This window comes from Homalodisca vitripennis, chromosome 1 (assembly GCF_021130785.1).
Source record: "Homalodisca vitripennis isolate AUS2020 chromosome 1, UT_GWSS_2.1, whole genome shotgun sequence".
Lineage (NCBI taxonomy): Eukaryota > Metazoa > Arthropoda > Insecta > Hemiptera > Cicadellidae > Homalodisca > Homalodisca vitripennis.
The window spans coordinates 24,314,794-24,381,094 of NC_060207.1; the positions used below are offsets into that span (position 1 = coordinate 24,314,794).

Sequence of the window (66,301 nt, forward strand, 5' to 3'; positions counted from 1 at the left end):
TAATCTGATAGTGACACTGATTATGGTACGAGCTGAGATGAACAACTACTTGTGAGACGACTGTAGACTGATTCTGTCTTTGATTCTGCCTACTCTGTAATATTGGTAGTTCAGAAGTCACTATAAATTTATTTACCCTGGATCAAGTTAGAGAACTGTTCTTAATTTTAACTACGCCTGGTATACTAAATTTTCTTGTGTAGTGTTTGGTACGAGAGTCAAGTAACGTGAGAGCTAATGTGACAGCAGCACATGATTATCACATTGGACATCTTAGGGATATTGTCAACAACTCAGATAATTCAGTTATCAAGCAAATACCACCTCAAATAAACACGGACCTCAGTCCATCTGGAGTTTTCCTCTTTACTGATTTTTTCTAAATAGTATTTATTTAAGACATATTTAAATAAGTGTTATTTTACATGAACCAGTTCATTAAAGCTTGTGGATATGAATGTAATTGAGGTTCATTTTAGAAAAATCCAATAAACTTCTCAACGAGTATTAGTTATTTAGTTGAATGAGTGAAGTGTTTTATGCATTAATAATATTACAGTTATCTCAAAATTTGTAAGACTAGTCTTTATTTAGTTGTATTTCTATTGATGTGATACTTAACTTATTATTTGGTTAGTTTAATTTACACAATTATTAGACTACTTATATACTAATATGACTATCATAAGATTCAACCGATTGATACTTGTAATGTTTTAGATGCAGTAAGAACATATTTTTTACAACATAATGTTTTGACATTTTTTTAAGCACTTTAACATTACAAATATCAAATACACATGTCAAAGGTGTAACCTATTAGGAAAACTATGGCTTGTTTGGATTCTCACAAGGACATAGCCAGCAAAGGGGTCCAAAGGGTTCGGACCTCCCCCAAATTTTCAAATTTGTTAATTACTTTTTTAGTAAACAATTATTATTATATTAATTCAAACAAACTCTCCAATAACATAAAGTTTTTTATTTTTGTGAGGCCTTTCGTACTCAATGAGTACATCTTCGGACTCACACAACTGAATGAAAGTAATAATAACAATAGTAACATAAACAATTTTGTACTAAATAAAAACATATGTCATTAAAAATACAAAGAGGTAATATGGTTAGTGCAGTAGTTTCAATAATTTCAATTTCCTCCCACTTTCTCCATTAAAGATAGGTATGATTTTATAAACTCCACACGAGATTTAAAGATCGAAGAAGATGAATATCTTGTATCGTTTGATATTGAATCGCTATATCCAAACGTACCAATTAAAGATAATATCAAAATCATAGAGGACTGGCTGATTTCCTTAAATTTAGAAACAACTATTGTTAACGAATACATTAATTTAGTAAATCTTAGTATGTCCCAAAATGTGTTTCAATTTCAAGAAAAATATTACAAACAGTTTGATGGTACTGCCATGGGAAATCCACTTTCGTGTTTTATTGCAAACATATTTTTAAGTAAATTTGAAACCCATGCAAAGGAAACAATGGATTATTTTCCCAGAATCTGGAAGCGATATGTTGACGATATTTTTGCTGTTTTCGACAAGAAACAAAATCTTCAAAATGTTATCGATTCTCTCAACTCCATTTATCCTTCTATCAAATTCACTTGTGAAATAGAAAATGAAAATCAACTCCCATTTCTCGATTTATTAATCATGAAAAATACGAATGGCCATTTTGAATTCGATATATACAGAAAACCAACACAAAATGACAGATTCATTCCAGTTGATTCATTTCATCCCCCATCACAAAAAAGAGCAGCTTTTCACAATTTAATCCATCGGCTATTACATACTCCATTATCAACAGAAAATTATAAAAAAGAAGTTAAGAAAATAAAGGAAACTGCTTTATTTAATGGCTACAAAACTAACATGATTGACAATATGATAAAAAAGAAAAAGAAAATTATTGAAAGAAATTCTAGAACAACCTTATATCAAATCAAAAGTAAAGAACCTGAAAAATTGATATCTGTTTCCTACAACAATCTATCTACAGATATTACTAAAAGTTTTAAGAAACATGCCAATATTAATGTATCTACAAATTCCAAAATTAAATTAAAGAATATATTAGGAAATCCCAAGAATAAAATTTATGAAGAAGAAAAATCTGGAATTTATCAAATTAATTGTGACAATTGCGATTTAAAATACATTGGCCAAACAAAAAGAAAGTTAAAACAGAGAGCTAAGGAACATAGGGCATGTTTAAAATACCAACAGGAAGAAAGATCAGCCATGGCAAAACATGCACTTCAAACTGGACACTCTTTTTCAAATGCAAAATTATTAAAAGAAGTACAAAATAAAAAATTCCTTGATGCATATGAAACAATTTTTATAAAAAAGAACCAAAATAATCTGGTAAACAACGAACCTGGACCTTTTCAAAATTCACCGTTACTTTATTTGATTTAACTAAATATAAACTTTATTTTTATATATACATATAACATACTGTGCTGTCATAGAATATTACCTCTTTGTATTTTTAATGACATATGTTTTTATTTAGTACAAAATTGTTTATGTTACTATTGTTATTATTACTTTCATTCAGTTGTGTGAGTCCGAAGATGTACTCATTGAGTACGAAAGGCCTCACAAAAATAAAAAACTTTATGTTATTGGAGAGTTTGTTTGAATTAATATATCATTTCAATAAGGCAAGAGCTTCAAGAATGTAATTATTATTATTATTTAAATAATTCAGTATTACTGACATGTACTGCTGAAAGATCATTCTCAACAAAGAAACGGGTCAAGAACTTTTTAAGGAACAAAATGGTACCTTACTCTCTGTCCACTACGGAAAATTATCAGTTGTCTGGACCCCCCAACCCAAAATGTTTTCCTGGCTACGTTCTTTGATTCTCAGTAGTTATGACTGTGTTTTTTATTGCAGTGAATTGAAGCTATATTACGTGAAAAATTTACTAATATAAGTCATTAAACTAACCATGTTATTTATTTACTTGTTTTAAGTATCTACGTTTTGGAATAAATCAATGAGTTACAAAATGTGTGTTATAATATTTTTAATGTGTCCTGAGTCTATGTCCTAAAAAGCTTCTTTTCGCAGATATCCACCATTTTGATTTTGTACTAAATAATGTATATCTCTAGAACGGCTTGACCGATCGAGTTCAAATTTTGCATATTTTGACAAATTATTTTTTAAATGTTTTAGAATGTTTTCATATTTTATTTTTAATAATGTTATACATCAGGTAATCTTTTATAAATAAAACAACAGATGCATAAATAACACCTCAACAAATATATTTACAAATGAATCTACTAGATAACAACATTTGAACTGATGCTGCTACCTGTTAAACTTGTAAAGCCACACAGTATCTAGTCCTGTGCCTATCGTCGCGTCAGGGTTCCGGTGGGCAAGAGGAAACCTACACGCAACGACGTACGTGTCTTCGCTCACTTCTCTTGTCATTTTTTCTTCCAGCTCTTCCATCTAAATGACATAAAATCATTGATAATTAATTAAAGTGAAGACAAATGGTAGAGAAGTAGACATTCACCTGACTCTGTTGAGCTGGCTGAGTTGAGTGAAAATGTGAGTCAAACTTCTGATTAACGTATAGTATTGTTTTGTTTGCTAAGCATTTACTAACTGGCAGTTGCTTTAGGATATGGTATATAATAAGACTACTCAATATCACTCAGTGCAGACCAGCAATCAAAGTGTTATGTAATAGTAGATCTTATCATTATAGACCTTTTTTTTAATATCTAATTTCAACATTGAATGCACCTCGCTTTTTCTCTTTATAAATTTTTAAGCACTTACATTCTTTTCAAATGAATGGTTATTACGTACCATTTGTTGTACACCGAAAATAACAATGTTGTTGTACGGTTTTAAAGAAAATTTCCAGAGATCTGAGCGGTAAAACGAGGTTTTCTGGTGAAAACCGGCCTTGAGTGCTGCAAACCGTGAGTACCAAACAAGCCAAGGGTTCAGCTCGACACCGGTGGACTTAAACCCTGCAGATGCAGCTGCCAGAACCTGTACAAGCATAACATATTACTTGTGTACTATAATTAGAAATACTAAATTTCTGTTCATTACATTAATTGGATAATAACTTTCATTTTAAAGCCACCTATCTGAGAGATTTAAAGTGAATAAGATAATATTTGTTTTCAACTATTACCATAGTTCAAGCTCACAAACGTAGCTACTTGTTAGATGTTGTTGATTTTTGAGGATCCAAAGGTTCTGTGTGTGTTAAAATTCAATTCAAGTTCAATGAAACTCCTAGGTAAAGAAAGTTGTATGTAAAAATGTTTATTCATCTATTACAATACCCCTAATCTAGAAGAAAAATTAATCAATCAAACAATATACAAAAATGCTAACATATAAACGCCTAATTTATGAGAGCTAGTAAGAAATTAATTTAATATTTGATAGAGCCAGGAGAGTAGTAGGAGAAACATTGCCTATTTTGTACTAATGTATACAATATCTAAGTGTGCTGTATTAGTGTATTAGCTGTATTAGTGGGAAGGTGCTGTAAATCATTTCATCCATAACAGTAGTGTATATAGTATTTTATTTTGGGAGGCCAAACCCATCAACTCATACGTAATAATAGGGAGGAATAGAAGGACCTTGTTTTTTACGTATTAAAAAATGTGGACCAGAACTTAGAGAAAATATGGTTAAAAAGATCTGCTTAACCAATAAAGATCTTTTACAATGACATATCCTCTTCTTCATTTATGAAGTTTTGTCACTATCTACTAATTTAAATTTGTCTATATTGTAATTAATAATGTTAACAAACTACCATTTTTACACCCACTAATCTTATTTGCATAGAGGTCCAGTCTGGGATACCTCCAATCGGGTCTAGCTGTAGTAAAAACTCCTAAACTTAACACATTTAAGGTACATAACAAAGCAGGTCATTGACGGTACATTTAAATTTTCTAATTTTATTTCTAAATATTTCATTGATATTTTTAAATTGGTTCGTAATAAAGAGAGATTTAACCAAATAAATAAATTATGAATTTAAGTTACAAATAACCCAATATACCTTCCAAATATCATGATTTTATATCTAAGCCTGAAAAGAAGAGGACCAAGAGTTGAACTGTCAGTGAAAAGTGACTGGTGATTGGTTTCAGAAACATTACGAGAAACTACACTGCAGTTACCATCATGTCGTTACTGTCCGGAAAGTTGATAATTTCTTCATAGTTCTAACTCCAAAATCACTAAAACCACAGTTGTTTTAAATTTTTATGTGACTTATGTGATAAAATATAGCAGGCCGAAATCCCAGTTTCACACATCCTAGACCTTTCAGCCCTGGTTATCATTTTGTTCATCAGCTAAAATTCACATGGTTGACATTTATAGTTATTATTCCCCAAAAACAACCCATAAAGTTAGGTCCAAACTAAACAAAAACTCTGTAATCCAACTTCTGAAGACAAGACGGGATTTGAGGTTATAGGGTTGGATACAGCAACTCTAATAAAGAATTGGCTCAAAGATGTAGTTTAGCTTCAACAATCACAATAATAGACTATTAAATGGCGTAACCATTTATATAATCAGAAATTGAAATGGTTTGGATCCTACATTAAACTGAAGTTTTCTTTGTTCCCGGACTACTTATAAATAAACATTCTAAAAATCAATCAACATTCATAGTAAAATTATTGTTCAAGATACTAAGTCATGTGCTTTTAACACACTGACCATGACGTATACCTGATGGGTGATATTTCTCAACTACCACCGGGGGCTTTCATAAATCATTTCATGCACCTGATGAGGTAATACTGAAAGAACAAACTGAAATTATTCTTTGTGTGCAAAATTGCGGAGCCTACATACTTTTCTCGTTATTGGGACCCCTACTTTTTATTTGCTATCTTGGAAGGATAACCCAAAATATTCATCAAAGTAATATTTGTGTATATATGCAGATGACACTAATATGGTAGTAACGGGCAATTCAAACCAAGAGATAGATATTTCTGCCTATATTGAGCTAGCAGCCATTGAAGAATTCTTAAAAAATCATAATCTGTTATCGAATTTAAAAAAATCTAATTTCATAACGTTCTCGACAAAACAAATTTGGCACAAAATTGAACCATCACTTATAATTGGCAATGATCTCATAACACAAGAAAATTATACAAAATCTTTAGGTTTAATCATAGATGAACACCTTTCTTGGAGTAAACATGTTAATCTATATAAATAAAAATGAATTTCCGTTCGTTAGTCTCGCTAAAACTCGAGAACGGCTGAACCGATTTGGCTAATTTTGGTCTTGAAATGTTCGTGGAAGTCCAGGGAAGGTTTAAACGATGAGAAAATATAACAAAATTGCAAGGAAAATACTAAAAACGACAATTTGATTTTCCCATACAAACTGTTCTTACCTGTCAAACGTTTGATTGATGTTCATGTATCCATAATTAGTTTAACAGCTGTAACAAATAAAAATGACGAAGTGTCTCAGTATCATATGTTTACTTACTAATGCATGCAATTTTGGGTAAAAAAGCTGTCGCCATTATAGGTTAACATTATTAGTGCAAGGAAACATTAATATCAGACACTGCTTACAATGCCGAGAAAAAAACGACCTAACATAGGTCATCGAAGTAGATCGAATGTGCGGCGAGCTACCTCACGCGCTAATCGCACTGATGACCAGCAAGAGACTGATAATGATAACAGTCCTATTGGTATGGCACATTTGCGTTCTACAGTAAATCAGAATGAAGTGGATAGACAAAGAATGCAACGATTCGTGCACATCGTTTACAACAGCAGCGAGCCCGGGAAAAGGAAATTGACCGATTCCGCAAACGCAATGCTCCTGTGAACCTGGAACGACCAGCATTCTCCTACGATCCAGAAATCGATTATAGTGCCCACAAATACAGTACATCCAAATAACGCTGAATGTTATTATCTTAGATGTTTATTGGTGAATGTTCGTGGTCCGACATCGTTTCAACAATTGAGAACAGTTGATGGACATCTGTGTGCTACTTACCGTGAGGCGTGTCAACTATTACAGTTACTCGAGGATGATTTACATTGGGATAATACGCTCAAGGATTCCATCATATCTTCATCACCACATCAAATTCGAACATTGTTTGCGATTATAATATCCACATGTTTCCCTTCGAATCCGGTAGATTTGTGGATGAAATGTAGGGATGACATGTCTGAGGATGTGCTACATCGTGTGCGATTTCAAACTTCGAATCCTACACTACTAATTAATGCGGAAATTTACAATAAGACATTGATCACGATAGAAGATATGGGTTTAGTGATGGCAAATAAAGTACTGTTGTGTTTGGGCCTGACAGCACCCAATATTTTAGGTCGAAGATTTTTGTTACACATGGTAAAGTATATCTTTATATATTTACGCACCGCAAAAAAAGACAAAAAATATAGTTTACCAGAAAGCTTTAAATTGATTATCTGTATTTTTGCCTGTATTGATTGCCTTTTGTCCGATATGATAATTTGACAATAAATGTGTTGTATTTAATGTATGCAAAAATGTCATTGTTTATCATTTCTGATTCCAGGTGCTGAAACCAACAAAAAAGTCAGTGCTATGAATTTGTATTCATATAGATTCATGATCCGTGAAGGTGAAGTAAATCACATTTTGATGTGTCAACGGCTTTTTCATCACATATATGTCAAAATTGAGACCGAACTATTGACGTACATCCGTCTACCGTAAACCAACAGCAGCTTCGATCAAACGAGTACATTCATCTTCGTGATGCTATTAATGCCGATGCAAATGCAGAAAATGTGGGAAAAATTACAATTTTGCCGGCCACTTACATTGGAAGCCCGCGCCACATGCACGAATACGCGCAAGATGCGATGTCGTAAAGGGTTTGTCCGGAAAGTAATAGGACTGAGTCGATTTAAAAAAATGTATTGAGCCAATCGTTACAATTCTTTAAAAACTTTCAAAATAGGCTCTGTATGTTAGAAAATATGGCCGTCTATACCTTTTATTACATTCACCTGTAACCCATAATGGATGGAAATTAAGAAAGAATTGCTACACGGCCAAACACCAGTTGATAGGCATGACATCACTGCCAGAGTGTTTAAGCAAAAATTAAAATCTTTAATGAATTCCATTATAAAGCATCGTGTGTATGGCCAAGTACGTTGTTGGATGTACTCTGTTGAGTGGCAAAAGCGTGGTCTGCCACATGCGCATATATTAGTTTGGTTAGTTGATAAATTAAGGCCAGAAGACATTGATTCCATAATTTCAGCCGAGATTCCCGATGAAACACTTGACCCAAAACTGAATGCAGTAGTAAGTAAACATATGACACATGGACCTTGCGGAGTTTTCAACAACAACTCACCCTGTATGGTCGACGGCAAGTGTTCTAAAGCGATACCCTAGAGCATTGATTGCTGAAACCATCTCGGGAAATGATGGTTACCCGTTGTATCGTCGGCAATCAGTTGAGGACGGTGGGCGATCTGTAATTGTGAAGATAAAAGGACAAAATTTTAATGTAGACAATCGTTGGATGGATTGTGTCGTACTCGCCAATATTGTCCAAAACTTTTGAAACTCACATCAATTTGGAATTTTGTAACTCTGTCAAATCAATAAAGTACATATGTAAATATGTTAACAAAGGTAGCAACATGGCCAAGAGGTAAGTGAAACGAAGTTCACCGGGCCAGCTAGTAATGTAATAAAATTTCATCTGGAATCCAAGCCTTACGGTGTATGTCAAAGTTATGTGACCAAAGTGCTCTAAAAAAATTTACTACGCACTCATTCATTCACATTTAGCATATGGAATAAGTATCTATGGAGCAACATCCAAACAAAATCTTGACAAAATACTAAAAATGAAAAAAAAAACAGTTAGAATAATATTAAACCTTAACAGACGAGATTCAGTAAAACACCTGTTTAGTGAGCTCAAAATTCCAACAATTTATAGTCTTTACGTTACGGAGGTCATTAAATATGTTAAAAGTAATTCTACAAAATTTTCAACAGTAAAGCCTGGCTACAATAAAAATTAGCACTGACAAAAATAACTTGACATTCTATGAAAAGAAAACAGAATATATGGGGAAAAAATGTTTTAACTGTTTACCCAAGGAAATAAAAGATTACAATGGCAAAAAGTTTGATAGTGAAGTAAAGAAATATTTCAACAATAAAGCTCTATACTCAATTGGAAAATTATTATCAAACAATTAGCAGAAAACTGCTTAAAAATAATTGTAAATATTAGTGTTAGTTTTAATATAAGTTTTAGTATTAGTTTTAGATTTTTATAGATATTGACGCTATTCATGTACAGTTGATGTTTACATTTAATGTAGCTCAGTGTATGTTTTGGAATAAAGAAAATTCTCTCTCTCTCTCTACCTAGATTTTTAATGTAAACAAATTACGGTTTTTTACAATTTTTATTGAAAAATTTAATGACAAATAAAAACGGCTGGAAATAAGCCATCGCTGTGAACGTCTTTAAAATAAAACATCATTACATTTAAAAAAAAATCGTAACGTCGTTAAAAATAAAAATATTTTAGTCGCTCAGCTTATATCACTAACACAAATATTTTAAAGTGATTATTGAATTTAAAGTTTAATGTTATGAATATCCTATATGCATATTCATAAAATAATATTACTCTACTTAAAATTGTATCATTATGCACATTATTATTTTTAAGAAAAGGAAAGGCTAATCATCTTTTAAGCCTTATTCCACCCATCCTCATAGTTCACTGGTCTGTGCGAGGATTGATACAATACAAAGTCGATGTATTGATAGAAAGTGCTATGGTCACAGGCAGTACCATATTCTATCTCAGCAGTTGAAAATAGTGGCTACTTACAATTCGACCATCTCCGCTTCCCAGATCTAGTAGATTCCCCTTTCTCCCCTTGAGAGCATGAAGAACATTCTCAATCTGGGTGGATGTGGCTGGAACGTACGGCAGACAGACCCGTCTCAGCGCAGGGGATACAAACGGAGCACAAACCACAGTCAGTGCAATAGCTGCTCCACCTTAAACATTTTCAAAACTAAATAATAAGAGGGGTTATGCAATGATAAAAGTTTATTTTTTTAGTCATGTTCTCATTATCCTTGTATGTCACTGAGATTCCATTGACCTTTGACAACCAACCAGCAGAACTGAAGTACCCAAGACAGCTCTGTGACCCAAGCATGTAACATTTGAAAAAATGAGGAATACCTTCAGAAAACTCAGTGCAACAATGTATAACAGTCATAACTAACACTCATTTTCATGTTCCATAGAAACATGGCAAACAAAATTATTGAAATTACCAACTATTTGTTATGCCCGTGCATCAAAATAGGAACAAATTATCAGGGCTCTCAAACAAATTACTCTCTTATTTACACCTATATTTCCTTATGATTTATTTTGACATACAAAACTCTAGTCTGCCAGTGTATGATTAGCTGAAAAGGAAGTATTAGTGTTTTTCACAAATCTACTCTAACCAGCTCAGGAAACTTAAAAGCTATCCACAAAAGGAATCTCCACAGCACAAGCTCAGTTGCTAACTCTGTTAATCTTAGTTTCTACAACCACACAAGGGTTGCAGACCAAGTATCTGTGAAGAATCAAACTAGAATCTTTATGTTCAAAATGATCCTTATTACAAAAGCTGAAGTTCCTCCTAACTGTCAAAACAACACTGCTTTATACTGAAATGGTAAGCACGCCTTCTCAGTTAGTCTGGAAAATTATATATTTTAAATAAAGCACTTTGATGAAAGTTAGTTTCTGGCATTTTGTTCAAGGCTAAATAAGATAGACTGGTATATAGTGTAAACTTACTGAAATTAAATCATCTTCTAATGACTTTGCAAGCGTGTTTATTGTTAAATTAAGTACTACATGTGGTAGCCTTTTTTCAATGATAATTAGGATTAAGCATAATTTAACACCTTCACTGTAACACAAGTCATGTACTGACTTAAGGAGAGCCAGGACAGTATTAATGTGCGTCTGCTGTAATCAATGTGTTAAAAGTATAAAAATGCTGATACCTCCAGACGGCTGTTGATATACCACTGAGTTCTAGTGCTATATACTCTCAGCTTAGACCACAGAGTTAAGTAGGCTGGCTGACATTACATTACAACTAAAAAGCTGTATAGGGATAAGATCTAAATTTAAAAAACACTAAAACATGAATTATGATACCCTATGTTGTCATGATTATTGTGTGATGCTTTATGATCTCTCGCCGGACTAAGCCTAGTTCTGGCCCACTCTGTCTGTAGTCCTATTGATTTAAATACAATTTTCACAATAAGTTCAGTAGCAAAATTAACAGCGATTTATCAATAATCGCATACTTACCACACATAAGTTGGCACAAAACCAAATGTAAATCAGTCTAAAATGATTGATTGGGAAATGGGTAGGCAAGTCATTATTAAATAAGTTACTAATTATTACTTAGAAACCTAAAAAGCTCAGTCAAAATATTTAAAAAAAATACTGTCTAGATTGTTCAAGGTCTTTATGGCTGCACAAAGTTCTCTCACCGATATAATCAACGTTTCCTTGATTAATTATCGTTTTCCTGAACAATTCAAAGGACTAAACCAGTATTCGGTTCTTTGATTCATAAGGGCAGACAGCAGTGGTCAACCACCACAATTTTGTAAGTACACTAAACTAAATGAAAAGAACAGTTCAACAAACAACGACGTGCCTCTGTGGTTTGTAAATTCACCCGCTTGCACTTAAAAACCGCTGACGACAAGCGGTTTCCATATGCATTAGGATAAGTGGGATTTTGACGTGACAACGTCTTAAATTAGGTTGCGGCTCGGAGTCACTCATGAAAAAGTGTAACGCCCGGTAACGTTACGATGCCCGTCCAGTGGGTCCGACGCACGGGATAAAGCAGATAACTGTGGGTCCGCCGCACGGGATAAAGCAGATAACTATGTTTATTCGTGAAAATGTGGAGTGCTTAGATTCGTCATTTACAACAACTACAACAATAAAGGTAAATAATTGTACACTGATATTTCATTATCGTAAACTATGATTGATTGATTAATTGTTAGATTGACACAAAAGTTGAGAAACTGAGTTTATAGGTTATGTCATACTATTGACAAATGTTGATAGTGTTAAGTAAATTATTAGTTTAAATCACTCTGCAATCAATCGTAATTCAGTCGATTGAGAAGAAACAGCGCGTATTGCTAGTCAAACATTTAAAATAACAAATTATAACCTCTAACCTGTCATAACAGTGCGACCAAACAAACGAACTAAACCGACCAATCACCACGCGCGGAGTTAGAATTTAACTGTGTTTAGCAAGAATTTCAAATTCCAATTTTAGTAAATGTTTTATTCAACTTTACCATTTACAATAACAAATTTTAATTAATTTCAAATTATGTACAATGTTTTAGTAAACAAAATATATTTCTATAGTTAAAATTTGTGCAATTCTTATTTTCATTCAATTCCTTGTTCCTATTGTGCAATTTAATAATATTCATATCAATAAATATACTACCGAGAAAAAGACGTTGTCACGTAAAATCTTCGCCCGTAAAACCGACTTTACAGGCAACCATAATTTTTTTTCATTCAAGTCCCGCTCCCGCTCTTGCAGTGCTACCAACAGACTGTGCCCACATGGTCTTACCATTCTGTGTAATGTGGCCTTATGGATGTTTTGTGGGATGCAAATTGTTTTCATTAGTGACAAAATTATTTATAGAGGGGTTAAGTTAAATAAATCTTTGTGGGAATAATGTGGCTACCAGCACTAATCTCCCTCCCACAAAAAATAAAAGAAGATCAATTGGTTGCAGAGGCTGACCATGTGAAAACATTTAAATTAAATATTATATTCTAATATTTAGAACAATAAAAGCTTTAAAAAAATTTTAAAATTTTTCATTTGTAATACAATTCTTTAACGAGGAGATTCCAAACATTGGTATTTTATGCATGTCCTTAAAATCCAGTTAACTGATGCATTGACAGCGTTGAAACGTGACCCCACAACTGACAATGGAGAAACACTGTAGGCTGCTTACACCTTTGGTGTCCTTGTATGGTAGCCTATATTTATTAAATAGTTAAAAAATACAGTTTCCATACTTATCACATTGTATTGCATAGTATTTCATTGACTAGAACATTTTGTATCAATTTACAATAACGTGACCATGGAAAGGTATGTTCATTTTTTTTCCTGAAAACAATAGTGAAGAAAAAATTCGTCGGCAACAAAAATCAAAGGAGTTACGATTTTTTGAAATCCTCTGAAAACTCTGTTTTTGACAGTACCTCTGGCAATTTTACTGAAATGATGACGTTAATCCTGTCAACGATGCCTGCCCGCTGCGCAGTGCTGCGCACTGCTTGCTCTTTTAGAAAAAAAATTAACTCGAGCTTGCAAAAGTCGAATCCCAGATCACGTGATGCCCCTGATCCTTAACCCTCCAAGTGTTGTTCGACAAAATTTTGTCGGTTATTTTCCATCCTTAATGCAATAATGCCCAAAAGGCATCAATATAATACAATGATATACTTTCCCCCAGTTTATATGCACCTGTGATAATAATACTTGGCTATAAATGCCCAACCCATGAAAAAAAGTCCATTTTTCATGGTCACGGTATTGTAAATAAATACCGAAAATTCTTTTGTCTACATACACAATCACAGATTTTTGTAACCGCTTTTGCTATAATACAAAAAAATAGGTAGGTTGGTTAATGAATTAAAATTTCAATTTTAGCCCTTTAAAAATCTATTTTTAATAAAATTCATTGTTGTATAACAATGCAAAGAAATACATATCTATAGGTTGTTTACGCGAAACACGTATTTTGCCAGGTCAACCGATAACTTCATAATTACCTAAAAGACTAACCAGGAGTCTTTTGTCACTTATATTATTGCCCTAAGGGCTGCAACCCTAACTAAATGTACAATTTAAACCCAACCTAAGTAAATGTACAATTTTGGACCAGCTTACTTTTTGGTAACATATAACATAAAGGAATACATGTTAGACATACCAGTTAAACCAATCAGATATAGTCCAGAGTTATTTAGAGAAAGAGGTTTCCTCTCTACAACATTGCTCTCAGTCATTATTATCAAATAATACCTCACAAGGCTGAAAATTGTAATCTTTTATTTAATTGCAGGATACTTTATAACAGTATGCATGACATGTTGAAACTTTACCAAAGTACTAACACCAATGTTAACTGTATATTATCAACTTATAATATCAAAGGAAGCAGTATTAGCGTGCATACAACTCAACATTAAGGTTATGTTATTGTTTACAAACGGAGTGGCTATATGCCCGGTCACCGGTCTTGGTTTCAAAGAACGGGAACAACTATGACGTCACAGACTGTGACGCCAAAGGTTTTGAAGTAGCTCTAGCACTGTGCATTGTTATTTAAATGGCGGGTTGTAGAAAGTTAGTTCTTTTGAACAGTTGAAAACTTTTATCAATAATAAAGAAAATACGGACCATATTCAATTAAGAATAAGTGATTCGAGAACAATTGCGTTACTTTACATCTGTCTGACTCATCCAGACGTGTGTATAACTGACAGTATTTTGCCGAAAACAATACAATAGAAAAGTAAGGTAGTGATGTAGACTGTATGATATATACTTTAAACTGTACCAAGATCCCTTCTATAAGAACTTACAGTCCTGCTAAAGTCCGATAATACATAAGTGATTGATAATAAAACTATTTTTAATCGGTAAATGGAAGAATTAATTTTCAAATATCTCAAGACGAGAGACTAATTTCCCTCTTACCACTTACATACAATATACAATGAAATCATAACCATTTGAGTGTTATTAGTAAATAAAACACAAATGTTCCAGTTATTTTATGTTATTAAATGACATACATATTTAATATGACAAAAGTTATTTATAATTAATTATGATTTCTCTTAATGACTATTAATTGAAACATTCCAGTAAAATTGCGAGAAACAAAACTATATCTTAATATACTACGAAGTGTAGATTCTGGGTACATGGTTAATTTTTAGCTGTATATTTCTTATTTTTAATTTATTTAAGCGTATACTTTTATTACATTACCGTTAAATACATTAACAATGCATAATATGTAATTAATAAAATAGTCTACAAATTGTATTTTTTATATTTCTAAGGCAGTGGTGTAAAGGTGATAGTTATGGCTGCCCTTTCGTTGTCACGGTTGACGTCACCACTCATCGCCCGTCTGTCTAATCTACAGACGGTAGCCGGCCATATAGCCACAGCGGTTAAAAACTACAGTCCTTATTTTTGTCACCCTTCATTCTAACCTGCCAAGAAGCAGGCTTAGGAATAGGATATTACTCATAAAACTGCAATGTGCAATACATTTTACAATACAAATTCTAATGTTCTAAAGAAAATTGACATAGACCAGACCAAATTAGAGATAGACCAAATTGACATTGAAGTAGACAAACAATTTTAATGTCAGGTAAAAATGTAATTCCTTTAATTCCTCACTTTCAATTTTACTAAAAAATTACTATCTCGTACCCTTACTTTTATCACTGAAGATGTACCTGTATATTATCTCAGTTTTATATTATTATAATAGTATTTAGTAACTAAATATTTTTATAATATTTTCAATATTCAATAACTGTATTGGAGATAAAAGTAATAGTTTACATAGTATTCGTTTTTATAGGAAAAAGTTCAGATTGAAGACCTTGTTTCACATATTGTTGAAACAAATAGATTTATAAGAAATGTATGGGATTGATTACTTATGCATCCGTTTTATTCTACACGTGAATAGTTGCCTTATAATGATACTGGCAACATATCCAATTGGCCTTTGTCCTGATGTTTCAAAATAGTTGCCGTGTTCTGTTGTTGTTATACATATAATTATATATTATTATTGACCTTTTATTTATTTATTGTTGATTTTAATGTATTGTTGACTTGTTAATTTACAGTTATTTTATTCAGTTATTGACAGTTACCCTCGGCTTCACTCGCAATTTTCTAAATCTAAGATCATAGCTTTCTTAGTGAAAGAATTTATGGTGTACTGTAATATGATGGAGCCCTACAATTTGTTTAAACATGAGTAGACATACCAGGTAAAAACTATTATCAGTATCCATGATTGAAAGATTCAAAACGTAAATACAATTTTTATTGGTTCTATTTTTGGTTTTGTTGTATGGACATATAAGTCTCTGAAATCTAATTTAATCAATGTCAACTTAGTACGTCTGTTAGAGATTTATTTTGCTATCTGAGCTATTGCAAGTCCTATAAAAATCAAACCAACTTCGACAAAAAGCGTCTACTTTCGGCTCTATTTATTTACTTCCTGTGTAAGATTTTTCAAGTGCCGTAGTATTAGTTGCTTTTTGTTCCGATAAAGAAAATATATAACTAAAATACGACTGAAACGTTACTGCGGTCCAAAATGTCAGATACGGCCGATTAAATTCACTTCCGCTCTAATTTATTTACGGTTCCACAGTTAAGTTTATGCTGTCGCATTGACCAAGAAAATAAACGCATATATTGGTTTTAAAGTACTGTATAACTTAGATTTAAAAGGCGTTTATTTGCTGCCTGCGAAAGGTTTGGTGCTATAAGTAATATTGCTTTTTATCCCTATATTGCATATGTAAGCTTAAAAAACTACTTTAGTCAAGATGCATCTACTTCCGTCGCTTGTATTCCGTTCTTATATAAAGGAAAACATATCTTATATAAAGCAAAAACATTCGCAGCTGTGTTCAGGGTGGGTTTTAGAACACCGTTTAAATATTATTTTACAACGCATTATATGGTATATTCGTCATTGGTGCAATCTAAAATAAGAGTTAGATAACAATTTTGTATTTGTAATCAGCATAACACTACTGATAAAGCACTGTACAATAATTTAATATTTTATAAAATTCAAATGTAAAATAAAACATCCTTTTTTTCATGTAATTTTGAGATTGGCACTGTGTTTTTCGAATTGTTTCGTTTTAAGTTTAGCGTTTACTACATCTTAAATTTATCCTACACACCAATTTCTCGGTTAAATGACTCTCTTTTGTTTTTCTAGTGTTATCTAGTGTTATTTATACGAATCCTTTATTGTATGATGTTATCTTTAACTGTTGTTTTATATTATGAAAATACTGATGTAAGACTGGAAGACGTAAATTTTGAAATTGCACAAACACTGTAGTAAGCATGAATATCTTATAAACTTAATTCATCATAGATTTCTAGATTTTGCAATGGTAAAAATCTGTTTTGTGGTGCAAACTTCTGAGACTAGCCGCATATTAAACCGGAGTGGGGTGATCCGAGAAGTCTGTGTTGCTGCTACTTGTTTGGAAGTGTTGCTCTGATGGTCTCCACACTGCACACATCTCTTTGAAAGTTAGCATTCATCTGAATTGAAGGCTTCATTACATTCTCTACAAATTCTAGCGTTGTTGCAAGGAGAACTCGCAAGATTTCGGTGCGCAAAATACCGAAAACATTTTGTTACTGGTAATATATATATATAAGGCTCTACTTTTATTCTGTCATAATTCAGTAAATTACTTTTAGGAAGCAAGCTGTTTCAGCATCACAACAAAATAGGTGACAGTCAAAATACAATTTACACGCCTTTTAATTCTTTGGACATCAGTAACTGGAGAGTTCCTGCTTGACATTGTTTCTATCAAATTCCCTGCTCTGTACCCTACGCTCAACATCAACTGCTCATACAGCACGAATTCTAATAGAAATGACAAAAGAGTTTTAATTGGCTAGAATTGTAGACGGTGTTAGAATGTTTGCGGTAATATGGTCTTAACATATTAACGACAAAATTGTTCCCTACTATGGTAATGTGACTGATGCCGCAATGATGTTTTAATATTTTTCTAATATGAAATGTGTTTATTTTAACGTTTTCCTTACCTTGTATTAAAAAATTGGCAGGAGGCTTGATAAAATTGATATAACTGATAAATGGCGATGTAATTGAATACTGTAGTTTATTGATTAGTAGAAAAAGGAAAAGGTTCAAAGTAATTTAGTTATTTATTGTTGATTTCGAAATTTAATTACGATTGTAAATAAATACGTGATTTATTGCGTTAAACATAAAACACAATTTTATAGCAATCATCAAAGTTAATTAGCTAAATTTTCCCATTAATTCTAACATCAAAGTCCCTTTGAAACGTACAATGTGCATTCATTCTCTCTCTTTCATTAGAATTTTTCCAACACTTCCCTGGTTAGTCAACCAATTGTGAGGCCTTCTCTCTTTTGGAGTATAACAATGTGTCGGCATTTTGTTGCTAATCTCGGAAAAGGGTGGATTTTGTACCCTGGCAAAAAATAATGTGGTCTGTGAATGTGTCGACGTGTCCCAGTTTTGTTCAGAGAGTTCTTGTCAATTATCTGCTGCAAAAGTTCAGCTTTGGAACGGTGAGATTATTATAACCATTGCTGTCTACAGAATTCCTGGATATAACTGTGAAGAATTCTTCCGTTTGTTTGGTGACTTTCTTCATAGAGTTGTTCGGCGGAGTCATAGACTTGTTGTTATTGGAGACTTCAACATAGATCTATTGAGTAATCAGGCATCCAGTAGACATTTCATTCATATCATGAAAACATGTGGTCTAAGACATACCATAACCTCTTACACCACGGAGTTTAAGGGTTCATAAACTGCAATCGACAATATCTTTACTAACATTGATCCTAGCTTGATAAATAGCAATGTGGTGATAACTGCGTTATCGGATCATCATGGCCAGGAAGCTGTGATCGTCCTCCTAGCTAATACCTAATACCATACCCTTGCCTAAGTTTAGAATGACGCGAAGGATAACGTCCTGCAATATCCAAACATTCAGGCATTTTCTAAAAGATGAAACATGGAGTAGTGTGTTTAAATCAGGGGACTACAATTGTAAATTTAATTAATTTTACAAATCTAATTTCCTATTACTTTGAAGCAACTTTTCCTCTGACAAAGACAAAAATACACCTTCTTAATTCTTCTAACAAGATCGTCACGAAGAATCCCGAAATTCTAAGACTCAAGGATCAGCTACAGTTTTGGTATTTCTTTATGAAAAACTTAGAATCCTTACATCCTTTCAGATTGGCATACAGGAAATTAGGGCGTTCTTTTAAAAGTGCAATAAGGAAGTCTAAGTCGGATCAACTCCTGAGTAGGATCTCTGACTCAGCAAATAAGTCAAAAACCATTTGGACTCTCATTAATGACAGCAAGCCTTCCAGAAGAAAAAAAAATACTGTTTTTATCAATTTGCTTAATTCTGGTGACAGTGAAGTTAGGGATCCTGTCAGGGTTGCCAATATGTTTAACGACCTCTTATCGACTACTGGTCAATACCATAACACCAGTGGCAATGTTTCTCTTGGCCTAAGCGAGTCTACACAATATACTACACTACGATCTATAACCAAGTCGTTTTTTTTGTCCCCCACCACAGAGCAAGAAGTATTGTGTGTGATACTTTCTTTAAAACCTAAGCCATCTTGTGGAAGTGATGGACTATCGTCTAAGCTTTGCAGGCAAATCCATGATTTAATTTCTTCCCCACTTGCTTATTTGATTAATTTATCTTTTTCAGTGGGTGAATTTCCTAATTCACTAAAACACGGTATAGTCCATTCTCTGTACAATAAAGGAGAAAGGAACGTTTGTAATAACTTCAGGCCTATTTAGCTGGTCATAACCTTTTCTAAAATATTTGAGAGAATATTTCTGGATAGATTGTTGTCTTTTCTAGCGAGGAATGGTGTTATTTCTCCAAGCCAGTTTGGTTTCATAAAAGGAAAATCAACCTCTGACGCAGTTGACTGTTATTTCATGTTTGACACAGGCTCTAGACTCGGGCAATTCAGCTATGGGATCGCTTTTCGATTTGACCAAGGCCTTTGATATGGTTAATCACAACATTGTGCTAATAAAACTCCACCTACTTGGAATTAGAGTTGTAAAATACTCTTGGATTTCATCTTACCTACGTGGTAGGACGCAATCAGTTCAGCTTTCTTTTTTGGACAACTATAGCTGTCAAAGATCGGCCTCGTCAAAATCATGTCAGGAGTCCCGCAGGGTTCAGTACTTGGACCAATCCTGTTCCTCTTGTTTGTGAATGACCTCCCAAACTGCATTTCTGGTCCCAATGCCAAAATTGGTCTTTTTGCAGATGATACATCCCTCACAGTGAAAGCCCCAAATCGCTTGGCCTCATGACTCTGGCTTCTGAAGAAACACAAAATATCTCAGTGGTTTTAGCATAACCAGCTTGTAGTAAATAACGATAAAACTCAAATGATTAATTTTTCTATCAGAAGTTCTCAGGATTTGGAGCATATTACATTCCGTTTGCGGGATGAAGAGATTTTATCTGGTAACTCGCTAAAGCTTCTAGGTGTTCAGATTTACTATAAATTAAGCTTCCACGATCATATTGAGCTCGTCTGTAAGAATCTAAGCTCGGGGATTTTTGTTATAAGAAACATATCAAAGTTTCCTGATACCAGAGTAACCTTGGCTGCTTTCTAAGGGCTTATCTGCCCCTTTCTCACATATGCGGTAGTTATTTGGGGATGTGAAAGTGTAAGCACAAAATTCGTTTTTAAACTCCAGAAAAGGTCGTTGAGAGCGGCTTTTTGGGAAAACGTGTAAAACTTCTTGTAGGTTGGTTTTTAGGGAGGCAAAAGTTCTAACATTCCCATCGATTTATATCTTAACCGCGTGACATTTGTTCACAAAAACCTCCACCTTTTCAAATCTCACTAACCCCAACATTGTCACAATCTACGTCACTCCAATATAATTACCATTCCTGCCCATAGAACAAGTTTTTTTAAAGACATTTCTTAGTCAGCGGCATTAAACTAAATAATGCAGACTCTATGTACACAAAACAAGTCCTTTTCTTGAGAGGGAGGTCAAACGGTATTTGGTACAGCGGGCTTATTACAGTGTCAGGGACTTTGTCGAGTGCTCTGGTCAGACTAGCTTATATTGAGCTTTATGTTAAGACTAGCCGACTAGCCACCTGTATAAGCATTAGTTTATTTTAGCATTAACAAAAACTTTAGTGCTATTTTAATTAAACTGATTTTGTTTTTATATTTTATTTAATTAGGCTATTCTGAAAATCACCTAATGTAATTAACTATTACATATTATTGTTGACGCTATTTTGCAGTGTTATTCTGTCTGTTAATAAAGAATTTATAATTTCTGGTATATTATATTCCATTTATTAGGTTATGGACGTGTTTGTTTGTTTATATTTCATCCATTATGGAACAGAACTCCTATGAAAATGACCACATGTCCTAATTTAGGAACATTGCATAGTATGACACATGTGTCACTGGAAAATAAGATTCCCTTTGCAAAACAGTTTCAACCCTGTTTGGATATATGGAATGTTTCACAAATTATCAGAATATGGACTCTTAGTTTTGAGATCCGCCTCAAATAGTAATATAGATATCATCCACTTTAGTTGAAAATCCTACGTCACATACTTGTCTTCAAGCTCTCTGCTACATTAATAACATTACCATTACCCACAAGACCTATACATCAAATTTATCATGGACTAAATAGCTAATTCCAGCACTAAATACGTACAAAAAACGGATAGCCACACTAATCATTGTACTAACTTGACAGTTGTGACAGAGTTTACAGACTAAATAGATTACATCCACCAAAAAAAGATAGATTTATTAATGCGTTTGCTATGCACTGTTTAAGTTGGTTTCGTCATTGCGCCACTCCTAACCCAAACTCATGCTTTTGAAATTAACCTACAGCCTTCCTTATTGTTTACTTGTTGGAAATAGGTTGTAAATATTAAATAAAGTTAAAAAATAAATAATTACATTGAGAGAAGAAGTAAACTTTGATTGGTTATAAACACTGATTTGGTTGTAGATAATAATGCACCAGACTGAAATCCTCAATGTGGCAGAAGACGAAACTGCCTGAAAAAAGTAAAAGTTAACTGTAGAATATGCAAGTAAATTAGGCTAATAATTTTATGTAAAATTATAATCATTTTACTTTAAAATTCATTGCGTTAATAATAATTAGAATATATGTTAAGGTTAACATAATATATGTTTCTGGAGCATATAGTAATAGGAATGTTTTCATACTGAGTTGTTGGCTACTCTGACTCTGTTTAGTAATTACATTGGCGATTGCAAATGAAATGAAAATGGCCGTGTCGTGGGTGTGAGTTAGAATATTGGTGTTGGTGTCACATGGTCTTTAGTTGGTTATTGAAATACTTTATAGTTTTGTCGTGTTTTGTACTTTGATAAGTGATTTGTAGTGTTATTTCATAATTTGCGTAATAAGTTATCGAAATGGCTGCTATTACTATGTTAAACCCCAAAGCCGAGTTTGCTCGTGCTGCTCAAGCTCTAGCTGTTAACATTTCTGCAGCAAAAGGTATTCAAGATGTTATGAAGTCTAATTTAGGTCCTAAGGGTACAATGAAAATGCTTGTCTCAGGTAGTGGTGATATTAAAATAACTAAAGATGGCAATGTTTTACTTCATGAAATGCAAATTCAACATCCTACTGCATCTCTCATAGCTAGAGCTTCTACAGCTATGGATGATATGACAGGAGATGGTACAACCTCAACTGTTCTTATTATTGGTGAACTACTTAAACAAGCAGATCTTTACATTGCTGAAGGTCTACATCCACGTATCATTGTTGAAGGATTTGAGAAAGCCCGCACAAAATCACTAGAAATCCTGGATTCTATGAAAATTCCAATTGAGATTAAGAGAGAAAACCTCTTGGATATCACTCGAACCTGTCTACGCACCAAGCTATCAGCTCAATTGGCTGATATCTTGACTGATATTTGTGTTGATGCAGTCCTTGCAATCCAAAAGAAAGACACTGAATTAGATCTCCACATGGTTGAAATAATGGAAATGCAACATAAAACATCAAGCGAGACATCTCTAATCCGAGGTATTGTGATGGATCATGGTGCGCGTCATCCAGATATGCCAAAACAAGTGAAAAATGCTTATGTCCTTGTATGCAATGTAAGCATGGAATATGAGAAGAGTGAAGTAAACTCAGGATTCTTTTACAAGACTGCTGAGGAACGAGAAAAAATGTTAGTGGCTGAACGTGAGTTCATTCTTCAGCGTGTTGAAAAGGTCATTGCTTTAAAAAAGAAACTCTGTGATAACACAGACAAGTCCTTTGTTCTCATAAATCAACAAGGAATTGACCCACTTTCTCTGGACATGCTTGCTAAAGAAGGAATTCTTGCTTTGAGGAGGGCTAAGAGAAGAAATATGGAGCGACTTACCCTTGCTTGTGGAGGAATGGCTATGAACTGCTTTGATGATCTTCAGGAAGAGCATTTGGGCTATGCAGGTTTGGTTTATGAGCACATATTGGGTGAAGATAAGTTTACGTTTGTGGAAGAATGCAAAAATCCTCTCAGTGTCACCATCCTCATCAAAGGACCAAACAAGTACACGCTAACTCAGATTAAGGATGCTGTTCGGGATGGACTACGTACTATAAAGAATGCTATTGATGAAAAAGTAATAGTACCAGGAGCAGGTGCTTTTGAAGTAGCTGCTTCACAGGAGTTACTTTCCTTTAAGGACACTGTGAAAGGTAAGATGAGACTTGGGATCCAAGCATTTGCAGAAGCTCTACTTGTTATTCCAAAAGTACTAGCTATCAACAGTGGCTTTGATGTTCAAGACACTATTGTCAAACTTCAAGAGGAGTACAAAAGCAGTGGTGGTCCAGTAGGGTTAGATATCAATTCAGGAGAACCATTGAAGCCTACAGATGCTGGTATTTATGACAACTTGGGTGTGAAGAGGCAATATATCAATTCTTGTACTGTTATAGCAAGCAATCTTCTACTTGTTGATGAAATCATGCGAGCCGGACTGTCATCTCTGAAAGGTTAAAACATCTTTGTGACAATATCTATTAGGCTAGTATTTTAGCGAAGGTATATAATTTATTAAAAGTAATCCAACTCTTAATTGTATTAGGTCCACTAAAAAGCATTAAATTAAGTCAGGCGCTGAAATTCTGCAGGCTAATAAATTTAAAATTATTAGCCTATTGAATATTGGATTTAAAGTAAGAATTTGGAAAGTAAAGAACAAAGTATGAAAATATTGTAAGCCCTATAGGAAATTTAATGAGTTTGATTACTTTCAATAAATTATAGATCTACATTAAAAACTAATGGATAACGTTGAAATAACTTTGTATTATTTAATTTAACATCTTATGTTCAATGTTAATTTTTTTTGTTCTTTCTTCTGTAATAAAACCTCAGAAACAAATTTACATTAAACTTAATTAACACATAACACTAAATCACAAGTATTTAAACATTGACTTATTTAATTGAAATGTATTAGAAGTAATGCTACGCTTTATATTAAAATTCTGTTTGTATACGTGCAAGTGTTTAATTCCATGATCACTATTTTAATCTCATTTCAGTCCTCATAATCATTTGGCTATTATTCAGCATTCCATTTCTTAAAAATAGCCTAGCCTAAGAAGACCAATATGGTAAGATGTTAAAATAATTTTAATAAAGAGTTGATAGATTAAGTAATTAATAAACATTGCTTCATAAAGTCATAATACCATAAATATTTGTGTACGGATGTGGACCAGTTAAAAATTAAAAACCCGAAAAACTCAATTGTCCACACACACACACACACGTATAAATATATATATGAGAGGTGTGTGTGTTTCTTCCTGGTATTTAATTTTTAGCTGGCATGAATAAATGACTAATTTTAGGTCCACGCTTTTGGCTATATACATATAACACATGCAGCTGTATATATATTAGATTATAAATAAATGTGTATATATATATATATATATATATATATACAATACAATACAATACAATGGCACAAAACAGTTTAATGAACAATAGTTTGTATCAACATGCCTCTATATTTTATTAGATTATATATTTCATGCCATTGTTATATTTGAACACTGTTTATCCACTTTACCTAAAACAATATACAACTCATTGTTTGAAGTTTATTTTTGATGATGGAAGGATTGTGAAGGAAACAGTATTTTTCTGGACATTTGCTATCGTTCAGTGATACAAATAAAATTAGTAACTAGACTACGTTTTGTGATCTGCAATCTGATCTCTTCTTGAGGTTAATAACTAACCTAACATATAATTACAAACTAGGTTAAAATAAACAAGTCATACCAGAGAATTGTGACAGGTATAAGTCAGGAATAACAACCACCATGTTGTGTGTCAATTAATCGTTCTAGGGGACCAGTGGGAATCAGGAGTTTCTGTTTTGGATTAATAACAAACTAAGGAGGGGCCAGGGTATAGTATAATAAGCCACCACCAACACAATTGATATTCGTGACTGTCTAAAAACATAGAAATCAAAATTTTGGACCAAATGAATAAAAAACTATCTATATTTATAAAATGTTACAAACAAAACAATAACATTTACACTTACCTTTTGATATTTTCAATGATAAACTTGTCTGACTCCTAGTAAAACGAGAAATACACGTACATAATTTTTCTTGCTGCCATTAGTCAGTAACCAAATATGATTTCACTTTGATTTAATTCCCAAACAAGATTTTACTATGAGTTAATTTTGGGTGATAATCTCGAGATGATTTACATTTTAGGCTTTTTAAATCGTATTATAATGAAGCTATACTTTTATATGTAAAAGAAATATAACCGTTTCAGATTACATTAAAATAACTAAACTTTATCTCAACTATATTTAAGCAGTGTAGTACTTACAATTACTTTAACCAATTGAAATGGTATTTCTGCAGGTACTGATGCCGTCTAAACTATATTTATTTATTAAAAAGTTATAGTTTTTTTGATTTCGACTAAAATAGAACATGTTTTTGGTATATTCATAATACCTAATTTAGAATGTTCAAAAAAAGTCTTCTCAAGTTCGTTTGTAGTAACGTTGTGTTTGGTCCAACTCTTCCACCTTTAATTCTAGTTTTATCTCCTCATTACAAACAGATACTTCGGATTTAAAGGAGCAAGGTCGTTATTTTGTAACTATTTAAAACATTGTTGAATGTTTAAAGATACATTTTGAGACAGTAATTGCATGTTAATCGCTATTGTTCTTGCCGATGTCACTAACCTGCTCAGTAAGTAAATGAAATACAAACAACTGGCAATGATTAATTATTATGAATATAGGTCAGATGCTGTAATCGATAGTATCAATATTCATAATCGATAATCAATGTTTGATTGTGTTGATGGCTGCTTATTACACTGCAGCCTTAGGTTATCAGCTTACATGTAAAAAGGGCAGGAATTTGAGTGAGGAGAAAATAAACAATAAATGCATTTGAGGAGAATTTAAAAATTTTCTTATTTACTCTTGCCTGTATTTCGTCGTTCAGGCTATAGTTTCTAGTTGTATATTCATCTTTTTTTCCTATTTCAGTCTTGTTTGTCATTTTATAACCGTTTGGATCATTTGGTTGTTGATTTTTGGTTGATTGTTTCCTGATTGGTTACTGTACATTTTGCTGCTTAGTTAAAGGAAAGATGCCATTACTCATTTTGTGGTGTTAGTGAGTGATATTTTTGTTTTGTGAGAGCACTTTGAAGTAGCCTACTATTATTGTGTCAGAATTGGGCAGAAAATACACTGTTATCAGTAATTGTGAACTTAACGACCAGAAGGGTAAAATACGAGTTATCATGTGATATTAATCTATTGCTATTAACCTCCTGAAAAATACAATATAATGTTTTAAGGGTTCCAAATGACAATACGAAGTTATAGAACATTAAAAGTGGAACTACTTTTCTCGTGTGGAGTAATATTTGGTCGGCTGAAATGCAAAGTGGTCTAAGTCATACAAACCTGTTTCTGAGATAATTGATGTTTTTAGATTTTTTGCAATAATTTTGTAATGACTGACTTTAGTTAAACAATTATTTTTTTAGTTACTTTTGTACAATAATCTTTTATTTTTTAAAGCATATATAACGTTTTTTTAGCGTGTTTTTTCCTTAACGCTATAGCCAAAAAAACGGACTTAGGACCACTTTACCTTAAGTAAGTTTTAATACCAATTTTAATTAAATTAGATGGGTAAAAGTGGTCTAAGTCAGGACTTAGACCACTTTACCATAAAACGTGACTTAGATCAACTTTGGCTTACGTTAGTTGATACTTTTTAGCTATCTGGGAAAATGAAAAATAAAAAAAAAAACTGGTAATAATAAAAAGTAGCTTACTTTTATTACAGTTCAACTTGTATAAAAAAGACATGATAGGCCTACATCAGATAAATGTTTTTTTTTAATCAATGTTTTCGTCTTGCTCTGGTTCAGCCACCTCTTCCAGAAGTCTAATGTCCTCAACATCATCACCTGTGATCAAGTTATGGTAGAACTCATGATGAACGGGTGGAATATAGTCCAAAAAGGTCTAATATATCCCTTTTCTTCTCTTTAGTCACAGGACGGGGAGCATTGTACAAGTGACTTTGTTCAATCAACCCAACAGGTATTTGGTCATTGTTTTCGATTTTTCTTTGTCTTTTGTTTCGACCAAGCGAGAGACACTGATTTCAAACTGTACATCTTTCTGTAGAGTTTCCTTGTAGAAAAGGACAAAAGGTTTCTTCTCTGATAAATCTGATCCCACTGGGTTTTCAGCCAGTTTGAGTTTTCCTTTATCAAACGTTCACTGACCGTTTAGTTACAGCATCAACTAACTCCATGGTGGAATAGAAGTCCTCTCTGTCCATTTTTGTTAAGTGAAACGGATTCTTACTTCGGCATTTCAGGATGGCCTCATTCCACTCATTTGGGGAATAAATTACCTGTAGCTTTTTCTGCGCCATAGGGAACTCGATTGAAGCAAAGTCCGTGTCATTTGGTAAAAATGAATGGCCACTTACCATGTATTTCAAATCAATTACATCGATAGACGTTTCCATCTGTGTCAACTTTTGCATAGCAAGAGCAAAGTTCCAATTTCTGTTTTGTCCAGTACATGTATCGCTGTACATAACAATATGTTTGCAATCTTTAGCCCTTGATAGCAAGTGCTTGGTTACGCAAGAACTAATCTCTTGGGAACCACGGGAAGCTTGGGTTTCGTCCCATGTGTACATAAACCCTAACCCATTTTTTAGTTCGTGACACCCTAAATTGTACAAATACATGTTTTTCGCTTATAATAAGCTATACCAGTAGTAAGTCTAGGAAATGGTAAAGCTTTTTCTAGGTCAAATGTGAACGCATAATAGTTTGGATCATCTTTTGATTGCTTTGCGTCTTCGTCCTTTGCTGACCTAGCAGCTTCTGCTTTTCTTAAATGCAGTTCATGCATTGCTTTCAAATGTTTTTCCTGCTCATTTTGTAATACGTTCAATTTATTTTTAAACACATCGCATTTTCCGCAAGTATCTTTTAGAGGGGAATGAAAATGTAAGTTGAACTCAGTGTTTAAATGTGCGACGATACACCGCCTCACTGACAGGATCGCCTTTCCCATTACAGTATTCTAAATACGACTTGTACATAGCAGTGATGGTCAAGTGTGATGGTAAATACTTTCTGTTAGGGTTTTGAGTCCTAGTATAATGCGATTGGTACGCAGGAAAAGAGAATATATGTTCCCTAACAACATTCATACGATCAACAGCAATTTTGTTGGCTGGAACATGACAGCCACGTTCGTCCAATCCAGGTGCTTTTCCATCTTTTAGCTTCTTCAAGGATCGCGTCAATCGACCGTGGCTGATCTGAAAGGTGTCAACAAAATACTGTCTACAAACATTGATGTTGTTGCCATCCCACATTATGAATGTAAAAATGGTTGGACGAGCTCTTGTTTGGGCGGGAACCATCCTTGGCCGACGACATTTTGGGATTTCTTGCTTAACCAAGCCACATAAATAGGCATTTTTGCAATTTGAAAGATCCCAACTTCCAAAAAACTGAAAAAAGCATGTTTCCTTGTTTCTTCATCAATGTTATTGTCACATTTCTTTTTGCACAAGCACGGAGTATTTCTAAATAATTTTGCTACAAACTGTTTTACCTTTCTCTGTTTTATAGGACGAACCAGAATTCCTTTGCTTCTTTCTAATTTGTCGCTTGCTTTCTCTTCTTTGACGTTTTCGTGTCCTTTTGGGTGGCTCTTCTTGAACAGCAACTGGAATCATTTCATCATGTCCTTCGCCATCACCATCACCAGCAGAATTTTCAGGGTTTTTCCAGAGTGCCGAGAGTCATCTGTAACAAAAAACACATATTCGTTTTTATACAGATTGAACTATAGCTGTACGCTCTAAAAAAAAGTAACCTAGTAATGTGTAGATCTAGGCCCAGCCCCGGTACAAGTTTTTGAGGTTAGGTTCATAATTATTATTTTCTTACCTGAACTAAATTCATCAGAAGGTTGGAAGTCATCTGATCCTGAGTACTGAAGAACGCTAGGCTCACTAGGTGTATCATCGTCTTCCATCACCGTGAACTTTATAAACACAACAATAATTGGCAAAAGAAAGCAACTGTTTCAAGCCTCAGCTGGTATGACAAGTGAATGAAACAAATCGATTTCAGGCAAACTGGTCTAAGTCTGACTTAGACCACTCTGCCCGCCGAATATACAGCTGACATCAGTCAGGGCACAGTAAGCTTCTGCGCTCTAGCGGATTTTTAGGCGAACTACGACTTGGGTCTCTTTGCCATAAAATGAAATCAGCTGCTGGCAATCCAAATATGACCATAACTCAAAATGACAAAAAAAGTTACTTAGACCACTTTGCCTTTCAGCCGCCCATTTCATTGTTCTATTGGCGTCATGTGGTCTTGTTATAATAGTAGGTTAATAACGCGAATCTTGTTTCCGGTGTGGATAAAAATAAATTTGAAAATAATGAATACAAATTGAACCAAACTTTCAACTAACAAATAAATTGTGTAAAAACCAAACATAAGTTTAATGAATAAGCAAAACTAATGTACGATTTATTTATTTATTCTTCCAACGGAATTACACCAGTAGTACACATAATAAGTTAAAAAGAGTATAAATGATTAATAGCACTAATAAAGTATATATATATATATATATATATATAATTAAATAACAAACAGTCTCAAAATAAATAATCAACAAAACTGTGAATTAGTAATAAATGTAAGTTAACAAATAATCAACAAAAAGGTAAAAAAACAAAGACAATAATAAATAGTTAAATATAAAAACAAGCAACAGTAATAAATGTGTAGTGTATGAAAAGAACTAAATAACAACTAAGTAATAAAAAAATTTGACAAATGCAAAAGTAACAATATATAACTAGCAACATGCAAGAAAAGATAAATAATCAGGAACACGCGTAAACATAAATAATAATCAACAACATCTTAAATAATTTAACATTAAAATAAACATTAACTAAATCCACTACATGCATACCAGTGCTTGCGTGCAGGGGGGTTAGGCTACTAGTTAGTTATTTACAAGGGAAGCCACTTTTCTTCTGAATGATTGAAAAAGTCAACATGTGGAGCAGCATCACTTCCAGCTCAAAGAAGTCTAGAGAGACCGCTGTGGTAAGCTTAGTAAGTAGGATGGTAGCGTCTACGGAAGATGGTCATCGAACGAGTTCCTCTTGAGATGGAGAAGTCAATGCCACTGAGGAGACCAGGGCAGTCAAGCAGTCCATTTACCATAACTTTGTATGTATATACTATCTACTTGCATACTACGTGGTAGCTTCGGGTCACATCAAAATAGCTTATCTCGATTTTAAAATAACACACTATTACACAACGAACTTATACTCAAACTCTTTAAAACACAATGAACAATTTAAAGGGAATAAATGAATTTCCTAATACTTTAGCTACTCTCGTAATCCAAAATCAAACATGTAAATAAGAATGGTATCTATGAGTCAGTGAAAATTACTGCATGGGACGCTTGTTGATGGTCTACTAAGCTATTCTGACCATTAAACACTCAGATAAGCTATCGGGGGTACCTACCAAGGAGCACATTACACAAATATAACCACAAATTGACATTTACATTTCAATTTAAAAAACAAAAGTTATTTATAATTTGCACAACGTAAAGCCATATATATTTTTGTCCAAAAGGAGGGTTAGAATACGTTAAGAGCATTGAAATTTTGTTAAGCTTCTCCAGCTGTTAACCTCACTGACCCTGTTTTCCTTGCAGTTTATCATGAGATTTGAATCAAGAATCTTTATTGTCGGCCCACAATAACTGCATTGACAATGTCATCAGATGGTTTATACATATACACAGTATAACACCAACATTAAAGAATAAAATAATACATACTACATACTTATGGTAAATAGTACAAGTCACAAAGCATAAAAACTAAAAGAATAAATTGTCTACATTACAAGAAAGCATTTCGTCTACTGTATAAAAAGCTTTTTGTCTTAACCATTTGAGCAAAGCATTTTTAAATTTTGTGCAAGGAACATCTTTGGCCGTTTAAGGTAGCTTATTAAATAATTTTACACCAACATAAAAGTATGTGTGCTGGGTCTTAGTTAGCCTAGTGTATTCTAAGTCAATAAGGTCTCGATATCTGGTGGAATAATCATGACTAGAGTTTCTAAGACTAAGTGTTTCAAGATTTTCTTTAACAAACATTGAACTTTGAAATATAAACATACAAGGTACAGTAAGAATATTATGTTCTTTAAAAAAAAGGTTTACATGAGTCACTAAAGGCTATATTGAAAATTGTGCGTAAAGCTCTCTTTTGGCATAGAAAAACCTCCTTAGCACCAGTTGAATTATTACCCTAGAGGAGAGTTCCATACAGAAGATGTGAGTGGAAAAGTGCAAAGTACGCTTTTAATAGCAATGTGAAGCTAGTACAAGTTTTGAGTTTTTTTAACACAAAAATTACTCTGGATAAACGGGTACAAAGAATGTCTGTGTGATTTTTCCAGGTAAGCTTAGTGTCAAGGTTGATTCCAAGTAGCTGGACATCCACACTTTTTGGTGCACTGAATCAAGTGTGGTGGCCATTGTCCTCTTGTTATAAAGAATAATATTGTTAAATGAGTTTGTAATAGTATATTTATCCTTTCAAAATGCCTCTTTTCGAATTTTGTTGCAGTATAGTAAGCGGTCACCACTACAATCGAATCAAAAGTACCAAATTATCAATTAGAAATACCTAAACTATAGAATACATAAGGGTGCTTGCTTAGTGTGAAGTTGCATAGATAGTGGGTGGTACCCACTATGCCATACCAGCTAACTAAGTAGCACAGGGCGTAGAGGGAAGAGGAGTGTATCTAATTTCCGATTAAGTGGACCTTTCACTGTAATATCACTCTGCCTAACTTATTTACACCAAATTTACATTAGTCAGGTCTCACTGAGTTCGTTGAGTTGTTATTTATTTTTGATTAGATTCACACAGAAAAATCATGTCTGCTTGGTAATTCTAATACTATTACATTTGTTTACTAAACTTATCAAGTCTTTAATTTTGGGCAGCAGATTACAACATTGGGCCAAGTGGTGTATTGTATTATATTGGAGTGCACACTGTGCAACTTTGGCTACAAGAGTGAGTATGTTTACTATGCTTTCCTTTGTTCTGTGCCTATTCATGTCTCTTCTCAATTTACACTTTTAGAGTAGATCTGGTATTGATTAATTGGTAAGCAATATCGTTTTCATCCACAGTTCTATTGTGGAAAAGTAAAATACCTGTTTGTGCTGTAGTGTTACCTTTCCTGATAAATATTCATTTAAGTCAAGTATTTTGCAGATTTTTAAATTTGTAAGAGTTAGCGCTTTATTAACTGTTTTCAGGACAAGGCTTATATTTTCAAACTGTTATTTTAAATCCATAATGTATATAATTTCTTTCATCCTCACTTCCGTGTGTCACTTTTGTTGTAGGATTAATCACAAGTCTGTTAATGGGGTAATAATGGGTTAATTAATTTGAAATACTTATAGAATTTCAAGCTGGATTCAGGAAATTAAATTCTACAGTGGATAATATATTTATTTATCCAGCATGGTTCATTTGCGCTTGGTGCAGCCACAAGGAAAGCGGTTTTGTTTTTTTATTTATTTACAGCTGCGTTTGACAACATTGTGAGGGGGGCATTAATTTATGTGTTGTCATGAGTGGGGTTGTCAACGCAGATGCTAAATGTGATAAGAAATTTGTAGGAAGGAACAAAAACTTGTGTGTGGTGCACTGAAGGAGTTCAGCACGGCACTAGAATTGAGATAAAGCTGTATTCTCAGTTCCCTACTGTTCTCTGTTTGTCAATGACCTGACTGGGGCCCTGGAGGGGGCTGTAGTTTTGGTGGTTACCAAGTAAACTTGTTGCTCTAAGCAGATGATATGTTACTAGTGCCAACAGGAGCCAGGGTGCAGCACATGATCGCAAATTTATAGAAATACTGTGATAATTGGAATCTCAAAGTTAACTTGAATAAGTCGAAGATCATGGTATTTAGAAAAGGGGGCAGACTGAAATCAACTGATAAGTGGTGATATAATGAAGACAAAATTGAGATAGTAATTAGCATAAATATCTGGGGGTGGTTTTAGTTCAACGTTGTCTTGGGAATTACATTTTAATAAAAAGGCAGAATGGCAAAATTTGCACTAAATTCAATTTCGGAGAAGTTTTTTAATAACAGTGTTCCATTAATCACCAAATACTTGTGTTACAATGCGGTAGTAAAAACTATGTTGAGTTATGGTGCTCAGGTCTGAGGATATAGAAACCGATGAATTATAATCAGTGCAATGATTCCTTATTTGGAAAATTATCTCTGTTGCCAACTATCACCCCAAATTACATTCTGTATTTTAAGTCATCTTTTGTAAAATTACATTTCTATAACCTAAAACTACATAAGCAAGGTAAATACATTATCATTTTCTAAGTTTACAATCAAACCGCCTTCCAAATTATTTTTGTAAAATTAATGTAGAAAAAATATTTGTTGGTGTCATGAATGGAAAAAGTATCTCAAAAATGGATGGTCCCGTTAAACTTCTGGTTAAATGATGTTGAGTGCGTGCAATTACAGCTTACGTTGGCAGTGGAGGCAGCATGGACCAGCTGGTGGACAGAGCTGAAGGGATGGGCACGGATCTCACAATACCTGACACTCAATCTTGACCTCAGCAACAGGAGATATCTAACTGATAACTATCATATTATTATAAACAATATCATGGCTAATGAAGGCAAAGGCAGAGTTTATTGGTCTAAATTACAAACCATGTGGGAGGGTCGAAAATTCAATTTCAAAATAATAGTATTTTAATTAATGCTTTAATAATACAAATAATAAACTAGTGTCTCCTTTAAACACAAAATAATAATGTCAGAGTAATATTTTTAATGATGAATGATGACTTTTAAACAGTAAACTTGTATTACATATTTATTAACAGAGGAAAATCGTTTATTAGTTATTTTATACAATTTCGCTTAATATTTTCAAGAGGTTGAGTTGGTATAAAAAGTAGACCTATCCGACAGACAGACTTTTCTAGTCTAATGTTGTAAGGGGCTAAGATTAATTTAAATTTAAATTTTTATTCAGGTTTATCAACATTGGTTGTATTTATACTTATGGAGTGTTGCTAATAATAAAGCACTTTTTCTATTCTATTTATATAACTCTGTGCAATTGTTAACTCATACATTTATTGCAAATCTATATCATGTTAGTTTTGCTCAACTCTAAAACGTTTTTAGCGGTATTTTTGTGCATTTCAATGGTATTATAATGGACAATTAATTTTGCACTGATGCAGTTTCACTATTATAGTGATATTTTTGTTAATAATTGTCCTCAAGAATAAGTAGTCTTGCATATTTCTTGTTTGTTTTTTTTTATCTTAAATATTAAAAAGTAACAAAGTAATTAAATATTCAGTTAAATATTTGGTTATAGAATATAAATATTATGTGCATAATTGATGTTTTTAAAAACATCAGGTAATTAATTTATTCAGACAGCAAAAAGTATTTGTAGCAGATTGGGAATAAACTGAAGGAACCTTTAAATTGCAAATTCTTTTCACTTAGTCCAGTGCTCTGTATGATAAAAGTTAGGCTTATAATTCAATCCCCACTATATTAGTGTAGCAATCTGACAGGACACATACTGCATATAATATCCCATCTACATTACGAATTCAGTTCAGTCTTGTAAGGGATGGGAGCCATTATACACCTTATGCTCCTAAGTTCTATGGGGACATCTAAGAGTGCCTGTTTGTATCCTAAGTTCTACGGAAACAGTGTAAGAGTGCCTGTTGGTATCCTAAGTTCTACGGAGACAGTGTAAGAGTGCCTGTTGGTATCCTAAGTTCTACAGAGACAGTGTAAGGGTGCCTGCTGGTATCCTAAGTTCTACAGAGACAGTATAAGAATGCCTGTAGATCAAGTAGATTTTATGATTCGAGACTGATAGTTGTGGAAGAGCGTTAAAACCCAGGGTAAGAATAAAAATATGTTTGCGATAGTGGCCAAAGTTTTCAGAGTGGGATTGCTTATGACGCAGGCATAGACAATAAAACATGCAAAACTTGTCCTAATGTCTTGAAAAACTTCTTGGTAAAGGAACTGATTGGATAAATTTCCAACTTCTGCTACTAATATGAACCTTGTAAAGACAGTGGAGTGCAAGATTTTGCATACCCATTGATTAGTGACCTCGGCTGATGGTAAACCTCGAATATTTACTCATAAAAACAGTTCTAGCTAAATTCTCACACTGGCCATGTGGACTAAGGTTTAAAGAAATGAGCCTGTATTTTACAAAAAAGTAAAAATACTACAAACTAAATTATTTTTAAAAGTTGTAAAAATAGAATAGAATTTAACTTCTGGATTAAAGGGACTGGTATGATTACTTGTAATAATATTACAGACCATTTGCTATCTTCAGGTACTATTTATACCTTTGAATGGCAGTCCACTTCCGCTCTTATTTATCTTTTTTAATGTTTTTTAACACCTGAAGAAGAGATTAGATTTCAATCCTTGAAACATAGTGTTATAATTTTTGTAATATATAATGATGGCAAATGTCCAAAGTCCTATTATCCTTTAAAATCATCCATTGTGAATAATAAATGTTTTAACGCCTCCACTGCAACACTTGTCATGTACAGACTTTTGGACAATCGGTTAATTACCAGTAAGTGTCCACTACAGTAAATGTGTTTAGCTATGATACCTCTCTAGCTACAATATATGTTGTCAACACCTCCACTAACCTCCAGCGAAACCTGTCATGTACCAAAATTTGGACAGCCGGATAATTAGCAGTAACTGTCCGCTACCAACAACATGTTAAACAAAGAATTTAAATGGAGTTAAGTTAAGTAAGTAGTGGTTTACTAAAGATTCTCCTAAACCTTTACTAATAAAACAGAGCTTTTTTTATCAAAACAAAAAAAGTTTGCCCTACAATTAAACTTTCTTCTATTTAATATAAAACACCACAAACACTCTTAAGATTTTTTGGATAGTTGCTCAAATAAATTTTATAGTGATTCTCTTTTTTTGCAGCCAAAGCATTTTGTGTACACCAACATTTCCAAAAACCGTTGTCATAGTGTCATTGAGGGTACTTTGTTTTCCTGCAACCTTATCTCTTCACCCTTAAGTTCTTATTTGTAATGCCAGTACACTGTATAACCACTCTCAATGTGAAAATTATATTCAATAAATAGTTTCTTATGAGAAGTGAAACGTATCATAATGTGTTCTTCTATATAACGTAATTTTAAACTTTAGCCCTATGATAAAAGTGTAGATATGGTATGCAGAATGGGGTGGATCATCAGCCTGCTGTAATCTCAACAGAATCCTTATCAATAAAATAACACATAAAGGGACTAGCCGACCTTCATCAAGGGAAGTGTTTAGACAGGTATAAACAACACTTGGCCATCTGACAGTTACATTGTTGGCCTCTACAATGTTCAGGTAATTCTTCATGTCGACAATCTCAATCTTGAAACGAACTAGGATGTTCACACCTACAATACAAAGGCATGCATCAATGCTCCCCTGACACAGGTCAGCTCTTTTTGAGAAAACTCCTACGCACATCGAGTGTAAACTGAAGATCCTGTTACCACGTAATCTTCAAGGTTTGAGAAGAAAAAAATCTCTCATGATAGAACTACAAAAATACCTTTTGGACAGTATATGTATACTTTTTAATAAATTCCTGAGCTTAAGAAAATGAAAAATAACTTATGCTTTGAGGTGAATCCATTTCTTATGTCATTGTATTTATAATGTATAAAAATACAGTAAATAAATAAATCCTGTGCCCAGCCTTGTTATGCATTATTCAGATTCTTTGTTGGATTTTATTATTTATTAAGCTCTTTTTTCATATGTGAATCAAACTATATTTCTATCCGAAGATTGGCTATTCGAACTAGCTGGCAATACAACTAATAGGCCTATGCCTAAGCTTTGGTGACTTAAATTTTTAATAACATTGTTATAAGTGATTTTAGTCTCAAAATATTTTACAAAATTTACTTTTTATATATACAAACCATACAGAAGTTCCTAGATCTTGGAAGAATTTCCTAAGTATGTTTAACCCTTTGAGTACCAAACGATTATTACAGGGGAGAGAGTGCAAGGTCAGTGCCAAGCACTTTCTTGGTATCCTGGTATCCATATATATATATATATATATATATATATATATATATATATATATACAGGGTGATTCATGAAGTTCTCCCCCCACTTCTACAGCACATTGTACTAGTAAAAATAATGAAAAAATGTTATATATAAACATAGGTCCGAAAACGCTTCGTTAGCGAGTTACAGCTAGCGAAAGATTTTCGCCTGAATTCCTGGGTAAAGAGTAAAATAAAGCCATACTGAACTTTTGGAAAAGGTTAATTAAGTAAGAAATATCGTGGATTCTTATGTATTTTTTACCTGATAAAGCTAATAAAATAGGTTTCAGAACTATACCTGTAGTATTTTTTGAGGGATTCAGGGTTAAATGCAAAAAATTGGGGCACGAAACAATGTTTTTTTAAGTTTGATGTACAATAACTTTGTTACATTGGTAATAAATACTTAAAATCAACAAACATTAATTGTAGAGAATTTAATTCTGAGAAAAATTGATATAATCAAAGTCTAAAATAAAACATAAATAAGTACCAAAAATCGATTTTATTCAGTATAATACATTACTAGTTTTAAGCAAAATTAATCAGGTTGGGCCAACCGTACGCACCTTTTTATAATAGATGTTCGAAAATGAGGCCATCATTATCAATACATTTTGCAGCACGTTTGTGTATTGCTTTTGTTGTGTTTCTTAATTTTTCAGGACTTCCCTGTAATCTGCACAGCCGAATCCATAATACGGGCAATTAATTCATCACGAGAATTCACTTTTGTCTTGGTATACAATGTCTTTCATCCATCCCCAGATGCAATAATCCAATGGAGATAGATCTGGTGATCTTGGTGGCCAAGGGTGAGGCCCTCCACGACCAATCCAGTGTCCAGGAAATTGATGATTTAAGTAAGCAGAAACGGCACGTGAAAAGTGGGGAGGTGCTCCGTCATGCTGGAAGTACAAATTTTGTCTGAGATGTAAAGGAACATTCTCTAACAGCTGCGGCAACTCTTCTTGAAGGAAATGCAAATAGAACTCAGCATTTAGGCGTCCAATCAGCCGATTGTGCAAAAGGCCACACCAGACATTGACGCTAAATCGGTGTTGAATGAAAGTTCTGTTCCACTACCTCATGTGGATTTTCTTCTGCCTGCCCATGAGTGTTCATTGTGCAAGTTATTGACACCATCCCGAGTGAATTGTGCCTCATCCGTAAACAAAAATACGCTTGTAGAGTTGATTATTAATATTCAAAAAAGTTGCAAAACTCCAAGCGAAGCGGACCATCCCCTAGCTGTAGATGTTGAACCTTTTGTTTATGAAAACGGATAAAATTTGTTTCGATTAAGTGACCTCCACACCGTTGACTGCGAAACTCCTATCCGCCTAGAAATACATCGTGTACTTACACCTGGACTGCGATGAACAGCATTAATACAATATCATCATCAAGTTGGATAGCTCGTTCATAATTGGTTCTAGTACTTGGTAGTGATCCTGTTTCCCGAAGAGTACGAAAAGTTCCTGAAATTGTTTTGGTATCTGGAATTCCTCCCATTAGGGTAACGTAGTTCATATTCTTCTACAGCAGCTCTAGCATTACCATTACAGTAACCCAAAATAAAAACCATATCAGCGTATTCCTCTGATGTAAATAAGTAAGGCATTTTTTCGCTGAATAAACAATCGAATTATGACTCACAGAGAAAAATTGCATTTAATAACACGATTCACAGAACCCGATCTCCTGCTGTAGCTTGCAAAACACCACTAATACACAGTTCTAACGTAACAGTACAGAATACCATTGTTGATCAGCTGATATTCGTTCGTTTACCAACTTAGAAATTAATAAAACAAAAAACTGCATTTCGATGATTAGTAAACAATAATGGGAAAATGTTTGCTTCATTTATTTTCGAACATTTGATGTAAATTTTTATTAAAAAAAAAAATACAACGTAATAATCATGATATTTTTATTTACAAACAAATTTATTTAACAGTTAATCTTGTTTTCTCAATTTATCTCATCATTAAGGAACAAAACATTTTGTTTTTGTTTTATTTTAACTAAATACCGTACGGTATTTCTTTACAGCTAGTAATGTATTATACTGAATAAAATCGATATTTTGGTACTTATTTCTGTTTTATTTTAGACTTTGATTATATAAATTTTCTCAGAATTAAATTCTCTACAATTAATGTTTTTGTTGATTTTATGTATTTATTACCAATTTAACAAAGTTATTGTACATCAAACTTAAAAAAAAACATTGTTTTGTGCCCCAATTTTTTGCATTTAACCCTGAATCCCCTCAAAAACTACTACAGGTACCAGTTCTGAAACCTATTTTATTAGCTTTATCAGGTAAAAAATACATAAGAATCCACGATATTTTCTTACTTAATTAACCTTTCCAAAAGTTCAGTATGGCTTTATTTTATACGCTTTACCCAGGAATTCAGGCGAAATCTTTCGCTAGCTGTAACTCGCTAACGAAGCGTTATCGGACTATGTTTATATAACATTTTTTCATTATCTTTACTAGTACAATGTGCTGTAGAAGTGGGGGGAGAACTTCATGAATCACCCTGTATATATAGTATCCATTATGCATAATTGATACTATATTTCATACTGGGGACCAAATCAACTGCCAACACGATTGGACAATTAATTGCTTTTGCTTAATAGTTGAAACAGGAGGTAACTTCTGGTTGTGGGTAAATGAGCTGCCCACAATGCATTTTGTCTATATTTATTTTGCACAAAGATCTCATTCTAGCAATTTAAAATGTTTATCATTTTCTAAAATTAATAAAAGTTAAATCATTCCGAATAATAAAAACAATAACAGAACAAATGTGTATTCAGGCTGCCAACAGTACATTGTGTATGGCACTCAAACTTCCAGCACAAACTTTTTGTTATCCAGGCTGCATGTGTACAAGCTCCCTGCTGCATTCTGTCAGTGTACATGATGTGTGTACACACACTTCTAGAAGTGCAAATCGCTCGTCATAGAAACAGGCTGCTGAAGAGTTTTGCCAAGTTACATCAATATATTCACTTTCAGGCTGCCAGTGTGTATGTTGTCTCATTCATACTAACACTGTCTACATTGGTAAGTTAAACACTATCATGTCCACACTATAGTGTCTGGTTTGCCAGAGATTCTTTAAGTCCACATATTTGGCATAAATACTAGCCACTCAATATCTTGCCAAGTTTTAGTTTGGCAGTTAGACTATGGTATAAGACTTAGGCTTACTTTGGCTATTGGGTAAAATTAAAATACAGAACCCACATTATTTTGTGGTCCAGCAGATATACCTATAAGTAATGTGGGGTACTTAATTTTCAGCCACTGGCTGATGCCGTCAACAATTGTGGAAATGCAATTAGTCCAGTCAATGACAGTAAAAAAATTGTAAACTGTGTATTTATTCCATACAGCACTGATTTGTATGAAAATTTGGATTTAGCGTTTACTTACCCTCTATTTCAAAATCTACCTTGTGCCGAGGGTTGCTCTTTTTTTAAGAGTTAAAACCACCCCAATTCGAAAAAATTTAGATTGGAGCATGTAATCAATTGAAATCATATTTATATTAATTAAAAAACATCAATTGACATTTTTTTAGTATAATTTATGAATCATTAATCAGTTACGGCTCTCTACAGCCACCCCTTATGACAAATCATTAAAAAAGAATAATAAACATGTTATTAAGCAGTTATTTAACTGGTTAAACAATATCGATTTACATACAGATTTGGATTTTGGTTCTATTTACTCTCTACTTCAAAGTTGACCCTGTTCCAGGGGGAATTTTTATTTATTAGGTATGAAAACTGGGTAGTTTTCATTCCAAAAAATCCATTCGAAAAAAATTCATAAAATACTAGTTTTGAACATGTAATCATCTGTAAATATGTTAAATTAACGTCGATAGACATTTTATGATATATATTACTCAGTTTCAATCCCAAAAAATCATTGTGGTTGTTTATTATTGACCTATTTTACATCATTCTCTTCAGAATTAAATTATCTACAACTTTTGCTAAAAAAGTTTGCGTTTTTATTACTCATTTACGAAGTAAATGTACTTCAAATCCAAACAAAGCATACAGAATTTTGAATATTTTGTCTGATATGGGTGGTCTTGCAGGTCTGGGACACATTTTACTCAATTATTAAGTCCATGTTACATGAGTTTGAGGTCAAAATAAATACTTGGGAAGATAAATAAAAGAGTTTTTATTGTGAGCACTCGTCCAGAAAATGTCAATAACCTTATACCAACTGGAAGGCGCAACCGAAGAAATGAAGAAGTACGCAAATTTTCAGCTGTACTTTCCTATAATGTTGCAAAAAATGGTGTTGATTATTCGGACAAAAGTCTGCTAATTACATAACAAATTTTTAAAAAAGAACAAAATGGTACAAGAAGGTTGCAATTGAGCTTCGGTTGTGACATGTGTGATCAACGCTTATGTAATATTCAACGAACATCAACAGAAAAAATTTGAAATGTTACTGAGAATTACTAGTAAAGTCACTTAAAGCACCAGTCACACCACCGCAGCAACCCGTACAGAGGACACCATCGCAGAATCACAACTTGTTGCAATGAGCAGGAACAGCATGAAAGTGAAGCCTGTTATGCTATGAGAAAATGAGTACTGAAAGGGGAGCAAAAAAAACACTAAAAAACTCTAGACGGGTTGTCACATTGTAGTGGATGCCCAAATGATCCCGACCAAATGTGCCTTCGTTGTTACAATGTAAAAAACACATATAATTTTACATTATAGAAGAATATCAATCATAAATATTTCCATATATTTGTTTCTTCTTGTTTTTTGTCAGCAATGATTAGTTCTTTTTAAATAAATGCCTTTATTTATATTACTGAAACTTTGCATACTTTTTAACTGCCAAGATTATGCTATGTAAGAAAAACACAATTTTATTTTAACCGTATATATTAAAACAACATTAATGTGATAAGCTTTGAACACAAAACATGGCTTTAAACTCTGGTGTAAGTTGAAAATTACCCATATTAACGTATAGAGATAATGCGTCATCTGTGGCACACTCTACCCAATTGTAGCCTATAGCATGCAGCACCAGTGACACACACAGGCCTACTAAATGAAGCAGCACAGGTCATTGGTGACACACATGAACGTGTCAAGTTTATTATTGATTGTGTCATTCACTCACTACGCTCAAAAAACTGTTGATAGTCAAAATTTTATAACTTTCATAGCTCTCTTAGTACCTATAATGCAACATTTTTGCATGAAGTCTTTTCTACTTTTTAAATATTATAATGAAAAATTGTTCAAGAACAGTAAGCAGGAGGTGTATGGTTCAAGTCAATTTTTTTTAATGCAATGAACCATAACATAATTAATCACAAGAAATTAAATTATTTACCGATTTAAAAAATACCATATTTGTTATACTTTCCATGTAGGTTTCATTAAATAATTGATAAAAACCCATTTTTGTATGGTTTTTTGAAGGTAAATTTTTATTATACTATTCGGATGGTTACCTGACTGATATTTCACTGCACATAATGTCGGAATTAGCTGTTTAGTGAAACACAGAAATTATATGACAAGGGCAGTCTAAAACCTGAGTGTTACTAACATTTTTTGACTGATTAACACAATACTATGTTAGTTTCAAATTGTATCATATTTTATCCAGACAGCAGCATGCATTATTTTTTAAAGTAGATATACCGGGTGAGGTAGATCACCCGTTCGTGATGTATAGTGGCTGAACCAATAAATCTATCTTTTTCGTTCAAAAATCAAGAAAGAGTTTTAAACAGGGTAAAAAAATTAATCCACTAAGAGCCTAGAAAATATAGGAGTTAAAAATGCTGTTGTGCAAGGTAATTTTTAATGAGACAACAGTAAAAAAAAAAAAACGTACAACTTTGAATTTGGACCACCATGTATACAAGGAGTTAAATAATAAATTTTTTTCAAAATAATCATTGAATGGAGACCTATAAAAGAGGTACAGCTCAACCTATCTTTACATTTGCACATCTCCTTTCATCATCACATTTTCTTGAATTTGTGGAAATATAAGGGTTTTCGCTAATATGATAAAGGTAGGATTCTCGGTTAATCCGCAATACATTGCAGACGGGTGGTCTGTCTCGCCCTGTATAATCATAAAAACTTGCTAGTTGTATTGCATGATATGTTAAAGGATCAGAAATGGACAAGGTGAGCTTGATTTTTCACACAGTTGTGTTTCTAAACAATGTAACTGTCCGGACAGTGTTTCTACATATAGCACATAACTGTATGGAGCGGTACAATGCTATGGCATATTTTTTGCATGCAAAATTGTACAGAGACGAATGTTAAAATATTGTTTAATAATTATAATATATATTCATGAACAAGATAGTAAGTTTACTTCATAGAGAACAAGTTTTAAGTTTCAGAGATCTTTGCCAAGATTGCAACACATGACATGTAAAATAACATAGCGTTAGTAGCACAACTGTCCGAATGATCCCCCCAGTTTTAGCGAGGGACACACTTCTGTCCAAACAGTGACCCACAGAGAACATTTATAGCTTTACATTTTTTAATATTTATTGAGAATTACAATAACCTCTGATCAATAACCGTTTGACTTATAATTTCTTTTATTAGCCATGGGCCTAAAAATAAGTTGTTTGTTTTTTATATTTGGTTTGCTGAAGCACACAGAGTTATAAAAAATACTAATTTTTTAAACTAAACAAACATTTTTAAATCATACTAAAAACTCATAGATATAAATCAATATTTGTTTGTCTTCTATAATATATAAATACTGAAGAAAGACACTGACAACACAATAAAGAGTATGTACATGTATATGTAACTTTACAAGTTTTAAGCTGTATGAAAGGCTCAGAAGGATTCTGAAATACATAGCACTGCTTAACCTGGCCTCGTTTCTGCACCTCTGCTTACTGACACAGGCTTTACCTGTCGAACAGTTTTCGTCACTGTCGATATCATCACAACAGTAATTTTCTTTGTTCACAAAACTCTCCACTAAGTTAAGTTTTTCTCATGCCATTCTACACAATTTCCTAAACAAAGCAAATTTTATTCACCAATCACTTACTAACCATAAAAATCATATCTACCAACTATGAAAAAATTAATTTTACTAAATAAGATGAATGTAACAAATTGAATTAACAATGAAATAGAATCAACCTATTGTACTTCAGCCTCGCCAAAAAGGGAGTGGAGTCCTTTATGGTGGGGCCAAAGCCGGGATGTGGGATAGCGTTCTCCTACAGCAAAGCTCTTGTAAAAGTTTGGGAAAAGAAGATAAGATACTTTAATTGGAGTAGGGCCTCAGGATTAAGACAATCAAAAATGTTTATCTCTCCTTATACTTAAGAGTGGACATCTCTCCTAGATCAGAGTAAGGAGGATATTAGAATTATAATAGGGATGCTTACAGGACATGGCTCCCTTAATAAAGACCTTATAAAGGTGGGCTTAAGCCAGACTAATGAATGCAAACTCTGCAGAGAAGTGGAGGAATCAGTGGAGCACATATGGCTAAACTGTCCTGCCATATCTACAATTAGGAAAAGATTCCTAGGGGAATATCTCCTCAGCTCCTAGGACTTCAGATAACAGGAATCCTCAAATCTGATCGGCTTCTGCAAAAGTCTCAGATTCTGTGGACATAAATATAACTAAGGGAGGCGCAAAGGTGCTTTTTAGAACTAAGTGTGGGGAAAATAGACTTTTCCTTGAAAAAAAAAAATGTTTTTGCTATGTCACTGTTCTGAAACAGATGACAAGCAACAGTGTACCAGCGAGAAATTATAGCTGCTGTAAATAAACAGAAAACTAGCCAGTGCACTATATTAGGCACAAAGGATCAAATGGATTCTCAGCTAGATCTAATATGCATTCAGATCAATGCATCCAAACAATACTAGAAATACTTGTAACGACTTTGCAGATCATTCATTGTAATCGGGGTTACCACTGGTGGTATGCTCTCGAATAATATGTGACGAGTCAAAAGAATCAAGTTATAATACTACCGTATAGCAGTATGCAGCTGTAGTGACTTGCATCCATCAATGAAATTTTCTCATATATACTAACAACTTTATTAATGCGAATAAGATAACCAAAGGTGTTGTGCTGATTCATGTAGTCTGTCCACTTATTTCAAAACTGTGACGTAGAGACATAATGTAAAGCTTAATGGTACTGTTCCATTACATTCAGTACTAATTCATTGATTTCTGATTCTGATTGACATACTTTGTTAAAATATTACCTATGCATGTTTGAGCTGGAAGGATAAAAATTGTACACCACATTTGTTAGAACTATTAATAATTCTCTTAAAAATACAGTTTTTATAAAGTACAATTAGTAAAAAAATGTACAATCGTTTTATTTCGATTTTCTAAAATGATCAATGGATTACATTTCAAATGTAATGTCTCTTAAACAAAACTGCGACACTGTACATCAATGTTCCTTGTATTTATCCTAATGTTGATACATCAGAAGACCACGGGGCCTATAGGTTCTGCTCTGAGGTTGTTGAGATCTAGTCTTGAATCGATACTGTCGTCCAACTCTCCAACTACAGCACTGGGAAACAAAACAAATATAATTATTATTTTTAACACAAACATATTATACTGCAAAAATTACATAAAATGAAGTACTTCATCTTTCTCGGACACAGCTCAAATGTAATAAATGTCACACAATGTCCAATATTGGTGCTATAGTATGGTGCAGTTGGCAACATTTCTTCACTAAACATCCTCAAACATTGCCAAAATGTGTAACTAAATATTTTGGTAATTTTCAAATTTTATGCTGAATACAGTATAAATTACTTTAAGTAAATGCCCCTATGAATTTGTGAGTACTGTAAATTTCGAACATTAGATATTGGAACTACTGTTCCTTAACAGGTATAATTCTGTATGACAAGAAAGGGCCGTGCAACAGTTTCATTTGTTTAGACTAATAGGTTAATATTTATTACTATTAACATTTCAGTAAGTTAATACTCCATCTTTAAGGTATTAATTATTTGTACTTTACTGAATAAAAATGTTCTAAATGGCAGATTCATAATGTAACAATATAGGTGTATGCCCTAATGTCATAATTTGCATTAATTATTAAGAAAATATAAAGAAAATTAATTTATAGTTGTAAACTTTTAAAAACAACAAATACCATTCTCTCTTAGCAGTGGCAAGATTCCATCACCTGAATGATAAGTTGGTTTATAATTATATTTTATTTATAAAAACAACAAATTGTAATATCTAGGTAATACATTTTTTATAATATGTAAAAACCATAGGCATTGTACAATATAATAATAAAGATCTTATAAAAATGAAATTAATTTTTTTATTAATTTGTATGAACATTATAATTAAACTGGCAGTTACTTACAGCTTTGTACACAATTTCATAGATAGACTTTACACAATATGTATGAACACTTCTGGTTCAAGTAAATTATATTGCTGACAAAAACTTTGAGCGTGCCTTATTGGCCATGATCAAGGAAATACGTCAAAAAGTGTATATAATTATCGCACTCTCTCCCTCGCTCCCTCCGTCTCTCCCCCTTTAAATCAAGGTGTTTTAATATTGTATTTATTGGCATCTGAATAGATCTTATGATGAAATGAATCATATATTATTACATTCAGAAAGATATGTCAAGATTTTGCTATAACATACTTGAGGTTTATATAAACAAATACCTTTATAAAAATGATAAACTTTGGTAAAAAAAATCACAATAAATCGCTGTTGCATCACCAATGACAAAAATTTCATATACGAGGGTAATTCGGAAAGTAAAGTCCGATTCGCGTTAACCAGACAAACAGAACGACGCCATTTGCAGTGAAATCGTTGTAGTCTGCTGTTGTCTGTGCCTTTTTAAAATGTTTAAAAACTATTGAACGTCCCCCGCCAACTGTGAAATACGGTCTGTGATACGATTTTTGACAGCAAGGAACGTTTCAGCAGCGGATATTCATCGACAGATAAGTGAAGTATACGGTCCAAATGCAATGAGTGATAGCAAAGTGCGGATGTGGGTGAGAGCTTTTAAAGATGGACGGGAAAATGTCCATGACGAACCACGATCTGGTCGGCCGTCAATGATCACCGAAGATTTGGTGAAAGCCATAGATGAAAAATTTCGTGAAGATCGGCGATTCACTATTTCTTTATTAGGAACAGAATTTCCAAACGTGAGTAGAACAACATTGTTTAAAATTGTTTCTGAAATTTTGGATTTTCTCAAATTGTGCTCACGTTGGGTTCCCAGGCTGCTTACTGAGGAACACAAAAAAAGAAGAATGGGTATTGCTCTTGAATTTTTGATCCAATATCATCAGGAAGGTGATAACCTTTTAGACCACATTGTGACGGGCGACGAGACATGGGTTTCCCACATAACCCCAGAAACGAAACACCAGTCGATGGAGTGGCGTCACCGGTTAAAGTGAAAGCAAAACAAACATTGTCCACACGCAAGGTTATGGCGACAGTGTTTTGGGATAGACATGGGATATTGCTAGTCGAGTTCATGGAGCGAGGAACAACAATAAATGCGGCCACTTATTGCAACACTCCGACTAACCTTAGACGAGCAATACAGAACAAGCGACGTGGCCTATTGACAGCTGGAGTTTCGTTGCTGCATGACAATGCCAGACCCCACTCTGCGCCAAGTCTGGGCTGTATGGCGGGTGTTCTAGCTGTTTCCAACCAAACGATTTGACGAGATTTTGAGTTTGGTTGGAAACAGCTAGAACACCCGCCATACAGCCCAGACTTGGCGCTGAGAGACTTCCACTTGTTTCACTACCTAAAAGAGTTCCTAGGCGGGAAGCGCTTCGAAACTGATGACGAAGTGAAACATGCAGTACAAGCGTCATAGGCAGCCGACTTCTATGACACCGCCATTCAAAAACTTGTAGATCGTTATGACAAGTGTTTAAACAAAAGTGGAAATTATGTAGAAAAATAGTGATTGATGTCAGGAATAAAATAAAACAAGTTTTTTTGAAAAAATCTGTTGTGGTTTTATAAAAAAAAACGGACCTTACTTTCTGAATTACCCTCGTAGCACACCATATTTTTGCTTCATTACTGTAGTTGAATATTTTCTGTAAAGTTTGAAGTTGGTACTATTGTGTTACAGTCTAGTAAAAAAAGAAAAAAAACCCATTAGTTGTTGGAGTAAAGTTTTACAATAGTATCCCGGAAAATATCAAAAGCATTCCTAATGTCAAATTGTTCAGATTAAAATTAAAAGAATATCTTGTTGACAAAACATTATACTCATTTAATGAGTTTTTTGAAAGCAGTGTGGAATAAACTATAGATTATTGGTTAAATATTAATTATACTTTTGTTTATAAACATACTGTTTTAGCAAATTTACTTATGTACAGTAGAACCCCTCATATCCGGCCACCACGGGACCGAGCCCCTGGCCGGATAACGATTCGGCCGGATAAAACCAACCTACAGTACACAGCACTTGACGAAACAAAACAATTGTACTGTACTGTACTAACCGCACTGGAAATAATCAACGAACTGTTTACAGGTTAAACCTATTAGCTCAACTGAGGACAACACAGGAAAATGTAACCAAATAGATACACCAAAATAACGCAAGAGTCGTGGGAGACTAGTGCGTGCAACTGCGCGTCTGCAAGCCGTGGTAAATAAATTTCGATATTGGCTTCCCGGGAAGTGGCCGGATAAACCGAGGTGCGGTAAAACCGAGGCCGGATATGAGGGGTTCTACTGTATTTAGTTCTTAAATCTAAGTTCATACTATTGACACCGTTTATATTTGTATATTTATTCTTGTAATGTAATGTGCAAATGGTAAATAAAGATTGTTTTGAATTGAATAGTCATCTGTTTTCTGATGTTACTAGTTTGTCATTCAGCACAGTTTAGTGAGGTTCTATTTTGGCAAATACCAGTTGTATACCTTCACTGTTCACAGAAAGCATATAAAATTTTCTGCTAACTTATTCTATTATGTAAAATTAGAAATTTGACATTAGATAATATTATAATCTGATAGTTTAGTGTTTGTTTTATATCTCTTTGGTAATGTATGTAAAAGATTTAGCAAGGAAATTTAATTAAAACACACATTTATTTAGTAAAATTATCATGACTTGTGTGGACCAACTAATATCATTACCTAATAATGCTTACGCAAGGCCACTCAAAATGCCTGTGAATCTTTGAACAGTGTGATCTGTTTAGGCTGCCAAAAACCACTTTTTATTCAAAAACAAGCATCCTATAACTGGGCATTTATAAGGCTATTGGAACACACATTGAGGGGAATATTATTAAATTTAAATTTTTGACCAAATTAGCCATCATAACTCCTGGTAACCAATATGCTGAAAGGAAGAAAAAATGCGATGAGCTTAGAATCAAAACAGGCGGAAAAGGCTATTCAAGAAATTGAAAAGAAATGCAGGGCGAAAAGGTATTTAGCCAAAAGGAAGCAAGAAGACATATATGAGGAGCAGGTGAACCTTGACAAACTTTATTACAGAGCTGAGAAGTAATAAAGGTATGTAAATATGCAATAACATTACTTTTTTTAACTTCTACCCTGTTTCATGAAAGTTGGTATTTAACACATAATGTACTTTATCTAGAGAACCATATTTAGATCTTTTTATTTGGTTACAATATCTAAGGTGCACATTTTAATTATTCGTCACCAAAGAAAACATCACAGCTATTTAAATTTTAGATATTTAAGGCCATATAAATGAATGTATAATATATAAACCATTAATATATATGATATATTTTGGCAGAGCATTAACAGTGCCAGCATTTTTCTTACTTCCATTATCGTTTTCAATGGACAGCTGACAGGAACGTAATACACATAAGCCATGTTGTTGTGAAACTGTAAACAAGTGCTGAGCGGTTTTGTGTTTGGAGTTACAAATCCAATAGTATTCGTGGAAAAATGTATTTTATAGTATTTAAGTGTTGTTATTACTGTGGTTTAGCTTTTTTAGATTATAGTTTTTATTTGTTCATTATGGGTGAAATCTTAGAGACCAATCATGCGATCTTAGAGAGGTAGTTATGGATCATTCTATTGATGAAGTTTATTCTGTCATTGTGGTAAACCTGACAGACCATGCAGCAAACGTGATTTCCTAGTAATTGTTTTCTCACAATTGTGTGAGTAGGACAGAGAAGTTTGTTGCTCCACCTGGTGATGCCCTTGACCCTGTGCCCCACCACAATCTGTCACTTGTGTCACATATGTGAGTGTAAAAACTTGAAAAAGAAAACCAATTTTCTACCCTTTATGTAATTGTGGAGTTCACCCTAAGCCCTACCATATGCTTGAACACTATACCAGACCAGTTCGACAGGGAGGCCACAAACACAGAGTGGAATCCAGTCACATTGAGTGAAAGATGAACGTTTGTATGTAATGTACATATGTAAACAAGGTAGGATTCAAATGTAGTGTTTTATTTTATTTTTTGTTTTAAGCAGCATACTGGCATAAGTATAAATGCAGTGATAAGATTGTGTTTATCCATGAAATATATTATTTCTTTAGAAATCAACCTATTCCAAAAAAACTGCTAGCTTTTTCATACAAAGCCAAGTAACAAAATAAAATTTAGATTACAGTATTGATGTAAAACTTATTGCTAATCAGCTGTACAACAGAATATTTACAATTTTTAAATATGTCTTTATAAATTTGATTTAAAAATAATATTTACATGGAAACTAACAATAGGTTATTGTTATTATAATGTTCTCCAAATATTTGTGAATAAATTGACATATAATTGTTTGCATTTGGACTGACAGTTATGAAATGGGATACATTATAAAAAACATCTGTGTGGCTGATGAAATAGACTGTCAGTACAGAGTGATACCATTGCCAGTTCTAGGGTTTAAAATATACAAAAAAAGTTCAAATACTTTAAAAATTTTTTGTGCTTAAAAAGTGTACTTTGAAATAAAAAACAAAACCGAACTGTATTTTCTGTATATTTTGAGAATAGATGGCTCACAGTTGTAAATATTAACATGGTTAGTATAGAACATTTCCTCACAATATATGAATGACAAATAGGCATTACTACTAACATGTTATCTCCTCTTATGATGTGAAGTCCCAACACCACCTGCTCTACACCTTGGTTCAAGCTGTAAACTCGCTCATGGCTGTCGTCAAGGATTAGGTTGATTGTCTGATCAAATCCCTTTAAAGTTCCCTGAAAAGAAAAAAAAAACAAGTCTGTACCTTCACTTTTAATCATAATAATTTCAAGAAGACAATTATGAACAGTCCAACAGTTAAACTTAAAAGATAGCACAGTTATTAGACAAAATGTTTTCAAAAATCATATAAAACATTAACACAATAATGTGTGAATGTGATAATTACATTCTCTGAAAAGTGACTTAGAGAAAAACATTAAAAAAACTAATCATATAAAACTTTTTAAGTGCATCATTACGAATTGCTCAGTAGGAACAAGTATTAATATTAATATAGTTTATGTGTTATTAATATTCCAACCACGTGGTACAAAAACAGTCTTATACTGGACCAATAAATAATGGAGTTATAAATTTACATGCTATCATTATTTCAAAAACCGTTTGAGATACAAAAACATTTTTTGAGATATAAAATGTTAGCTTTTCAATAAATGTTTACTATGTTTTCTTAAAACTTAAAAAAAACTTTATTGGCCGCCATATTAGAACCAAAAATCATACCAAGCTGTACAATTAACTTATCTGAGATATTTATATCACTTTTTTCATCCAGTTTCAACCTGTTAAGGCTTTTGCTGCACAGATTTCCACAAACTACATTACATACCATTGATAATATTTAAACTGGGGGGTTTTTGAATGGGGTTGGTTTTGGGCTTTTTTAAGTTCTACAATGAGGACAGTTGTTATAGGTTATTTTTGTACACAAAACCTTACATAAGAATAATGACTAAAACAGATTACGTTTACAGCCTACCAGAACAATCTAATGTGCCTATGTCTTAAGGTGACCTTAGGTCAAATAGATCTTAATTTGAATAACAGAAGACAGTTTGTTTCAAATTAACAAAAAAAATTCAGAATCAAGTTGTATTAAGATGTGTGTTCTACAAGGCAGTTCTTGAACATTTTGGTGGCCAATGAAGTGCTATCTAATATTATGGCTGATGCAGTTGTGTGCTATGCTGATGATGTAACACTACTTTTCAAGCACCGAGATATTGCAGCATTGCACATGATTTTGAAATCAGCTCTTAATAGCGTGGTAAATTAGTTCACAGCTAATAACCTGCTTTATAACCAAGAAAAACTAAATAAATTTTAATAGGTTTATCAAAAAAATATAGAAACTATATTAGTAAAACCATTGTGTATTGCTATTAATTCAAAATTGAATTGGGGAACCCATATTGATTTTGTTTTAGGACAATTTCTAAGGTGCCCTAGAATAGCATATTTTGGGCTTTTTGAATTAGACTAATATAGTTTCAAGATAGTTTAGTATATTTTAATTTTGAAATTTATGGTCAAACCCAATTTCACTATGTATAATCAATAATTAATACATACTCTGGCACGTTTTGAAGGCTTTATTCCTTCATTGTGGATGGCACACCACAGCCTATACGCAGTATTCTGTTATCTTGTATGTTTGTATATTTCTGTGTACTGTATTTTAATTTTATGATAAAGTCATCCAACACCATGGTTACGAAGGTCTGACGATGAAGGAATAATAAGCCTTCAAAATATTTGATTATAACACATTGGATTGTTTGATGGTAGACTATAAACCTAACTTTTTAGTCATAAACAACTATCCTTGTCTATCCACAATGAATTATAAATAGGAATAATACGTATTTGTCAGAGTCCGAGTTTCATTCGGCACATAAGTTTACATGACCGCAACAGACCTAAATAAACATATGACAAGGCAAAACATTAAATTTCAAAATTTTTGAATGCTAATTACTACTTAATTTTGAAACAATATTTCTAAAATTTATACATAATATCATTCATCAGTCATGTCTTCAGGAAGGCTGTTAAATATTTCTTTCTATATAAGTTGGCTCTTAATCAAGAAGTGTAATTCTTGAATGGGGTATGGAAAATCATTATTATGACGTATTTTGATGAAAATTATTAAAATGTGATCTAAAATTAGTCTGACTCAATTAAAGAATTGAATGTATTCCAAAAGCAATATGTACAGTTATTATCAAGATACAATTTTTGGAAAGACTGACCACTTTTATAAGTGGAGTGACCAGTGGGGTACTGAAATTACAAGTATCTTATCTGCATCCAGATAAAAGTTCAATTATTGTTTCAGCTGGGTTTCTCTCTATGTGTGTCCTCATGGGCACAGCTGATAAGGCTGATATCACTACTGCTGATCCAAAACACCACCATCTTAAACTTAAACTTAGAATTAAAACTAAACTAAACTCTTCTTGAAGTACCTTTTACTCTAAAATACTTTGATTTATTTACTCATAACTACTTTTCATATATATAGTCCGTCGTTCCTAAATTACCACTTTTAATGTAAAATAGTCTAAGTACTTTAAATATGAATAGATGCTGTAACGGTAGTGTTTTAAGTTTATCAAAAATTGGGAAACAACTGTCACGTCTTTTTTTTGTGAGAAATCATTCTGATAAAATGGTTTTCTACAACTCTTAATTTCTTTATTTGATATTTAATAGTACCTCCAAAGCAAACTAAACCGTGTTGTAATCTTGATAAGACCAAAGCAAAATACAGCAGGTTTTTAACAAGTTTTCGTCACAAAAATTACGTAAAAATAACATTTTCTAGTTGAAGATTTAAAACTTATTTTGCAAAACCGTTTCATTCTTTTCCCAAGTTAGCCTACAGTAAAATGTAACTCCTAGATATTTTAAATTATCCTATTCCTATATCTTATACTTACAATTACATAGATTTATGTCACTAAGGGAAATTCGTGACATAAAAGTTCAGAATAAAAGTTAAAATTATTAAAACAAAATTTACATATTTTGTTTTCTCAACATTTACAAGCATTTTGTTTGTAAGACACCCATTTTTTCAAATAAACAAATCAGCATTATTTTGGTTAAATAATAAATCCGTATTCTTCTGGGAATAAAAGAAGGTAATATCGTTGGTGAAGGCACTAGCCTTGCCACTGAAATTGAGTTCCCATAAATCATTAATAAATATCAGAGACAACACTTCCCTGCGGCACACCTATTGTGACGGGCAGTGGCTCGCTAACAGCGTGATCAACTCACATACGCTGTTCCAGGAGTGTGAGGAAGCTGCAAAACCAGCTTAGGACCACACCTTGCACTCCCGCCATCTCCATTTTTAACAACAAAATGCCATGATCGACCAAGACAAATACTTTTTGGAAATCAATGAATAATCCTGTTGATTTACTTCCCTCGTTTAAACTAGAAACATCATATCCATTACTTTTACCCATTAATTTTAGCAAGAACAGGGGATAATACACGAGCACCATTTTTCACCAATGCAATACTTATATTGTCAAACCAGACGATTTTTTTATTTTTAAGCTTTTAATAACTTTAAAAGCACTTCAATTTTGTTTGTTAAAATAATAATAAAAAAGAAGACATCCTATGTAATAAGTTTGGTTTTATAGCATCGTCATTGTAGTATTGCATATTGTTATGTACAGCGATAAAATTTCTCTGCTATCTAAGGCTACATACTTTTTATGAACTGTCCCACTCAAAGTATGAACTATTGAAGGGCTTTATATCTCCCTTAGCTTCATTAATTTTCTAAGAATAATATTGATTTTATGTAACATTTATTTCAAGTTTTAAATTATTACAAAACCTACTATAATAGCACGAAAAATTTCTATCATATGACCTGCATTTATAAACATGATACAGCTTCTTTTAAGTTTTTCTAATAGATTATTATTTATCCAAGGACTGATTAATTTAGCTTTGGTTAATTTATCATTTTTCACTTGTTGACTTTTCTTTTATTTATCTTTGGTGTAAATAATAATGTTTTTAAAAAACAATTAAAACTATCATAAATATTATTATTTATAAAAAATTCATTCCACTGTATCAAATCCAATTCTAATAATAGCTTATCATAATCTATTTGGTCTTGAAAAAGATTTTGATTATTTACGCTATTGTTTACAACCTGATTATTAGAACTAGAAAACGTCAGTTTTAAGCCCAACATACAATGATCGGTTAAGTCGATTAAAATCTACACTTTTAAACATGGAAACAATACGGAAAAAAAATGTGATCAATATAACTGTAAGTTGGCAATGACTCTGGTTGGACAATAAATTAACTGAACAAAGCCGTGACTACTATTTTAACAAATAATATTGTTAACAGCTGTTATTATTACTGGGTTTAAAAAACAGTAAAGTGGCGACACTGAGGTCGAGTGGTTGGTAAAGAATGTGGAGGGGGAAGTGAGTCCAAGTTTCTTCTCCCCTCTCCACATATCTCTCTCTCTCTAACTCCCCCCCCCCCCCCCCCCCCCCCACACTGTTCACTTAACAGGTCGCTTTCAAAGTGGCTCATCTATAGTTGCCATGGAGAAGCCATAAAAGATATACATGTATACTTCAATAAGTACTGAACCACAAAAGTACTTGATTCACGAAGACTCCAATCCAGATCTCTACCTCCGGGTGAGTATGATGCCACTTGTATTTAACCCTTCCTATCACATATGTGTTTAAATAACCAAAATAACATATGACCGGAAGACCAAATACCAGTCAAACGACTTTTAACATTCATTAAATTTGTATAAATGACAGTAGCCAAATTTAAATTCAATACAGATTTAATCACAAAAAGTATACAACTCAATATCTGTAGGAGTACTAGTTTGTAGAATTTGTTCCTACAATCACTAGGAAGATACGTTAAGAAACTCAGTGACTCTGTAAAGATTATGTTTGCTCTAATGTCCTAATAATGTCAAAAGTGTACCGTACAGTAGTTTAATATCTACTAATGAACAATATCAAAATAGTCACTATTTATACTTACAACAAAATTTCGTCCATCTGCAGTTATTATAGAAACAGTTCCTGTTTTGAAATTAAGGAAGAAATCTCCAGACAGTTGAAATAGAAATGTATTACAAAAGTAAAAATAATACTATTTTTTTTATCCCAATGCACTTTATTAAAAACCACCAAAACTTTACAACATTTTTTATTTTTTTGCATAAGAACTTTTAATTTTTTTAATTATTAAACTGTTTAAAATAAGTATTTTGTTTTATAGTAAAACATTTAAAATAACAATGTTTTTTAATTAATAAATAAAATATTCCGATACTTTAGTTAAAAAATTTAATTAGTCAAACATGTACCTTTATTTGGACTTATTTACTTTTGAACAATTCTAGTGACAAACTAAAGGTAAAATTGAAGCTGAGGTTTTTGATTTACAATTCACAGAGGAAAACAATGAGGTCCAGAAATTCAACAGGAAGTAACAAAACTATGTAATAGCATTTGCTAATTCTTGTAATATTATTCGTGGTAACAGGATCTAGGAAATATTACATCAATAGCACAATTTTATATCATTGCCAAAAAAGTAATATTGAGTCAGAAACCGTTGAGGAGTTAAGAGAAAAAAAGTACATATTACATTTTAAAAATGGACTATTAAAATATTTCATATAGCTAACAAAACAAGTAAAATCTTAAGTGGAAATAAAATTCTCAAATTATGTTACTATAAATTTTAATAGTTAGAAAATTGAAATCATACGAGAATTGTAGAGATGGTGTTCATGAAGTTGACACACAACCTGTTTCTTGTGATTACTGACTTTTATGCATGTCACAACGCCCTTGTATGATTTGTTATGTTAACATTTGTTAGGTTAGCTATCTACCTGAGGAAGAGATTGCAACCATCAAAACTTAGTGTTACGATACTGATTACTTGTATCACTGAACAATGGCAAATGTTTACAGAAAAATTCTGTTTCTTTCACTACTATCAAAAACAGATTTTAAGCAAAGAAGGTGACGTATCAATGAATATTAATGGCCCAGGAGTTGCCAATCACTATTCCAAAACGTATTCTGCTTGTTCTTATGAACAAAACTATATATGGTCTTAGGAAGGTACAAATCACAATAATTTTGGTAAAAAAGTAAAAAATTCCCAAAGTTAAGAATATGTGAACAAAATTACGTAACTTCAATGTTGACAATTCAACCTATTTTATTTGAGTTTTATTACACAAGCTTAGCGTGGCCACCTCGCTACTGCTGACGTCGCGTCGACCCACCGTGGTACAAAGGTAAACCTACATGGTTGGTGAGTGGGAGGAGGGCAGCAAATTGTGGATAGCACACTAACAGCATTAAAAAGTTGAAAAGGTTAGTTTAGTTAATGTATTGGCCTTATGGGATAAGTTATAGTTATATAGATAAGTTATACTACAAATGAAATAGAAATCGTCTCGTTCCGAGACTCCAGCATTCTTCGTGTAGGAACGTGTCGTCTCGGAACGAGACTCTCAGCTCTCAAGCGTGTTGTTTTTACACCGTCTCGTAGCGAGATCCCTGGCATTCAAAGGGTTAACTTAATATATTAATTTTTAAGATTTAAAACCAGCTAAACTATAATGTTATTTGAAATACCTATTACGTAAGTTGGTTCTGACGTTTTTGTTTTCAGTATTTTATTGTAGTCTTGGGTACCGAGGATTCAATAATCATGATTCGATTGTGGTGATTTCTGCTTATTAAATAGCACGTGATGCCCCGTGCAGATATAGAACAAGGAAATTATTGCTTAGCATGGAGATTCACTTATAATATTCTATACTTCATTAATTGTACTTTTAACCCCTTGAAACCTTCATAAGTTTGTTCAAGAAGACAGCAGCAATAGTTTAAAATGTGTAACGTGTATTTTTGCCACTTCAGCCATTATTGTATTATGTTTATTAGGCTACTAAAAGAGCACATATTTTTAAAGTCTACAATTGTTTATATAAAAAATGGGAAATAGGCCTGATCAAATATATGAAAACACAGGTTGGTTAAAAATAAATACAAAATAGGCATATAATACTTACAGGGAAAGTACAAATAACCCGAAATTGACCTGTCACTACAAATAGGCTAATTGAAACCAAAGGTTCACAGATTTATGCTAAATCACTGTACAAGCCATATTCTTCTTATTTCGGAGGTAGCATGCATAGGCCTAACCTACAACTAATTTTTTCCAATCATACTAACAAAGATTAATCTGTGTACCCAACTAAACAATTATTTACAAACATATACAAAATATTCAGTAAATATTGCAACCGTTAATAGTTAGTAACAATTGTAGATAAGCCTATACTAATACACTAAGTAGGAAATTAATGCCAGTTAGAATGTTAACCTAAATCAAGTCACAAATAAGGATACTATTTACATAACTCTCCAAAGCAGACGCCATTTAAGAAATTTGAATAGGCAGTCGTTTAAATAAAAAAACAACAATATCTAATGCTAATTTGAAATTAAACGTTATCTCACTCCACTACACATAACAGAGCTCTTTCAAAACTAAATAAACACTCAAACTGTCTCAAACTACCGACCAGCTCTTTTTTTTCTTTTCTGCCTTAAGGCTGGCTTTGGGTAATTCCCATGAAGCCTTAATGTACACTGCTATTTTGTTAATTAAAATTACCATATTTTTATTTAATAAAAAAACATAATGGTGGTTGCCTGTAAACGGTGATTACATTAGTAGGATTAGATACATGTATACATAGAGTGAATAATTTGTCACATCACCATTACATTATCCCCAACACAAAGTTATTACATTTTCCTCTTTGGTAGAACGTTCCTCTGTAGGAGAAGGTTCCTCTATGGTAGAAACACAATCTCACTCCACTACACATAACAGAGCTCTTTCAAAACTAAATAAACACTCAAACTACCGACCAGCTCGCGGCTGCTCCGACTTCACTATACATAACAGAGCTCTTTCAAAACTAAATAAACACTCAAACTACCGACCAGCTCGCGGCTGCTCCGTGCGTCCATAAACCAAACGCTCCATATTAAACATATCATAGAGATAAAGATCAGTTTTTTTCATACGATTCTAAGGGAAAATACAATTTAGAGGCTACTAAGAGAACAGCGTCAAAACTCCAGAAATACTTAAAGCCATTGTGCACTGATACCCCAATTTTGATTGAAATTAAAGGTCCAAGGCAAAATAACCATTCTGACTGTGGTATATATCTCAGCCATGCTGTTGAACATCTCATACTAAATCATAAGCTAAAACATTTGTTTCAAGAAAGCATACCTCCGCTAGACTGATTGGCCTGCATATCCAAGAGAGCGTATATGGCCTACTTGATCTATAACAGATCCTCAATCAAAGTTTCTACAGTACGAACTATTTTGACAATGAAAGATACATCAAATTCTGAGAAAATTGTGCAAAAGGAGGTAACTACAGATATAAGAAACCAGATGAGCTCAACAATACAAGGCAGCAAAGTGTATGTGTCCAAAAGTAATAAAGTAGTGGACGCCGAAGCTCAAACAGACTCATCCTTAATGGAACCTAGAAAGATTGAACCAGTTGAGAGAATAATCATCCTCAGTGATAGTCACGGGAAAGGCATAAGAAACCACATTCTTGAAGACTTGAACTTGGCAAGAAAATTCCAAGTTATGGAATTAGTTAAACCGGGTGCTAAATTGAAGGAGGTAGTAGACCAGACTAGAACTTTAGAGATTACAGATAAAGACCACGTTATTCTTCTGGCAGGATCAAATGACGCCTACAATTTAGAAGGAAAGAATATCTTGACATACCTGGAGGCATCCATCACAAAACTAAAACCTGCAAAATTAATAGTTGGTGGTATCCCTTTTAGACGGGATATTCACCTCAGTAACAAAGTAAATGAAGATATCATGAGCCTCAACATTCATATGTATGAAGTCTCAAGAAAAATGAACACAACTTTTCTGGACATGACATCAGTGCCTGGTGTGGGGTTCACCACAGCAGGTATTCATCTAAACAAAACTGGGAAGAAGATGATTACAAATAAAATAACTAGACTTATATCAGGATACTTTATCACTCTCAAACCACAAACAAAAGAAGAAAAATCATCATTCCTGAATTTCAAAAATCTCTACCCGCAACATTTAAGAATAAAGTTTAAATTAAAGAAGAAAACATGAGTACAATGATAAGTCAATACAGAGATGACCAATCCATAGCTTTCAGCCACTCAATATCAGCAGATATTGGTGAACTTCAACATATTATGTCGACGGGGGTTGCAGTAATCTTCAGCCGTAACTTCAATAAACCAACAACCACTGATCGTGTCGGCTCACAGCAGACCTACCAACAAATAAAAATCAAGCTGGAGTGTATGGGATGATTACAAAACCAAAATACTACGAGAAACCAACACCCTTAGACTATGAAGTGGCTTTCCAGCAGTTTATTGGTGACTTCAAAGGAAAAGACTTCAAGCGGCTGATCTGCTCACCCATGGGTTGTATGAGGGATAACGTGCAGCCAAGTGTCTTCATAACAAAAACTTGCAAGATTCCAGAGGACAACGGGAGCTGAAATTTCTGTCGTATCATGCGAACAGAAAGCAAAAAGAACTCTCTGCAACGGATTGAGCCATAAAGAATTCATTGAGGAGTTGAAGAGGCTTGTCGAGAAGCAAACAGACACTCTGCCAGAGCCACAGGACGGACTAGAACTCGCCACTACATCATCTCCCATGGTACAGGAGCAGGAGCAGAGCAGCAACGGATCTTTTAAATACAACCTAAACACGAGTGACAGTGAGACTCCCTCTTTCAGCGGCTGGAACTTAAGTGACATTCATCGACCAGTTAACATCCAACTAAGGACTGACCTGAACAACTCGAATGAATCCTTGTCAGCTTCTCCAGGCACCCCTTTAAACTTACTACACAATCACCCGTTAGATACAATGTAAATAACTCTTTTAGGGTCATCTTACCAACAAGTTCTTACCAAAATAATAGTTCAGATAAGACTGTTTATTCCAATAGTTCTACTAAAACCATTCCTTCAGTTAAAAAAAAAAAAAAAAAAAACAGTTTTTCAATCTAAAAATTACACAATCTCAATTTTTCATCAAAACATACAGCATTTACCGTCTAGGATCGATGGGCTAAGTTTGACCTTGGAAGAGTTGAAACCTGACTTTGTAGCTTTAAGCAAGCATAAGGTTTCGCGGCACGACATAGAAAGAGTAAATGTCAGTAATTACAAGATTTGTGCTAGTTTTGCGAGGGAAAATCAGGGGGCGGGGGAGTAATGATCTTAGCAAAAAATAGTATAAAAACTCAGGCATTTATACAACCTAGATGAGAATCACTGTTACAGGAGAAAGTCTTTGAATACTGTATGACTAAATTTAAAATTGAACAAAATTACATTACATTAGTTTGCATTTATAGATCTCCAATAAGATGTAATGAACACAATTTTCTGGAGAAACTAGAATTGTTATTAAACGGTTTATTAAAAAACATAGTAATATAATAATTGTAGGTGATTTTAACACATAAATGTACTGGTTAGGGATGTATCTTATACCAACATTGTAAATGTTTTAACTGCTTTCAATCTGAAATACCTGGTTGACTTCCCGACAAGAATAACCGCAACAACCTCAACAGCCATAGATAACTGCATTAGCAACATTCCAAATTTAGTTACTACCGGCATCATAACAGAATTATCAGACCATGACGCACAAATTACAGAAATAAAAAAAATACCGAAAAAACAATGTAAATTACAAACAGCTAACTAGAAAAATCAATAAAACAAATAAACAAACATTTTCCAGAGAAATTGCGGTAGAGTCTTGGATGGAAGTTTACCAGGCTGCAGTCAATTTAAAATATGAAATATTTCTCAATTTTTTATGTTCTATTTTAACAGTTCCAATCAATGGGTGAATCAAAGTATTCTGGAAGGCAAGGAGGAGATCTTACAGCTTAGTAAATTGTTTAAGGAGACAAGGGAGGGAGGAATTAAAAGGGACCTTAGGAAAAAAGCGAGAAATCAAAAGTAAAATCATTGAAGCAAAGAAAACAATACTATGATAAAAAAAAAAGGAAATTCAGATAATTGCATGAAAGCTACCTGGGAAATAATTAATAGGGAAGTCGGTAAACATCAAAAAGAAAATCATAATTATTTAAGATACATTTGAAAAAGGAAACTGTAAGTGATCCTAAAAAAATATGCACGGCATTTAACGATTTTTTATTAATACGGTTCAAGAAAAGCTAAAAGAAAAATTAGGTGACCTCATAGACGAGTCTGGTACAGATAATATTGCTTTGATAGATAGTGCAAATGAGCTGGGGTTTTCTTAAACCCGTTTTTAGATTTACTGCTGTAACCGATGTAGATATTCTGAATATTATTAAATCTTTTAAAAATAAAAGTTCTTCGGGCTTTGATGAAGTACCTGTGAGTCTGATAAAAGAGACAAAAGATTATTTATTAAAACCATTAACACATATCATCAACTCATCTTTAATTTCCGGAATATTTCCAAATCAACTAAAAATTGCTAAAGTGATTCCAATCTTTAAAAAGGGTAAAATGGAGGAAATATGAAGTTACAGACCGGTATCTATATTACCAGTCTTCTCAAAAATATACGAAAAAGTGGTGCACAATCAGTTAGTTCATTATCTGGAGGAAAATATGCTGCTGGACAACCAGCAGCATGGTTTCAGAACAGGTAGGTCAACAGTGACAGCATGAGTTAATTTCGTAGAAATAATTATCAATGCAATAGACAAAAAAGAAAATGTGGTACTTTGGGATTATACCGACCACACCCAGACATGAATCGTTATTTCACATTTCGTTTCTACTGATTACTAGATTAGCGTAGAACAATATTTCGTCAATATAAAACAGGAATTGTCTTATCGCAAACACCTCCCCATCCTCAGACAGAGGTCAAAGTCGAGCGTCTAGTAGATAACGTGATTGCAGAGTCTCGCCGCCCGTTCAGCTGGTGCATCGCTTTGTTTGTACTTCCGTGTTTTACCTCTACATTTCTCCAAACACAAAAATTCAACAAAAACAAACATTTACCAAACTAAACTTTTTATTAAAAAAAACACTCAAAACTTGTTTTTATTCTTGATCACATTCCGCCACCCAAAATGCGAGTGCCTCCGGCCATCAGCGCGGGCTTCGGCAGCACCTTCGGTGCTGCCCCGCGCTGATGTCGACGAAAGAAAAACATCCCTCGAGATAGTACCTATCAGTAAAATATCAAATTCTAGAGGGGCTAATCAGAAATATAAATTGAATTGTAATGGAAAGGCAATGATGTACCGTGCAAATCACGTGATGCCGCGCGGCCTGCCGTAATCAGGATTCTCGAGAAAGATAAGATAACAGCGACAACAATACCGATCACAATACCTGGAAATGCTTGTAAGTTTGTAATTTTGTAATTGAAGAGTTGTTTTTTTTTTCGTTCTATCATGTTTTGTTTCTATAAATTTCTATTTTTTGTGTTCTTCATACTGGTGTGGTCGGTATAATCCCAAAGTACCGAAAATGTTATTGGCGTATTTCTGGATATATCTAAAGCTTTTGATAGTATTTCACATGAACGATTATTCAAAATTCTAACTAGACTTGGTGTTAAAGGTAAAGAGTTAAAATGGTTCCAGTCATACTTACAAGACCGCTATCAGTATGTTGAAATAAAACATCAACACACAAACTACATTGAAAGCTATAGGTCATCGCTAAAACAACATTATGTGTGGCGTCCCACAAGGTTCCATTTTGGGTCCTCTACTGTTTGTGTGTTATTTGACGGGTCTCCCTTCTATATGTGAGGAAAATGTCATTGGTAGGATTCTCTATGCAGATTGATGCTAATATTATCTTTTCAGGAAGAAATAAACAGGAAATTGAACACAAAGCAGAAACGGAAATGGCAAAAATAAAACAATTTTTAAATTTAGCTCATTTATTATTAAATACCAGTAAAACCAACTTTATTTCCTTTCACACCAAACAAATAGACAAACAATAAATCCATTGATAACAATAGAAGATTATTCAGTAGAAAGAACAATTAACTAGTACGAAGTTTCTTGGCTTAGTTATAGACAATAATTTAAGTTGGGATGATCATGTAAGCTTTGTGTCAAAAAAGTTATCATCTAGTATTTATGCATTAGGGGCCCCATACACCTGCGAGTCTGGCTCGCGAGCCAGTAGGCAGAATGGAACAATACTGTAACCTCACTTCACTTAAAACTATATATTTTTCTTTGTTTGATTCCCATATGTCTTATGGAATAGCAATCTATGGCGGAACTTCAAAAAAGAATTTTGATTACTTATTAATATTACAGAGAAAAAAAAAGCAATTAGAATAATGTTAGGCTTGGCTGGTAAAGAGTCAGTAAAAATGCATTTCCGAGAACTAGGAATTTTAACGGTATTTGATAGGTATATATTTTAGAAACAGTTAAATATTGTAAACAAATTAATATTCGCACTATATCACAAAGTCACACATATAATACAAGGCATCATTTTATTAGTGAGAGACATAATTTGGAACTCTATAAAAAAAACAACTTTTACAGGACTAAAATTTATGCAGTACTTACCTCAAAACATTACCAATGAACAGAATATGACAATATTTATCAGAAAACTAAAGACATTTCTTACCACCATATCTTGCTATTCTTTAGAAGAGTTTTATAATCATAGAAATAGTTAGTATTTGGGTCAACAAATTTATAAAATATCTACTGAAAAAGTGTATGTTAGTTAATCTTCATTAGGTCTAAGTTAGTTATCAAGGGTGATTGTCGTACTTTTATATCAATATTTTCATTGGCACAATAATGTAAGTATTTATAATATTTACATAATAATTTGACACTTCTGTACAACATATGTATACAAATGAATAAAGAATATTTTGAATTTGAATTTGAATTGAATTTGAACATATGACTAATGTTTTGCGTAAAATAATTTACTACATCGGTATATAATAAATACTGGTTTAA

The 66,301-nt window shown here is 33.2% G+C and overlaps 3 protein-coding genes across 3 annotated transcripts; 1 reads left to right on the forward strand and 2 right to left on the reverse strand.

Moving 5' to 3' along the window:
* Nucleotides 1-3,286: 3,286 nt before the first annotated feature.
* Nucleotides 3,287-14,449, reverse strand: LOC124358404 (ATP synthase subunit C lysine N-methyltransferase). Its single transcript, XM_046810707.1, has 4 exons — nt 14,172-14,449; nt 9,964-10,136; nt 3,871-4,059; nt 3,287-3,504 (listed from the first exon to the last, which is right to left on the reverse strand). Exons 1-4 carry the CDS (start codon nt 14,245-14,247, stop codon nt 3,358-3,360), a joined length of 585 nt encoding a protein of 194 aa, XP_046666663.1. The 5' UTR covers nt 14,248-14,449; the 3' UTR covers nt 3,287-3,357.
* Nucleotides 14,450-22,389: 7,940 nt separating this feature from the next.
* Nucleotides 22,390-24,664, forward strand: LOC124358415 (T-complex protein 1 subunit zeta). Its single transcript, XM_046810714.1, has one exon. The coding sequence runs from the start codon at nt 22,565-22,567 to the stop codon at nt 24,158-24,160; it is 1,596 nt and encodes a 531-aa protein (XP_046666670.1). The 5' UTR covers nt 22,390-22,564; the 3' UTR covers nt 24,161-24,664.
* A 21,704-nt stretch (nt 24,665-46,368) lies between these two features.
* LOC124358422 (U6 snRNA-associated Sm-like protein LSm8) lies at nt 46,369-59,789 on the reverse strand. Its single transcript, XM_046810722.1, has 4 exons — nt 59,612-59,789; nt 57,210-57,250; nt 52,227-52,354; nt 46,369-46,649 (listed from the first exon to the last, which is right to left on the reverse strand). The coding sequence occupies exons 1-4, from the start codon at nt 59,640-59,642 to the stop codon at nt 46,559-46,561; spliced, it is 291 nt and encodes a 96-aa protein (XP_046666678.1). The 5' UTR covers nt 59,643-59,789; the 3' UTR covers nt 46,369-46,558.
* Between the last annotated feature and the right edge of the window lie 6,512 nt (nt 59,790-66,301).

Bases quoted from the DNA above. Each gene is read 5' to 3' on its own strand.
- LOC124358404 (XM_046810707.1), bottom strand. From the start codon at position 14,247: ATGACTGAGAGCAATGTTGTAGAGAGGAAACCTCTTTCTCTAAATAAC. The intron at 10,137-14,171 runs GTATGTCTAACA...AAAATGTTTAAG, and splicing joins ATATCTGATTGGTTTAACTG to GTGGAGCAGCTATTGCACTG. The intron at 4,060-9,963 runs GTAAGTAGCCAC...ATGCTTGTACAG, and splicing joins GAAGCGGAGATGGTCGAATT to GTTCTGGCAGCTGCATCTGC.
- LOC124358415 (XM_046810714.1), top strand. From the start codon at position 22,565: ATGGCTGCTATTACTATGTTAAACCCCAAAGCCGAGTTTGCTCGTGCT.
- LOC124358422 (XM_046810722.1), bottom strand. From the start codon at position 59,642: ATGGCGTCTGCTTTGGAGAGTTATGTAAATA. The intron at 57,251-59,611 runs GTATCCTTATTT...ATTTCAAAACAG, and splicing joins TTTGGAGAGTTATGTAAATA to GAACTGTTTCTATAATAACT. The intron at 46,650-52,226 runs GTTAGTAGTAAT...TTTGTTTCCCAG, and splicing joins ATCATAAGAGGAGATAACAT to TGCTGTAGTTGGAGAGTTGG.